Raw genomic sequence first — 72,089 nt, 5'->3', positions numbered from 1 at the left:
GTACTTAAGGACTCACGAGAAACTCCCAGGAAATGAGCAAATAGAGATGATTCATAGGAATATGTAGACCCTGGATCAAATAGTACAGAGGCATCTTTGCCGCAAACAAAAATAATACTTGTGATCACGGCATCTGAGGCCTCTACATCTGGTATGGCCAGAAAAGCATAGAACTGAGCTGGAGCGCCAACTGGCTGGCCTCCACTTGGTTGGCCTTCACCTCTAGGACGTCCCCTACCCACTTGCCCTCCACCTCTTGGTGGTCGGACGGCTGGTGGAGTAACTGGTGCGGTAATCATAGGCTGCTGACCCTGTTGCACTGGTCTACCCCGAAGCCTGGGGCAGAATCTCCGCATGTGACTGAAATACCCGCACTCGAAACAACCTCTCGGTGCAATGGGCTGCTGACTTGAAGTCTGGCCCTAGTGACCTGAATACCCACTGGAAGAACCATGAATAGCCGGTGGGCGGTAAAAGCTCTCTGGCATAGCACTGAAATAAGGCCACACTGGAGCACCCAGAGGAGGCATTGGTGCTGGATATGGGGGCCTGCTAGTCTGCCCTCTCACAAACTGACCTCTACCTCCAGACAGAGCACATCTGAACTCTCGAGAATACCTAAATCGCTTATCTCTCAAAACCTGCTCTCGGCTACGCCGACGCACACCCTCAATCCTCCGAGTTATCTCCACAACCAACTCATAAGAAGTCCCATCTCAACCTCTCGAGCCATAGTGGCCTGAATGCCAGTATGCAAACCCATAACAAACCTCTGTGCTCTCTCTGCATCAGTAGGGAGTATCATAAGTGCATGGCGAGATAACTTAGAGAACCTCGCCTCATAATTGGTCACTGACATCTGACCCTGCTGGAGCTGCTCAAACTGAAACCGCAACTCTTCCCTCTGTGAGGGTGGAATAAACCTATCCAGGAAAATATGGGTGAACTTATCCCAAGTCATGGGAGGAGAATCTGCTGGTCTGCCAAGAAGATAGGACTTCCACCACCTACGGGCTCTGCCCTCCAGCTGAAAAGTAGCAAAGTGTACCCTGTGAGACTCCAATATCCTCATGTTGTGCAGTCTATCCCTGCACCGATCAAAGAAGTTTGGGGGATCCTCATGTCGCTCTCCCCCAAAGACAGGAGGATGTAGTCTAGTCCATCTGTCCAATAGCTTCTGCGGCTCGGCGGCTTTAGCTGGTCTGGGCTCAGGTGAAGCTGCTGCCACTGGTTGGGCTCCACCCACGGGTAGTGCACCCTGGGTCTGATATACAGCAGTTTCCTACCTATGGACATGTGCGGTAGGGGTCTATGCTCCCCCACCAGCCTGAGATGTGGCTGGGTCTGCCGGAATAAACCGGCCTAAGTCATAGTGTCCATGACCTCCTGAAATCTCGGTGTGGATGTGAAATCCATTGGAGCTGGCTCGGCTGCGGGAACCTCGCCCTGCTTCTCGATAACATGATCCTCCTTGGATCCACTAGTGGCATAACTAGAACAACTTTGGGACGTCCTCATCCTCTACCACGGGCTGGAGCCCTCTCTCAGCCTCTGCCTCGGCCTCTCACAACCGGGGGAGTATCTCTTCTCTGGTCTGGAACCTCATTTGAGCGCGTTCTCACAATCTGTGAGAGAATAAGAGAAAGACATTTAGTACTACATCAATTGCACGATGGGAGATGAAGAAAGGTAGTTTCCTAACACCCTATAGCCTCTCAAATATAAGTACAGATGTCTCCGTACCGATCCGCAAGACTCTATTAGGCCTGCTCATAACTTGTGAGACCTACGTGAACCTAGTGCTCTAATACCATGTTGTCATGACCCAATTTCACCTATAGGTCGTGATGACGCCCAACATCACAGCTAGGCCAGCCAACTAGTGAATTAAACATATATAATTTCTTAAATAATTATCCGAGTAATTAAGAAAATATGAAAGATCTGATTAATTAAAAACTAAAAAAAATAATTAAATCCAAAATTCTACTAGTTTGTGTGCCAAGACCTGGTGTCACAAGTGTATGAGCATCTAATAGATTATACAAAAATTCTAAATACTGTCTGAAAAAAATAGACAGAATACAAATACAAATACAATGAAAGGAATTAGTTGCTGCAGAACGGATCAGAAAGGCAGCTCACCACTAAACTTCAGGATAATGTGGGTACGCGCCGGTAGGTCCACCTATAGCACCTATCTCGGGTCCTACACAAAAAGTATAGCAAGTGTAGCATGAGTACATAAACAACGTGTACCCAGTAAATATCAAGCCTAATCTCGATGAAGTAGTGACGAGAGGTCGACTTTGACGCTCACTATGGGTCAATAATATTAAAAAATAGAAACATTTAATTAAATATGATTTATATGAACAACAATAATTTTTTTAACAAGTTGAATCAATTAACTCTTTAAATTTCAATAATTTTCAATTTATCGATTAGTTCCACAAGCTAAAATAAAATATCAAGATATCGTGTAATTAATATTATTAGGCATGATTTCTGTCGAGGTCGTTCGGCCTGGTCCAGAGTGTTGTGTACACTGCCGAGGGACGTGCAACACGATCCATAGATGCATCTATACTGCCGAGGCATTCGTTCCGCTCCACAAGAAAATAGGACATTTTCTTATGAACCTCCGGAATGAGAAGTCATTATTATAATACTAACACATAAGGATGTACAATTTCTATTAAAAGTTAAATAATTTGTACAAAAATTCATTTATGCAAAATTTCAGTATTTTACTATTTCTTCTAACAATTCACAATATAATTCCGGTAATTTAATTAAATAAAAGTGCAATTATCAAAAGTAATTCATGATTTGTGTCCTAAACTACCCGGACATAGCATAATTAGTAGCTATGCACGGACTCTCGTCACCTCGTGCTTACATAGCCCCCACAATTAGCAACAATTATTACTTTAAATCACATATGGGGTAAATTTCCTCTTACAAGGTTAGACAAGAGACTTACCTTGTCTCAAAGTCCACTTCCCGATCACAATGTCACGTTAAAGTCTCAGTTCGGTGCCGAAAATCCGAACTATCCAAATGTTATATAAAATAATTAATACATGATCAATAATTCGAAATTAGACTATTAAATTAATTACCCAACCCAAAAATGGTAAAATTCCTAAAATTTATCCGGGCCCACGTGCCTGGATTCCGAAAATTTTCTGAGGAAATCGTTACCCATAATCTCAAGAACTCAAATATACAATTTCCATCCAATCCATAACCATTTTCGTGGTTAAAATTTTATTTTTATAAAAATCTAGGTTTTTCATCTAAACCCTTGATTTCCACGATTTACAGGTTATACCCATAATCTATGTTTTTAACTAAAAGTGTGTAGAATTAACTTACCTTCAAGCTGCTAGTTGAAATCCCCCATCAAAAAGCTCCAAAATCGCCCAAGAAATGAAGAAAAATGGGCAAAAATGGCTGAGCCTCGTTCTCTTTAAACATTTTGCCCAGCAATATTTTCACACATGCGGAGGGATAGCCGTACCTGCGGAGAAATCCTCGCAGGTGCGAGTTTCCCTCACCTGGCCAAGCTCTGCATATGCGTCCAAAGGACCGCACCTGCACGTCCTCTTCTGCGACATGGCCTTTGCACCTGCGTCCTTTCCGCTTCTGCAAGCTAAATGTCACACCTGCGACTGCCCAAGCGCAGGTGCGATCGTACCAGAAGCAGAAAGCTTCAGCTTTTCTCCCAAGTCCAAAATTGGTTCGAGCCTCGTCCAGTTAACGCCCGAGGCTCCCGGGGCCCTGTCCAAACATACCAACAAATTCGAAATCATAAACGGACTCGCTCGAACTCTCGGAACGTGTAAAACAACATCAAATCTAAGAATCATACCCCAAATCAATTTGATTCAACTTAGAAATTTCAAATTCTTCAAACATACTCCGAACGCGCTGAAACATACTTAAACTATTCTGAATGACACCAATTTTTGCGTGCAAGTCTTAAATCACCATAAGGATCTATTCCTAGCCTCAGAATTTCAAATGGACCTCATTTACTCCAAAACTTACTGTAGCGACCCGACCGTTCATTTTGAGTATTACAATTATGTTTCCACATTTACTGCTCAATTTATGCTTTAAGGTTGTTATGTGACTTGCCGGGGTAATTGGTTTGGGTCCGGTGAGGTTTGGGAATGAATTGCAATACTTAGTTTCAAGGTTTAAAGCTTAAGTTAAAATAGTGACAGAATATCGACTTATGTGTAAACGACCCTAGAATGGAGTTTTGATAATTCCAATAGCTCCGTGTGATGATTTTGGACTTGGGAGCATGTCCAAATTTTTTTTGGAAGTTTGTAGTGGAATTTGACTTGAAATGGCGAAAATTGAATTTTGGGAAGTTTGACCGGGGAGTTGACTTTATGATATCGTGGTCCGAATCCAGTTCTGAAAATTTAAATAGGTCTGTTATGTCATGTATGACTTGTGTGAAAAATTTGAAGTCATTCCGGATTGATTTGATGTGTTTCGCCACAAGATATAGAATTTGAAAGTTCAAAGTTCATAGATTTTGATTTGAGGTGCGATTCGTCGTTTAGATGTTGTTTGATGTGATTTGAGGCCTCGAGTAAGTCCATGTTATATTATGGAACTTGTTGGTGTATTTGGAAGTCTCGAGGGTCTCGGGTGAGTTTCAGACGAGGTTTGGAGCATTTTGGAAGTTTTGGCCAAGGCTAGAATATTTTTGTTCCTGGTGTCATCGCACCTGCGGAAATGGGCTCGCAAGTGCGATTGTCGCAGAAGTGACAAAACAGTCGCAGAAGTGACTATGCGACCACAGATACGATGTGCGCAGAAGTGGACCAACGCACACAGAAGCGCGACCACAGATGTGATCTTTGTCCGCAGAAGCGGATGTCGCATATGCGACCTCTTGTCCGCAGATGCGAAAAACGCTGGGCAGAAGCTTTAAATCGTGGGTTTTGGTCTCTTTCTTCATTTTCGGATTTTGGAGCTTGGTTTGGGCGATTTTGGAGAGGAATTTTTTCACACAACTTGGGTAAGTGTTCTTGACTCCCTTATGATTATATTCCATGAATTAATCTTCGTTTTCAGCGTTAGATTATTGATTTTTCAAGAGAAATTGGAGAAATTTCTACAATTTCATAAAATGTATTTTTGAGATTTGAACACTGATTCGGAGTCGGATTTGGGTGAAATTGGTATGGTTAAACTCATAATCGGATGGGTTATTGGATTTTGTAACTTTTGTTGGGTTCCGAGACATGGGCCCCACGGGCGATATTTGAGCTAAATTTCAGATTTTTGTTGGAAAAATTAGTATTTTCTTATGGAATTAATTCCAATGATTTGTATTGATTGAATCGAACTAATTGTGACTAGTTTCGAATTATTTGGCATGGAATTGAGAAGATATGAAGGCGTTCAGAAGTTGATACGCGCATAATGGAATTTCTGGAGCATGGTTTAGCTTGCTCGACATTTGATTCATCTTGTTCGAGATAAGTAACACTTCTAAACCTGGTTCTAAGGGTATGAATCCCTGAATTGGTGATATATAAATTGTTGGAGGTGACGCACACGAAAGTTGACGAGCGTGTGGACTTGCACCATTGAAATTGTGAATTGAATAAATTCTGTGAAGTCGTAAAAATTAAAGAATCATGTTATTATCTGAACATTCTCCACGTATTAGAGAAATTGAGCTGAGGCTCCTATTAAAGATCATGTTTAGGCTACGTGCCAATATTTTTGGGACCCATGGGATTGTGTTGCTGTTGAATTAATTGTTTCAAAAATATACATTTCACACTTAGTCATATTTGTCCATTGTGAGGATATTTATGGGATCGAGTTGCGCGCCGCAGCAGGCCATATTGGCTTTACATATATGATTACTACATGGAACGGGGTTGCCCGCCTACAGCAGGCCATTATGGCTTTATACATTATTATTATTATATGGATCGGGGCTGCCCGCCTACAGCAGGCCTTATAGGCTTTACTATTTTATGGATCGGGGTTTCCCCCCTGCAGCAGGCCTTATAGGCTTTATTATTATACGGATTGGGACTTCCCACCTGCAGTAGGCCATATAGGCTTTATATCATGCTAGGGCTGAAGGAGCCCCTCCAGAGTCTGTACACACCACCAATGAGCGTAGATGATTATATATATTCGGGATGGACTTCCTAGGGCATGTACTTGCCTTAATTATTTATATTGTGATGAATTTTCCCTGGACATGGATCTTGTCCGTATTATTTACATGTGGGGGTAAATTACCCCAGGGCTGGATTGGCCTTATACGGTACTGAGTGACTGACTGTGTCAGTCGATGTGTGTGTGTGTGTGTGTGTGTGTGTATATATATATATATATATATATATATATATATATATATATATATATACGAGATGGAATATCCCTGGGCCGGATTGGCCATGAATAGTACCCAGTGACCGAATGACTTGTGACCAGTATTACATGAGGTCTATCCACTGAGATGTCATATTCCTCATATCATATAGTATTGATCTATTTCACTTATACTGAGTTTAACTGTTGAACTTGAAAGCATGCCTACATTTCTATACCATTATTTATACTGGACTGTACCTGCGGAGCTCATCATTACTTTCAGCCCAGAGGTTAGTCTTGTTACTTATTGAGTTGGTTGTACTCATACTACACTCTACACCTCTTGTGCAGATCTAGGTGCTTTTGGATACAACGACTGTTAGATTTCAGAGTACTATCAGTTGGAGACTATCAAGGTAGCTGATTGGCGTCCGCTGACCTTGTCTCTATTTCCTTCGATTATTGTACTATTCTATACTTTCAGACAGTGGTTTTTATCAGTCAGACATTGTATTCATATTAAATGCTCATGTACTCAGTGACACAGGGTTTTGGAAGTGTTATATTTGTATTTATGAGATTTCTTCCGCTGAATTTAATTATTATGTTTTCAAATTTAAAAGATATGGTAGTTTATTGAGATTGTCAGCTTGCCTAATATTGAGATAGGCACCATCACGACATGTGAGATTTTGGGTCGTGATAAGTTAGTATCAGAGCCTAGGTTACATAGGCCTCACGAGTCATGAGCAGGTTTAGTAGAGTCTTGCGGATCGGTACGGAGATGTCTGTACTTATCTTTGAGAGGCTACCGAACCCTTAGGAAAATTTCATTTTCTTGTATTCTATCGTGCGAAATTGATTCAGCTTGAAACATAACTTTTTGAATTCCTTCCATGCATTCTTGTGCGTATGTGAGCGCTCAATATCAGTTGTACATCGCTGGCTTGTGATTCCATGAATGAGGTTCGAGATGTGTATTCTGTGTTTTGTTGATGGGCTAGTCTGGAGGACTTGAGGCCAGGATTAAACCGCGACTTAAGCTCGGTAGCTTCAGTTGTAACATGTATATTTGGACTCATATATCCGGTAATGTCTCTACGAGTGGAATTTGTCGCTCGATGAGCGATGGGATGGCTTTCTGATGAGTATGGTGACTGTGGGATGTGTTAAGATGATTTGAATATGACGATGAGTGTTTCTTTAAAATGAAAAAAAGAGGCATTAGGTGCTTGATTTTCGTTTTGATGTGACGTACAGTCTCGAGTATGAATAGTAATTGTGATTGCGAAAGGGTATAACAAGATGCCAATTTGAAGCTAAGCAGATGGGTTATCCCCTGCGGAGTAATCTACGTAGGTGTGCTCCTTATAATGTTGAGTGGCGAGTTTCTTTTCTACCAGCGAGGCGTATGTGTTGAAATTGACTTTGAATCTGGTCGAGAAAGTTGACTTAACTGTCACGAGAATAAATGTGAACTTAGCGGATGATTGAGGTATTTTATAGTGGGTGTTGCATAAGCTTGAGAAGAATTTTTGTGGAACAAATTGCAGTATTATGGCAGTAATAAAGTATGTGTATTGTGAGTTATCGAGTGTTTTGTTCTATGGTTTTGAGCCAAGTGGGGGAGTCTGCTATTGACAATTCAATTCCACGGATATATGTTAAATTTTAGTTTTGGTCTGAGGCATACTTGTGGGTTAGTTATGACTTGCAGATGTGAAAATCGAGGATGATTCGGGTAAGTAAATTCCTGGATATGGGTTACATTGCACTTTATTAAAATATGTAAATTATGGAATGATTAAGTTGTTATTTTGAAGGACGTAGTGTGCACGAAGTATGAATTTGATTGGTCGTGTTAAAGCAAGGTTACTTCTTTGAGTGTTGATTGTGCTAAAGGAGCACATGTCTTTTGGCCCGTTTGGGGCGGAACAAATTAGATTTGAGCAGAGTGGATGACTCTCGAGAGGGTCCTAATGGATTCAAAATGTATATGTGGCAATTGAAAATTTTCAAATTTGAATATCACTAGAATTGGTTACTTACATTAGATGGTATCGGGACGTGCGATAATTCTGTTTGACTATGGATTCTATATTTGTAACGACCCGTCCGGTCGTTTCGAGTATTACAGCCCCGTTCCCCCATTTACTGCTCACTTTATGAATTACAGTCGTTGTATGACTTGCCGGGGTAATTGGTTCAGGTCCGGAAGGATTTCAGAGAGAAATGGGGCATTACGTCTCATAAATGAAAACTTAAGTTGAAAAAGTTGATCGTATATTTACTTATGTGTAAACGACCTCGGATTTGAATTATGATAATTCCAATAGCTATGTATGGTGATTTTGGACTTAGGAGCGTGCCCGAAAAATTATTTGGAAGTCCGTAGTGGAATTAGGCTCGAAATGGCAACAATTGAATTTTTGGGAAATTTGACCAGTGGGTTGACTTTTGATATCGGGGTTGGAATCCGAATCTAGAAATTGGAATAGGTCCATAATGTGAAATGTGACGTGTGTGCAAAATTTGAGGTCAATTGAACGTAATTTGATGGGTTTCGGCATCGGTTGTGGAAGTTAAAGTTTCAAAGTTCATTGAATTTGAATTTAGGTGTGATTCGTCATTTAGATGTTGTTAGGTTTGATTTGAGGCCTCGAGTAGGTCCGTATTATGTGATGGGACTTGTTAGTATATTTGGTTGAGGTCCCGGGGGCCTCGGGTGAGTTTCAGACGAGGTTCAGATCAATTTCGTTGCATATTGCATTGTTGAAGGTTGTTGGTTCTGGTGTTTCCGCACCTATTGAAATGGGCTCGCAGGTGCGACAAAGGCATCGCAGATGCGAGATGAGAGCTGGATGAGGAGGCCCGCAGAAGCGGAAGCCATGGCGCATATGTGCATGCGCAGAAGCGGCCAATGCGCGCAGAAGCGCAACTGCAGGTGCGACCCTAGACATCGCAGAAGCGATCAAGGCCGGCCAAGCTGTTCTCGCAGAAACGAGATTTTTCCCGCAGGAGTGAAGGTTGCAGATGCGACCTCTTGTCTGCAGGTGCGGATTGATTGGATAGAACCCTTTAAGTTCGAGGGTTCACGATTGTTCACCCATTTTCGGATTTTGGAGCACGGTTTAGGCGACTTTTGGAGCAAGTTTCATCACAAGGTTTGGGGTAAGTGTTCTACACTTGGTTTTGATCTTATTCCATAAATCTACCTTCGTTTTTGGTGATTGGATTGTGAATTTTAAAGAAGAAATTGTGGGTTTTGGCCTAAAGTTTCATAATATGAATTTCTAAGTTTTGAACATCGAATTGGAGTCGAATTTGCGTGAAACTAGCATGATTGGACTCGTAATTGAATGGTTGTCGGATTTTGTGAGTTTTGTTGAGTTTCGAGGTACGGGCCCGAGTGTGATTTTTTGCCGGTTTTGGGTTTTGATTAAGGATTCGATCTTTATCATTTGGAATTGTTTCCTTGGGCTTTATTTGATGTATTTGAATTGCTTTTGGCTAGTTTTGAGCCGTTCGGAGGTCGATACGCCTGTGATGGCATCTTTGGAGCAACGCTTGGCTTGCTCGACATTCATATTGGCTTGTTCGAGGTAAGTAACTCTTCTAATCTTAGTGCTGAGGGTATGAAACCCCGAACTAAGTATTATGTGATTGGTATTGAGGTGACGCACATGCTAGGTGGCAGGCGTGTGGGCTTGCACCATGTGAATTGGGACTCTATTGTTTCCATGGCACTGTATAGTGATCCTACTTTGCTGATATCCGTGATTTTACCATGTGATAAAGTAGTTAAGTTGTCAATCATGCTAGATATCATGTTTAGGCATTATGCTAATATTGTTTGGACCCATAGTGGTCGTTTCTTACTGTCATCTCACTGATTTCATTAATATTTCGTACTCAGTCATATTCATGCATTCATATAATATTTCAGTCTCAGTTATTTATTGATACATCATATCATTGTTGTCGGGCTAGTTTCATGAAATTGTGAGCCCGTGTGTGAGACTGGAGAGATTGATGACTGAGTGAGGCCAGAGGCCTGTTTGTGAGGATGTTGTCATTATAGCACGTGAGTTGTCCGTGCAGCATGTGAGTTGTCCGTGCGATTCCAGATGTTGATATTATAGCACGTGATTTGTCCATGCGGTACGTGAGTTGTCCGTGCGATTCCAGATATTGATATTATGGCACGTGAGTTATCCGTGCAGCACGTGAGTTGTTCGTGCGGTTTATAGCGTTTGGGCTGAAGGAGCCCCTCCGGAGTCTGCACACCCCTAGTGAGCACGGTTGATATTATTGAGGGATGGATATTCCCTCGACATGGATCTTGTGCGAAGCATTATTTACCCGGAGATGGATCTTCTCTACGGGCTGGATTGGCCCTACTGGGTACTGAGTGACTGATGATCAGTGGATGTGTATATTCCGGGATAGATCTTCCCTGGGCCGGATTGGCCATATACAGTATCGAGTGAGCATGATGAGTGGAATGTGTGAGAAAGTGAGATTGAGTACTCTGAGAGTATGAGTACATGAGTTCATCTCAGAGATACATTGCATTGACATGCACACATGACATACATGCGTAGAGATGTATTTTTCCTCATGTTGTACGGTATCATGTCATTTTTGACTTCTCACACATGTTGACATATGGGCATAGTGGTGCATTAGTTTTACACTGGTTATCTGTAAAGAAAATGAAACATCTTTATTATTATTGAAGGGATTTTTGGGAAAATTAATGTTTTCAAACTTACTCATATTTTTGGCAAATGCGGTAAACGATTTGGGTTTTCACTGATGTACTTGAAAGGCAGAACTATTTTCAGAAATCATGATTTTATTGAGAATTTTATCTTTGAGTTACTTCGGGTATTACTTGTTTTATATTGTTATGAACTATTATTGGTTATGAAAGTTGGACTCTGACCTTGATACGAGCTCGTCACTACTTTCAACCTAAGGTTAGGTTTGTTATTTATTGAGTACATGGGGTCGGTTGTACTCATACTACACTTCTGTACCTTGCGTGCATATGTTGGGTTTTAATGTTGCTGTGTTCGATGGGAGCTGGATTTGAAGATATACCTACATCCCGGTTGTAGCTGTCTCTTGTTCGTGGTAGCCTTAGATTTATAAAACTCTGTTTATGTACTTTTCAAACAAATGATGTATTTATTTCATTTTCGCTTTGTAAACTCTATTCTTAGAAGCTCATGATTTGTACTACCAGTTCTTGGGTAATGTATTAGATTCAAATATTTCTTTACTTAATTGCTTTATTAATTGTTATTGGAATTGGTTAGTGGTTAATTGGCTTACCTAGCGGGTTGGGTTAGGTGCCATCACGACTAGTCGGATTTTGGGTCGTGACAAGGTGGTATCAGAGCTCTAGGTTCATAGGTTCTACAAGTCATGAGCAAGTGTCTAGTAGAGTCTTGGGGATCGGTATGATGACGTCCATACCTATATTCGAGAGGCTACATGACATTTAGGATATACTTCCCATCTTTCTTTCCTTATCAAGTGACATTAATTTAGCTTGAAGCGTAACTCTTTGAATTCCTTCCACACATTCGTATGCGCACATAAGCGCTCGGTATCAACTGTGCGTCGCCGACTTGTGATACTATGAATGAGGTTTGAGATGTGTATTCTGTGTTATGGTGATGGGCCAGTCTGGAGGACTTGAGGCTATGGTTAGACCGTAACTTGAACTCGGTAGCTTCAGTGGTAACTTGTACATTTGGACTCATATGTCTGGTAATGTCCCTACGAGAGGAATTTGTGGCTCGATGAGCGGTGAAATGACTTTGTGATGAGTATGGTGTAACTGCGGGATGTGTTTAGACAATTTGAATGTGACGAGAAGTGTTTCCTAGGAATGTAAAGGAAAGGCCATTGGGTGCTTGATTTTTGTTTTGATGTGACGTACAGTCTTGAGTATTAATGTTTTGAAGGATCTTTCACGTTGTTAAATTTTAGGGCAAATTAAATTCTCATGTCTGGTTAATGAGTTGGACTCAGAAAGATTAAGTGATTTCATAGTAATTGTAACTGCGAAAGGGTTTAGCAAGATACCGATTTAAGGTTAATCAGGCGGGTGATCCCATGCGGAGTAATCTACGTAGGTGTATTCCTTATGATGTGAGTAGAGAGTTTTTTTTCTACCGACGAGGTGTATGTGTTGGGATTTGAATTTGAATCTGGTTGAGAAAGTTGACCTGAGTGTTAAGAGAATGAATGCGAGCTTAACGGACGATTGAGGCATCTTTATGGTTGGCATTGTATGAGCTTGAGAAGAATTTTTGTTGTACTGACTACGGTATTATGACAGTAATAGAGTATGGGTATTGTGAGTTATCGAGTGTTTTAATCTATGGCTTTGAGCCAAGTGGGGGAGTCTGCTATTGATAATTCAATTCATGGTTATGTGTTAAATTTTAATTTTGGCCTGAGGCATACTTGTGGATTAATTATGACTTGCAGAGGTTGAGCTCGAGAATGACTCGAGTAAGGAAATTTCTAGATACGGGTTAGGGCACTTTAGGAGTATATGAAAATCATGGGAATCATAAAAAAATTGAGTGGTTATTCGCAAAGGATGTAGTGTACAAGGAGTAGGAATTTGCTCGGTTACTTAGGAGTATGGTTTACTCCCTTGGGTGTGGGTGTGTTAATGGGGCACAAGTCGTTCGGTTTGTTTGGTCGGTCTAATTGAGGTTTGAGTAGAGTGGATGACTCCCGAGAATGGTTCTAATGGATTCAAGATTTATATGTAGCGATTTGGAATTTTCAAGATGTGTATATGGCTAGAAACTGAGAGTTACATTGGATGGTGTCGAGACTTGTGATAATTCTGTATGACTATGGATTCTATATTTTAGTATGAGAAAAAGGGAAGAGAAACAATTTTAAATTCACATAAGTTCTTTCGGAGTGGATGTCTCGGTTGCAGTGCTTTTGAGGTACTTAAAAGGGAATTCGACGGCTTATGGGCCTTAGGGCGTCGTGGTTTTATACTAGGGTCTCTTGTGTGGTGAATTTTGTTTAACGGTCGTGGTGTTCCAGCAAGGAGAAGTATCAGTTTGTAGGCAATTTGGAAAAGACTTGGAGAAATAGGAAAGTGTGGTAGTAGGTTGGATCAGCACAATAACGAATATAATCGGGTCTTTGGGTACTTATGATGTGGCTAGCCTCCACAGGCGTTTCGTGGCAATACGACATGCGTGGCTAGGTTGAGTTAGATAGATTCAGTTATGATAGCTTGGTTGTGTGCAAATGGGTTTCCAGTGTTCTCAATAGTTTTTACCACGGTTCGAGGAGTATATTTCCTACCGGCGTGAGGAATATGTTGCGTATTCGGATTTTCTCTGGGATAAGATCAAATGGAAGGTTTCTGACTGATCGGGTATGTATTCTGCTTGTGACTCAGAGTTGATTATGAGATTCTTGTACTATTCGCAGGATGGCATGGTAAACATGGTGTATTGCGTGGGATTGAGATTTGCATGTGCAAGGTCACAATTCACTTTTGAAGGGAAGGACATAAATTCATACGTAGCATGGACGATTTCAGATGACTAAGCAAATGATATTACTAATCGCTATGGCCTGATGAGAGTATACATTTCAGAAGGGGCAATGTGTTTTGATTTATGGGCACTTCATTGGTATTACGACACTCTCCTAGTTGATTGACTACAGATATTCAAATTTTGCTATGCGGCACGGAAGAATTTTAGAAGTATTCCTCGTGGGATGATCGTGTATGAGAGATGTGTTAGACATTTTGGCGGTTGAATTGGCATCAGATATGGTGATTTGTGTGTTCAATGAATTTGTAGACTGGGAGTTCTCAAGAGCAGGTTGTTTCATGGTTGTGGACTATGAAGTCATGGACGAAGCTAGCTAGACGATAGTATGTGTTATGATTCAGTCATTGTGGGCTTTCGGAGGGTTTTTTATCCATGTGTGGGTGCCCGGGGTTGATTTGGGGATCCATTGGTAGGCCCAATTAGGGTGTGTATTCTACATTGAGTCGAATTGGTTGGCTTCATACTGCTATTGTTGAGGGATGTGCCATTCAGTTGTTGTTGAGCTTATTCGTGTTCCGATATGTTCAGTGAGTTACTTTTCTGTGCTACGAGGGGTTGCGATTCGTTGGTTGTATGCACCCTTGGTGTAGTTCTATTGGGACCTTATAGAGGAATTTGCACGAGATGGGTATTTGGGTGATGCATGAGTGGTTGCGCATTGGTTATGTTCTTTCGGGTTTGTGTGGCATTGTGTCATTTGCTTCTCCATGGTTATGTCAATGCACTTTGAGTACTTGATGTTAGATTGCGCGTGGTTATTGATTTTGAGCATGGTGGTTGAGGTATTTCATATGGATCAGTGTTTGGATGGGGTTGCGCATTGCGGCAGAGTTATGTTGAGATATGATCCTTAGTGTTAGATTCGTGTGTTATGGTTCTACGTGTGTGATGGGTTCTTAGCATTGCGTTGGGTGGTACCCGTCGAGCTTGCATGACGGTTCTCTTATTTGAGTCATTTTCATGATTGAGTATATCTGGAATGTTGCTTATTAGTGCATGGATTGCACGTGTTGTTGCTTTAGATAGTATTGGTGTGGCATGTCAGTAGAGTAGCTGGTATTTGATAAGATGAAGTCGTCGGATCTAGGATGGGTGCTATCAGATTTGATTGTGGTATATTTGGAAGGATAATATCGAAAGACGGCTTAGAAATTTGCTATGGTTCTTGTCGAAGGAGAGGGAGCTCTATGACTGGTGGATCTGATGAATTGTTACAAGTTTTTGCGTGTTTCTTTCATCATCGGTAGTGTATGAAGGTTTTAGAATGAAGTCTTATTTGATATAAGGTTTGTTACCAGCATTGGGTTGTTTTGAGCAGCTACTGTGATTAAAAATCATTACTTCGGACATTTGAGCTATGTGGTATTTGAGTTTTGAGTATTTGAGTTATGGTTACGGCTTTTGGTACAACTTGTTCAGACTTATACAGTGTGTAGGTTGCGGGATTCAAATCTTATAAGAAATTCCAGATGTTGGAAATTGGATTCTAAGGCTTGTGGGCCAGGTTGACTTAAGAAATTTCAGTTATGTGGTATTATCATCCCTATATGGGATAGGGTGACGTGGGGTCACCCCCGGGTACATTTGTGGTAAGATGGAATAGTGATGTGGTAGCTTGGAAACAACTCTTGGCACGTTCGAGGACGAACGTATATTTAAGTGGGGGAGGATGTAACGACTCGGCCGGTTGTTTCGAGTATTACAGCCCCATTCCCACATTTACTGCTCACTTTATGCTTTACAATCGTTGTATGACTTGCCGGGGTAATTGGTTCGGGTCCGGAAGGATTTCGGAGAGAAATGAGGCATTGAGTCTCATAACTGAAAACTTAAGTTGAAAAAGTTGACCGGATGTTGACTTATATGTAAACGACCTTGGATTTGAATTCTAATGATTCCAATAGATCTGTATGGTGATTTTGGACTTAAGAGTGTGTCCGGAAAATTATTTGGAGGTCCATAGTGGAATTAGGCTCGAAATGGCAAAAGTTGAATTTTTGGAAAATTTGATCGGGGGGTTGACTTTTGATATCAGGGTCGAAATCCGAATCTAGAAATTGAAAAAATACCATAGTGTGAAATGTGACGTGTGTGCAAAATTTGAGATCAATCAGACGTAATTTGATGGGTTTCGATATCGGTTGTGGAAGTTGAAGTTTCAAAGTTCATTGATTTTGAATTTATGTGTGATTAGTCGTTTCGATGTTGTTAGGTGTGATTTGAGGCCTCTAGTAGGTCCGTATTATGTGATGGGACTTGTTGGTATATTTGGCTGAGGTCCCGAGGGCCTCGGGTGAGGTTCGGACGAGGTTCAGATCAATTTCGTTGCATATTGCATTGTTGATGGCTGCTGGTTCTGGTGTTTCCGCACATGTAGAAATGGGCTCGCAGGTGTGACAAAGGCGTCGCAGATGCGAGATGAGAGCTGGATAAGGAGGCCCGCAGAAGCGGAAGCCAGGGCGCATATGCGCATGCGCAGAAGCGGCCAATGCGCGCAGAAGCGCGACCGCAGGTGCGACCCTAGACATCGCGAAAGCGATTAAGGCCAGCCAAGCTATTCTCGCAGAAGCGAGATTTTTCCCGCAGAAGCGAAGGTCGCAGATGCAACCTCTTGTCCGCAGGTGCGGATTGACTAGATAGAACTCTTTAAGTTCGAGGGTTCGCGATTTTCACCCATTTTCGGATTTTGGAGCACGGTTTATGCGACTTTTGGAGCAATTTTCATCACAAGGTTTGGCTTAAGTGTTATACACTTGGTTTTGATCTTATTCCATGAATCTACCTTCATTTTTGGTGATTGGATTGTGAATTGTAAAGAAGAAATTGGGGGTTTTGGTCTAAAGTTTCATAATATGCATTTATGAGTTTTGAATATCGAATTAGAGTCGGATTTGAGTGAAACTAGCATGGTTGGACTCGTAATTGAATGGGTTGTTGGATTTTTTGAGTTTTGTTGCATTTCGAGGCGCGGGCCTGGGTGTGATATTTGGCCGGTTTTGGATTTTGATTAAGGATTCGATCTTTATTATTTGGAATTATTTCCTCGGGATTTATTTGATGTATTTGAATTGCTTTTTGGATAGTTTTGAGTCATTCGGAGGTCGCTACGCACGTGATGGCATATTTGGAGCACCGCTTGGCTTGCTCGGCATTGGTATTGGCTTGTTCGAGGTAAATAACTCTTCTAATCTTAGTGTTGATGGTATGAAACCCCGAAATAAGTGTTATGTGATTGGTATTGAGATGACGCACATGCTAGGTGACGGGCGTGTGGGCGTGCAGCATGTGAATTGGGACGTTGTTGTTTCCATGGCACCGTATAGTAGTCCTACTTTGCCGTTATCCGTGTTTTTACCATGTGATAAAGTAGTTATGCTGTCAATCATCCTAGATATCATGTTTAGGCATTATGCCGATATTGTTTGGACGCATAGTGGTCGTTTTTTACTGTCATCTCACTGATTTAATTGATATTTCGTACTCAGTCATATTCATGCATTCATATTATATCTTAGTATTAGTTATTTATTGATACATCATATCATTGTTGTCGGGCTATTTTCAAGACATTGTGAGCCCGTGAGTGAGACTGGAGAGAATGATGACTGAGTGAGACCGGGGGCCTGTTTGTGAGGATGTTGTCATTATAGCATGTGAGTTGTCCGTGCAACACATGAGTTGTCCGTGCGATTCCAGATGTTGATATTATAGCACATGAGTTGTCCGTGCGACACGTGAGTTGTTCGTGCGATTCTAGATATTGATATTATGGCACATGAGTTGTCCGTGCAGCATGTGAGTTGTCCGTGTAGTTTATAGCGCTTGTACTGAATGAGCCCCTCCGGAGTCTGCACACCCCCAGTGAGCGCGGTTGATATTATTGAGGGATGGATCTTCCCTAGACATGGATCCTGTCTAAAGCATTATATACCTGGAGATGGATCTTTTCCATGGGCTGGATTGGCCCCACTCGATATTGAGTGACTGATGATCAATTATTGTGTATATTCCGGGATGGATCTTCCCTAGGCCGGATTGGCCATATACAATACCGAGTGGTTGAGCATGATGAGTGGAATATGTGAGAAAGTGGGATTGAGTACTCTGAGAGTGTGAGTTGAATTTTTTCATCTCTGAGATACATTGCATTGACATGCACACATGATATACAAGCGTGAGATGTATTTTTTCTCATGTTGTACGGTATCACATCATTTATGACTTCTCACACATGTTGACATATGGGCATAGTGATGCATTGGTTTTACATTGGTTATCTGGAAAGAAAATAAAATATCTTTATTATTATTGAAAGGATGTTTGAGAAAATTAATGTTTTCAAACTTACTCATATTTTTGGCAAGTTCGGTAAACGATTTGGGCTTTCACTGATGTACTTGAAAGGCAGAACTATTTTCAGAAATCATGATTTTCTTGAGCATTTTATCTCTGAATTACTTCGGGTATTACTTGTTTTATATTGTTATGAACTATTGTTGGCTATGGAAGTTGGACTCTGACCTTGGTACGAGCTCGTCAGTACTTTCAACCTAAGGTTAAATTTGTTACTTATTGAGTACATGGTATCGGTTGTACTCATACTACACTTCTGCACCTTGCGTGCAGATGTTGGCTGTTGATATTGTTGTGTTCGATAGGAGCTAGATTTGAAGATGTACCTGCGTCCCGGTTGTAGCTGCCTCTTGTTCGTGGTAGCCTTAGATCTATAAAACTATGTTTATGTAATTTTCAAACAAATGATGTATTTATTTCATTTATGCTTTGTAAACTCTATTCTTAGAAGCTCATGATTTGTACTACCAGTTCTTGGAGAATGTATTAGATTTAGCTATTTCTTTACTTAATTGCTTTATTAATTGTTATTGGAATTGATTAGTAGTTAATTGGCGTACCTAGCGGGTTGGGTTAGGTGCCATCACGACTAGTCGGATTTTGGGTCGTGACAACATTTTAGTATATGAAAGGAAAGATGAACAATTTTAAATTCACATAAGATATTTTCAGAGTAGGCGTTTCAGTTCTGATAGCTTGGTTAGGTGCAAATGGATTTCAATGTGTTCTTGATGGTTTCTACCATGGTTTGAGCTAGATATTTTCTAACAGTGTGGGGAACGTGTTGTGTATTGTGATTTCCTCCTAGAAAGAAGCAAGAGAAAGGTTTCTAACTAATAGGGCATGTTATTTGGTGGTGACTCAGAGTTTATAATGGGATTCTCGTACTTTTCACATGATAGATGTGTTGTGTTGTGCGGGATTTAGATTTACATGTACAAGGTGGCAGTTCATTCTTGAAAGGAAGATCACGAATTTTGGACAGAATGATCAGTCTCAGATATTTAGATGAATGTTATAATTGCTCGGTAATCCCTGAGAAGGGTACGCATTTCAAAAGGCGCATTGTATTTTGACTTACGGATGTTCATTGGCATTACGATATTCACCTGGTTGATAGACTGTTGATATTCAAATTATTGCTATGTGGCACTGAAAAATTATGAAAGTATTCCTCGTGGGATGATCGTGCATGAAAGATGTGTCATTCATTCGAGTGCTGGAGTTGGGATCAGTTATGGTGGTCCATGTGTTCTATGAATTTGGAGATTGGGAGTTCTCCGAAGCATATTATTTTCGGGTTGCGGCCTATTTGAGGTGAGTGTTTTATTTAAACTCAGTGGAGGCACTAGTTGCGTTAATTAATTGTGATATCTACGCGCTATGAGTGCGCATATATGTGAAGCTTGAGTCCATGTGCAGGCATCGGGGCAAGTATTCATACTCGGAAGAATGCTTAGGCTATGATATGCCTAGAGTTGACTGTTAAGCGTAAAGTTATAACGTTTCTCGTATTCGTACCTGTGTTGAGAACTATTTGGACTATACTTGAGGTTACAAATAGGCTAATTCCCTTAATAAACTCAGTAGTTACTATTTCTATTAACTTGCCGATTGAGCTGTGATAGCACACTTTGCACATGCCTACACTATGACATGTTATTTATACCAGTCTAGAAGAATGTGAATCCTATTTCATTTATCATATACATGTGTACTTATTTGATTGCTCATGTATGATATGCTTGGACTGGAGGCCTGTGACCATGCCATGCGGATTATATTATTGGCACGTGAGTTGTCCGTGCGGATCTAGATATTGATGTTATTGGCATGTGAGTTGTCCGTGCGGATCCAGATATTAATATTATTGGCACGTGAGTTATCCGTGCGGGTCCATATATTGATATTATTAGCACGTGAGTTGTCTGTGCGGGTCCAGATATTGATACTATAGCACGTGGGTTATCTATGCAGATGATGTTAATGGGATCTCTAGGAGAGCTAGTTACCATTATTAGATTCGTGTGTCATGGTTCTACTATATATGATGAGCTCATAGCATTGTGGTTTTGGTTTTACTAAACGGTTCTCTTCTTTGAGACATTTTCTTTCATTTTTGGGTACATTGATTGCGCCATTGTGGCTTGAGTTATATTGGTGTGGCTTGTCTGTGGGACAATTGTATTTAATAATATAAGGTCATTGGACCTAGAATGGGTACTATTAGGTTTGATTATGGTATATTCGGAAGGATAATACTGAAAGTTAGCTTATAAAGTGATTAGTGTTTTGGCTGGGACGAGAGAGCTCCATGACTTGTTGATATGATAAGGGGTCATGATATTCCGCGTGTTGCATTTATTATCAATAATGTACGAAGGTTTTGGAATGAGGTTTGGTTTGATATAGGGTTTAATACTAGTACTAGGTTGGTTTTGAGTAGTTATTGTGATCGGGAATGGTGTTGCGAGTATACGAGTTGTGTAGTATGTTATATGATTATATCTAGGGTTATGGTTATGACTTGATACATCTTGTTCAAACTTATACGGTGTATAGATGTGAGATTCAAGTCTTGAAAAGAAATTCTGAATGTTGAAAATTGAATTCCAAGGTTTATGGGCTAAGGTTGAAGTAATGGTCTTCAATTACATGGTATTGTCAGGCCTACATAGAATAGGGTGGCGTGGGATCACCCCCGGGTATGTGCGTGGTAGATGAAATAGTGATGTGATGGCTTGGAAACAACTCTTGGCACGTTTGAGGATAAACGTATGTTTAAGTGGAGGAGAATGTAACGACCTGGCCGTTCGTTTTGAGTATTACAACCATGTTTCCACATTTACTGCTCGATTTATGCTTTACGATTGTTATGTGACTTGCTGGGGTAATTGGTTCGGGTCCGGTGAGGTTTTGGAATGAATTGGAACACTTAGTTCCAAGGTTTAAACCTTAAGTTAAAATAGTGATCGGATGTTGACTTATGTGTAAATGACCCCAAAATGGAGTATTGATGATTCCGATAGCTCCGTATGATGATTTTGGACTTGGGAGCATGTCCGGAAAATTATTTGGAAGTCCGTAGTGGAATTTAACATGAAATGGCAAAAATTAAATTTTGGGAAGTTTGACCGGTGAGTTGACTTTTTGATATCAGGGTCAGAATCTAGTTCTGAAAATTTGAATAGGTCCGTTATGTCATTTATGACTTGTGTGCAAATTTGAAGTCATTCCGGATTGATTTGATGTGTTTCGGTACAAGATATAGAATTTAAAAGTTCAAAGCTCATAAATTTTGATTTGAGGTGCGATTCGTTGTTTTGATGTTGTTTGATATGATTTGAGGCCTCGAGTAGGTCCGTGTTATGTTATGGTACTTGTTGGTGTATTTGGTTGAAGTCTCGAGGGTCTCGGGTGAGTTTCAGACAAGGTTCGGAGCATTTTGGAAGTTTTGGCTAAGGCTGGAATTTTTCTGTTGCTGGTGTCTTCGCACCTGCGGGAATGGGCTCGTAGGTGCGATGGTCGCAGAAGCGACAAAATTATTGCAGAAGCAACTATGCAACCGCATATGCGATGTGCACAGAAGCGGACCAACGTGCGCAGAAGCGCTACTGCAGATGCGATCTTTGTCCGCAGAAGCGGATGTCGCAGATGCGACCTCTTGTCCGCAGATGCGGAAAACGCTGGGCAGAAGCTTTAAATCGTGGGTTTTGGTCTCTTTCTTCATTTTCGGATTTTGGAGCTCAGTTTGGGAGATTTTGGAGAGAAATTTTCCACACAACTTGGGGTAAGTATTCTTGACTCCATTATGATTATATTTCATGAATTAATCTTCGTTTTCGGCGTTAGATTATTGATTTTTCAAGAGAAAACAGAGGAATTTTATACAATTTCATAAAATGAATTTTTGAGATTTGAACACCGATTCAAATTCGGATTTGGGTGAAATTAGTATGGTTGAACTCGTAATCGGATGAGTTATCGGATTTTGTAACTTTTGTTGGTTTCCGAGACACGGGCCCCATAAGCAATGTTTGAGCTAAATTTCGATTTTTTGTTGGAAAAATTAGTATTTTCTTATAGAATTAATTTCGATGATTTGTCTTCACTGAATCGAACTAATTGTGACGAGTTTCGAATTATTTGGCGTGGAATTGAGAAGATATGAAGGCGTTCAGAAGTTGATACGCGTAGAATGAAATTTCTGGAGCATGGTTTAGCTTGCTCGACATTTGATTCGTGTTGTTCGAGGTAAGTAACACTTCTGAACTTGGTTCTGAGGGTATGAATCCCCGAATTGGTGATATATAAATTGTTCGAAGTGACGCACATAATAGTTGACAAGCGTGTGGACGTGCACCATTGTAATTGTGACTTGAATAAATTCTATGAAGTCGTAAAAATTAAAGAATCATGTTATTGTAATGACCCGTCCGGTCGTTTTGAGAATTTAAGTCCCGTTCGGTGGCGTAAGGTCCTGAGCAGATTCATATTATGAGTATTGACTAATGTGCGTGGTCGAATTCAGTTACCGGATGATTCGTAACCAAATCAGAAGAAGGATTCAAGCTTTGGAAGCTTAAGCGGTAAGAGTTGACCGAGATTTGACTTTTGTGTAAACGATTCCGGAATGGGTTTTGGATGAGTTCAACAACTTCGTATGGTAATTTTGGACTTATGCGGGCGTCCGGATTTGGATTTGGAGGTCCGTACGGTAATTTGGAGCATTGCAGCGAAAGTTGGAAAAAGGTGAAGTTTTGAAGGTTGAGAGGTTTGACCAAGAGTTAACTTTGGCAATATCGGGGTAGGAATGCGATTCCGAGATTTGGAAAAACTCCGTTATGTTATTTGGAACCTGCCTACAAAATTTGACGTCATTCCAGGTTGATTTGAAAGGTTTCGAAATCGGTTGTAGAAGTTTGAAGTTTCAAAGTTCATTAGGTTTGAATTGGAGGGTGATCCGTGATTTTAGCATTGTTTGATGTGCTTTGAGGGCTCAACTAAGTTTTTATGGTGTGTTAGGACTGGTTGGTATGTTTGGTTGAGGTCCCGGGGTACCTCGGGTGTGTTTCAGATGCTTAACAGATTGAATTTGGACCTAGGCTAATTGCTGAAGATTTTCTGATTTTTGGTGTTTTCGCACCTGCGGAGGGGAGACCGCAGGTGCGGGATCGCACTTGCGGAAGGAGGAGCGTAGGTGTGGTTGGGTCAAGCTTGGTTTGTGAGCGCAAGTGCGAAATGGGAGCCGCATCTGCGCATCCGCAGATGCGGAGGATTGACCGCATGAGCGAAAAGGGCGGCCTGGGCAGAGTCGCAGATGCGGAAGGTCATCCGCAGAAGTGGGCTTGCAGGTGCGTGCCCTGGTCTGCATAAGCGGATCTTTGGACCTTAATCCATCTCCTCACCTGCGATGGAGAATTCTGTAGGTGCGGCGTCACATGTGCGACTGGTAGTCCGCAGATGCGGAATCGCTGGGCAGAAAAGGGTCAATTTCGAGGGTTTGATCTCATTTTTATTTTGGGTCTTTGAGAGCTCGGATTGAGGCGAAAATTCAAGAATTTTTCAGAGAGAACATTGGGGTAATGATTCTTAACTCGTTTATGGTTATATTCCACTAATCTATAGTTGATTTCATCATTTAATTAAGGAATTTGGTCGAGAAATTTGGAAAACAATGGGGGAAGTTCTTCAACTAAGTTTTTGAGTTTTGATTGGGTTTTGATAATTTTGGTACGAAGGAACTCGTGAGGTAATCGGTGTTCGTATTTTGTAATTTTTACCCGATTCCGAGACGTGGGCCCGGGGAGGCTTTTTGGGGTGATTTTCTAATTTCTTGCTTTAACTTTGATTTCATTAATTAGATTAGTTTCTTATAGTTGTATTTATGGTATGTAATTGTTTTTGTCTAGATTTGAACCGTCCGGAGGTCATTTCACCCGAGAAGTTCATTTTAGAGTATCAGTTTGTCTTTTTTGAGGTAAGTATCTTGCCTAACCTTGTGCGGGGGAACTACCCCTTAGGATTTGAGTCTTCTATGCTAATTGTAGTCAGTGTACGTGAGGTGACGAGCACGTGCTCAGACTTATTTGTGGAAAATTGGCCTTTTAGGGTTCTTTGATCCTTGTATTCACTGATTATGCAGTTGTTATGTTATGAATACGTCTCTTAATTACTAGTTTCACCTCTACCTGCTTTAATTAGAATTAATTGCTTCATGATCCACTCTTGTTGCCTATTTTGATTCATCCGTGCCTTAACTGAAATTGTTATCTCTTCTATTGCCATGTTATCCTTTCCTAACTACTTATCTTGTTTGAAGTTATAATTATTTCTTCTGTAATTGTTCACCCTTAATTGAGGCTATGATTATCTTTCTGCTGCTTATCCTTATTGAATTTGTTGTATCTCTTTCCTAATTGCCCGACCTTAAAAGAAGTTAGATATCCTATAATTTAGTTGACTTGTCCTTATTTGGAATTATTCGACTTGTGTTAGCTCCCTCGTTATCGAATTGTATATTGTGGACAGTTGTTACATAGTATTTCCTTTCTTGTTGAGCTGCCTTATTATGACTAGCATTCTCTATTATGGCTACTCCTTGTGAATTAGTTCCTCCGTTTCTTTGAGTTCTGGAACTTCTGAGTCGACTTATTTGTCGTACCCTTGTATTATTGTCATTGTTTTTGTTGTACTTGTTGTGGTGATGCACGAGGTTTCAGCCGTGCAGTTGTTGTTATTGTGATGCACGAGGTTTCTGCCATGTGGTTGTTGTTATGGGGTTGCACGAGGTTTCTGTCATTCTATTATTACTATTGATATTTGCACATGCGGCGTGACAAGGCGGAATATATATATGGGGGTTGCGCATGTGGCGAGACAAGGTGTGTACTTACTATATTATTGCACACGTGGCGAGACAAGGTGGGCTGTGTCAGGGATTGATTTGTGATGACTTGTGATAGCCTGAGGGCATTCTTGTTGTTGATATTTGTGTAGTGGTACACTTACCTGTGTGAGCTTTATCTTGTGAAAGGTTGTGAGAAAACATCCTACGTGTTGTCCATTTCTTTTCCTATACTTACTAGCTGGCATGAACTATGTTAGGACACTTGCACAAGCATACACGTAGTTAAGTATTTTTATCGGTTAAGAGGTTTTCTTGATATTGTTGAGTATAGATGCACACCCTTATTTACTTGCCTTCTATGTGAGAATGGCTCTATTTGGCACGTGAGTTGTTAGTGCGGTTATAAAGTGTAATGAGGGAACAAGATGCCAAGTGTTAGGGTTCAGGTATTGGGACCCGTGAGTGGTGAGTAGTCCGAGGTTCGATACCTTGGAGTCTATTGACTAAAACCTGGTGTAAAAGCGGTCATTTTGTTGAGTTGTTACTTGTCCTATCTTTATCTGTGATTATTGGATTTAGGCTGTGTTTCCGTTCATTCTTCTATGTCATTATTATGGTGTTCCGCTAATAGTTGTTGTTTTCCTTCCTTACTGAAATTTCCGTATTATTTGCCACTTCGCGTAGTCTTTATGTAGAACTATACTCTATTGTTCCTATACTTATACTTGTTCAGGTTATTTAGTCCAATAGGTGTCTTGATTGTTCCTCATCGCTACTCCACTGAGGTTAGTCTTGATACTTGCTGGGTGCCGTTGTGGTGTATTCATACTACACTTCTGTACATTTTTTTGCAGATCCAGGTATTTCGAAGTCAGTTGATCATTAGCTACCTGTGCGGACTGTTGCTGTGGAGACTCGAGGTAAACCTGCTGCTGCGTTCGCAGTCTTCGAAGTCACCTTCTGATTTGTATTCACAATGTTTACATTATTTCAAACAGTTGCATTTAGAAAATTGTAGCAAACTCTGTGGAGCTTATGACTTGTACTACCGGTTTTGGGAATTGATAGAGATTTCTATTTTAAGTTGTTGGATGTTATTTATTATTATTGTTATTCAGTAAATGTTAGGCTTACCTAATCCCTAAGGCTAGGTGCCATCACGATACCCAACGAAGGGGAAATTGGGTCGTGACAGTTATTATCTGAACATTCTCCACGTGTTAGAGAAATTGAGTTGAGGCTCCTATTAAAGATCATGTTTAGGCTACGTGCCAATATTTTGGGACCCATGGAGTCGTGTTGCTATTGAATTAATAGTTTCAAAAATATACATTTTATACTCAGTCATATTCGTCCATTGTGAGGATATTTATGGGATCGAGCTGCGCGCCGCAGCAGGCCATATTGGCTTTACATATATGATTACTATATGAAATGGGGTTGCCCGCCTGCAGCAGGCCATAATGGCTTTATACATTATTATTATACGGATCGGGGCTGCCCTCCTACAGCAGGCCTTATAGGATTTACTATTTTATGGATCGGGGATGCCCGCCTGCAGCAGGCCTTATAGGCTTTATTATTATACGGATTGGGACTGCCCAATTGCAGTAGGCCATATAGGCTTTATATCACGCTTGGGCCGAAGGAGCCCCTTCGGAGTCTGTACACACCCCAAATGAGCGTAGATGATTATATATATTCGGGATGGACTTCCCAGGGCATGTACTTGCCTTAATTATTTATATTGTGATGAATTTTCCATGGACATGGATCTTGTCCGTATCATTTACATGTGGGGGTAAATTACCCCAGGGATGGATTGGCCTTATAGGTACTGAGTGACTGACTGTTAGTCGATGTGTATATATATACAGGATGGAATATCCCTGGGCCGGATTGGCCATAAATAGTACCGAGTGACCGAATGATTTGTGACCAGTATTACATGAGGTCTTTCCACTGAGATGTCATATTCCTCATATCATGCAATATTGATCTATTTCACTTGTACTGAGTTTAACTGTTGAACTTGAAAGCATGCCCACATTTCTGTACCATTATTTATACTGGACTGTACCTGCGGAGCTCGTCATTACTTTTAGCCCAGAGGTTAGTCTTGTTACTTATTGAGTTGGTTGTACTCATACTACACTCTGCACCTCGTGTGCAGATCCAGCTGCTTTCGGACACGGCGACTGTTAGATTTCAGAGTACTATCAGTTGGAGACTATCAAGGTAGCTGATTGGCGTCCGCTGACCTTGTCTCTCTTTCCTTCAGTTATTGTACTGTTCTATACTTACATATAGTGGTTTTTATCAGTCATACATTGTATTCATATTAGATGCTCATGTACTCAGTGACACCGGATTTTAGGAGTGTTATATTTGTATTTGTGAGATTTCTTCCGCTGAATTTAATTATTATATTTTCAAATTTAAAAGATATGGTGGTTTATTGAGATTGTCGGCTTGCCTAGTATTGAGATAGGCGCCATCACGACATGTGAGATTTTGGGTCGTGACACCTACTCCAAAACCAAATTTTAAGAACCTTAAACCTTTAAATAGTTGATTTCACTATTAAGCGCCGAAATGCTCCTGGGTTGTCCAAAATCCGATTCGAACATACGCCCAAGTCCAAAATCATCATACGAACCAATGGGAACCATCAAATCCCGATTCCGTGGTCGTTTTCTAAAAATATTGCCCGAAGTCAAACTTGACCTTTTAAAGCCAAGTTAAGGAACTAAGTATTCCGATTTCAACCCGAACACTTCCAAATCCCGAACCAACAATCCCCGCAAGTCATAAATTAGTAATAGCACATACGAGGAGTTTTATTTAGGGGAACAAGGTTCTAAAAGTCAAAACAATCGGTTGAGTCGTTACATTTTATAATTGTCACGGAGCAAAATTAATATATAGCAACTACTCATGAATAAAATAGTGGAGTGAGAGATATTTTTAATGAGCTATTATTAAAAGACGGTAATCTTGCTTGCCTCAATTTTAATTCTCACGGAGGAATTGTAGTCGCATGAGTATTGATTTTAGTAAAAATATTCTCACAAAATTTTTACTATCTTTTAGCACAATTCAGACCAAAAAATATTTCGGTTTAACCGTCACTTGTTTTAACTCAATTAATTACATAACCTCACAGAGTGTTATTAGTTGATTACTTCTTAGTGAGGTACGATATAATTGTGTCACGACCCGAAATTCTCACCTTCGGACTGTGATGGCGCCTAATATTTCACTTGCTAGGCAAGCCAACGTTAGAATAATATTATCCATTTTTAAAATAATTTTTAAATTTATTAATAGCAAAGAACAAATGCGGAAGTAAAGTATGAAATGTAGTGAATAATTCTTAAAAATAACGGTGTCTAAATACTATCCCAGAATTGGTGTCACAAGTGCATGAGCTTCTAGAATAATACAAATAAAGGACTGAATAAAATAAAGCTGTCTGGAAACAAACACACAGCTAAAGTAAAGTAGACGGGGACTTCAGAACTGCGAACGCCATGTAGTTATACCTCAAGTCTCCTCTGAGTAGCTGAAATCCGAGCAAGTCTATGGTACGCCGCTGGGACCAACTCCGAAATCTGCACAATAAGTGCAGAGTATAGTATCAGTACAACCGACCCCATGTACTAGTAAGTGTTGAGCCTAACCTCAACGAAGTAGTGACGAGGCTAAGGCGGTTCACTTACATTAACTTGTACGCAATATTAGTAACAACAACAAATAATAAAAATAAATCAGGTAATTTATTTATAATAATTGAAGCCAATTCAGCAGTCATAACCAATTATCATTTCCATCAATTCTGTTGCAGCGTGCAACCCGCTCTCACAATATATTCACATTCAATTCTGTTGCAGCATGCAACCCGCTCTCCCAATATATTCCTTTTAATAAAGTCTGTCATATATTTATTTCAGTCAAGTATATATATATATAGACTTTTAAATAAGTCTGTTGCGGCGTGCAATCTGATCCTCCAATATTGACTTTTAATAAGTCTATTGCGGCATGCAACCCGATCCTCCAATATGGACTTTTTAATAAGTCTGTTGCGGCGTGCAACCCGATCCTCCAATATAGACTTTTTAATAAGTCTGTTGCGGCATGCAACTCGATCCTCCAATATATTCATTTAGATCAATTCTGTTGCGGCGTGTAACTCGCTCTCCCAATATATATACATTTACCAATTCAAGGCTGTTGCGGCGTGCAACCCACTCCTCCAATATATTCATTTACCAATTCTTATAGAAGAAATTTACCCAATAAATAAAATAATTAATATAAAATTATAAGACAACAATCATACAATAATTATGATTTAATTATGAAACAAACAATGACAAATAACAAGTTATTATGGAAATCAGAGAGAAAATAGGCAGTTTAATATTTAATATGCTAAATGTCAAATAATAATTAAGACACATAATTCAAATAGCATGTAACAATTAATGCAAGAATTCAAGGATTAATATTTGACAAAGAATAGGAGAGAAATAATTATTATAACAATTAATTCATGATTTAAAATAATTTATGATTTTTCAAGTAAGTAGGCAAACAATTAATTTGACGACGTATAGACACTCGTCACCTCGCCTATACGTCGTTCACATGCATTTCACATAGCAAATAATTTAAGGGTTCTATTCCCTCAAGTCAAGGTTAACCACGACACTTACCTCGCTTCAAAATCAAATTTCAAGTTTCCAATATACCCTTGCCTTGCGAATTAGTGTCCGAAATTCTCAAATCTAGTCATAAACAATTCAATATATTCAATACAAATTGTAGGAATTAATTCCATATGAATTTACTAATTTCCGAATTAAAATCCAAAATTTATTTTTAAAATCGACAGTGGGGCCCACGTCTTAAATCTCGTAAAAACTTACGAATCCGAACTCCCATTCCGAGACGAGTCCAACCATATAAAAATTATCCAATTCCGTTGTCAAATGGACCTTCAAATCTAAAATTTTTATTTTTGAAAGATTTTATAAAAATTCCAATTTCTTCCATCTAAATCCGAAATAAATGATGAATATAGACATGGATTTATGAAATATAATAACTTTTGGTTATAAAATACTTACCCAATTCAAAGTCGTGAAAAATCGCTTTGGATCGCCAAAATTCGAGACTCAAAACTCAAAAATGAGTAAAAATGGCAAAAACCCGATTTTATGTGTTCTGTCCAACTTTTCCGCTTCTGAGGAAATTTGACCGCATCTGCGGTTCCGCTTCTGATGAAAATTGACCGTAGGTGCGATTTTCGCTTCTGTGGAAATTTGACCGCATTTGCGGTTCCGCTTCTACGGAATATTGACCGCAGGTGCGATTACACCAGAAGGCCAAAATTTCAGATTTTTCCTTAAGTCCAAATTTTGATCCGTTAACCATCCGGAATCCACCCGAGCCCCACGGGACCTCAACCAATTATACCAACAAGTCCTGTAATATAATGCGGACTTACTCAGGTCTAATATCACGTCAAACAACGCTGAAATTATAATTCACACCCGATTCGAACTTTGAGTTTTAAACTTTTCAATTTGCAAATCTCGTGCCAAAACATATTAAATGAATCCGGAATGACTTCAAATTTGGCACACAAGTCATAAATGACATAACAGAGCTATTCAAATTTCCAGAATCGGATTCCGGCTCCGATATCAAAAAGTCAAACCCGTGGTAAAATTTAAAAATCTTTAACCTTTAAATTACTAGTTTCCGTTAAATGGTCATAACTTGAGCTAGGGACCTCTAAATTAAATTTCGGGCATACGCCCAAGTCCCGAATTACGATATGGAGCTACCGGAACTGTCAAAATACTGATTCGGTTTCGTTTGCTCATAATGTTGACCAAAGTCAACTCAGTTGAGTTTTAAGGCTCTATTTCACATTTTAATCCATTTTTCACATAAAAGCTTTTCGGAAAATTTTACGGACTGCGCACGCAAGTAGATGAATGATAAATAGTGATTTTCGAGGTCTTAGAATACATAATTACTTATTAAATTTAAAGATGACATTTTGGGCCATCACAAATTGTATTAGCAATAAGCAATTATCCTTTAGAGAAATACATGTATAAAGTGAGATTTTATTATAATATATTATCAAATGAATTCAACGATTCCCGACTCTTTTATTATAATAAGTATTTAACAAGTTTTAATTCCACAAATTTTTCATCAATCTGATTCTCTCAAATAGTAGTTAAAATATTACAAGTCTGCAAAATAGATTTTTCAGTCTCTGTGGGACGATATCATAAACTATACTAGAATGGGAAAACACGAGCAGAAATATCCTATACACATTAGCCTCGTCAAATTTTTGGCATTGTTGTCGGGGATTGGCATACATCTACTTCAGATTAAATATTTTGTTACTAATTTGAGAATTTATTACTGTTATTTTTGTTTCAGTTAATATTTTTACTAATTAAGTGCTATAACTACTATTGTGATATTAATCCTAATGTATTATTTTTGTTCATAATGGTATTGTAAAAGTTTATTTTTTTTCTTTTGTATTATTTCTTCATATTAGTTCCATCATTAACTGTTCTTTAGCAAATTATACATACTACTATCAGTACTCTTTCCTTTATCACAATAATAGTGTTATAACTACTACTTACTGTTTTTATAACGTGTATATTTATAACTGTTATACTATTGTTAGTTCTTTCACGATGTATCATACTACTGAAAATTATTCTTATGACCATTCCAACTATATGAACTATCACTAATTACTTTTGTCCATATATAATAGTATTATAGTATTATTTCTTGCATCATTTTGTTTTTCTTTATAACTATTTTGTTATAAGTTTGAGTATAATATTATTATTCTCTATTGATAATAAAATTATCGTACAATTATTTTTGCTTAGCACCTACTGTATTTACCATTTTTGTAATTCTTTTATATACTTTTTTTTCTCTTGTACTTTCTTTACTTAAGAATTTTAAGTAGTCTATGACCCGCTCTTCTAGAGCAATTTGATGAAGTGGCGCCAAGGTCAGCAAACAGAATCCTTAGGGATTATGCTAGACCTGATCGCTTCAACTGTGAATCTAGTATCAGGAAGCCCCAGTGGCAACCAACAACTTTGAAATCAGGTCCGGCCTGATTCAAACAATTCAACAATCTTGTATCTTCACTGGTGATACAAGTGAAGATCCACATAATCATTTAATTGATTTTCTAGAACTTGTGGAAACTACTAAGTACAATGGAGTACCTCCTGAATCTAGTGTCAGAAAGCCCCAATGGTAGCCAACAACTTTGAAATCAGAACCGGCCTGATTCAAACAATTCAACAATCTTGTATTTTCACTGGTGATACAAGTGAATATCCACATAGTCATTTAATTAATTTTTTAGAACTTGTGGAAACTGCTAAGTACAATGGAGTACCTCCTGAAGCTATCAAGTTAAGGCTATTTCCTTTTTCTTTAAAAGGAGATGCCAAGACTTGGTTGCGAAGTTTGCCTCAAGTTTCCATTACGATATGGGACCAGGTGACTCAGAAGTTTTTAAACAAATATTTCTCCCCTGCTATAACCACAAAGTTAAGATAAGACATATCTAATTTCTTGCAGACTGACACTGAGTCGATTTATCAAGCTTGGGAAAGATTGAAAGCAATGTTAAGAAAATGTCCACACCATGACATTCCTGAACATATGCAATTGTACATTTTCAATCACGGGTTAAAACTCATTGCTAGAAATGTGATAGATGCAGCCGGAGGAGGTTCTGTAATGTGAAAAACCACAGAGGAAGCATTGTAACTACTGAATGAAATTTCTGAGAACGTTATCCAATGGTCATCCGAGCGTGTAATCATTAAAAAGGCTGCTACGGTAAATCGGGTTGATGCTTTGAATACACTAACGCAACAGATTATTTCTTTGGCACAAAAGTTTGAATCTTTTCAGGTAAATACACAACAATCAAACCAATCTGAGGCTTGAGACATGTTCGAAGGAAACCACCAGAACCATGAATGTCAAGCAACCAATCAAACAATTGAACATATTAATGTTATCGGTTACAAGTCGTATCCTTTTAGGAGTCCAATGGCACAAAAGCATCCAGGATTTCAGTAGAGTAACCCAAATGGTGCAGAAAACTCTCAAAGCTTCTAGAAATACCATGTACAAGGTCCGTCGGGATACCAGAATCAAATTCGCGGGCAACCGAATTACAGACCTTATCAGCAAGTATGACCATATCAACAAGCAGGGTCATACTAACAGAGGCCCCAACAAGCTCATCCAAGTCTTGATGGCCTTTTGTACAAATATATTAAGGTCACTGATGAAAAGATGGAAAGCCAAAATTCATCCCTCAAAAATCTGGAAATTCAGTTAACCCAATTGGCAGCTCTTGTGTCAGAAAAGATTCAGGGTCCCTTAACAAGCAATACACAGAAAAATCCAAAGGAGCACCTTAAGACCATCACTTTACGAACATGTAAGGAACTTGATGAACCTTATGCAGACAGACAAGAAAAGAACCAGACAGAACATGTAACGACCCGACCGGTCGTTTCGAGAGTTATAGCCCCGTTTCCCCCATTTCTGCTTCCTTTATGCTTTAAGCTATATTATGATATGTCGGGTTAGTTGGTTCGGGTCCGGAGTGGTTTCGAAGTGAAATGAGACACTTAGTCTCTAAAGTAGAAGCTTAAGTTGGAAAAAGCCAAGTAGCTATTGACCTATGTGTAAACGATCTCGGATTTGAATTTTGATGGTTCCGTTAGCTCCGTTAGGTAATTTTGAACTTAAGAGTGCATGTCCGGAATGTGATTTGGAGGTTCGTAGTAGAATTAGGCTTGAATTGGCGAAAGTTAGAAATTTGACAATTTTGGTCGGCAGTGGAAAATTTGATATCGGGGTCGAAATGGAATTTCGGAAGTTGGAGTAGGTTCGTAGTGTCATTTGTGATGTGTGTGCACAATTTGAGGTCATTCGGGCGTGGTTTGGTTGGTTTCGGCATCGGTTGTCGAATTTGGAAGTTTAGAAGTTCTTAGGCTTGAATCCGAGGGTAATTTGGTGTTTTGATGTTGTTTTGAGTGATTCGAAGGTTCGACTAAGTTTGTATGGTGTTTTAGGATTGGTTGGTATGTTTGGTTGAGGTCTCGGGGGCCTCGGGTGAGTTTCGGGTGTGTTTCGGGTGAGTTTTGAGCGAGTCCGGGCATTTTCGGAACTCAGGTATGGTTCTGGTGCTTTAAATTTCGCGAACCACAGTAGAATTTCGCGGCCGCACTTGGAATTTCTCGGACCGCGGCAGAATTTCGCGGCCGCGCTTAGAAGTTTGGCAGATTCGCTGGTCCGACTTCGGAAGCCTATATCTTTTGATCTACAAGGAATTTTGAGATGATTCAGAAACAAAAATTGTAGCCCCATGAATTTGGAAATCTGTAGAGAAAGGTATGGCCAAAATACCAAAGCCTGGCAGTGTAGCCCCATGAATTTCGTAGACCGCACCATTGTTTCGCGACCGCGGGACCCGGGGCGCGGCCGCGCTCAAAGTTTCACGGACCGCGAAGTGGGAGATCAGAGGTGCACTATTTAAACGTGGTTTAGGGTATTATTTCATATTTTGGACCTAGGGAGTTTGGTTTCTGGCGATGTTTCGTGGGTTTTTCAAGAAATTCATCGGGGTAAGTGATTCTAACCCGAATTTGGTTAATATGCATGAATATATCAATGATTTCATCATCTGTTTAGTACTTTGAGGTGGAAATTTGGGGAAAATTATAGAAACTTCATAAAATGAATTTTTGGGATTTGAAGGTCGATTCGATGTCGGATTTAAGTGTAACTAGTATGGTTGGACTCGTGAGTGAATGGGCTTTCTAATTTTGTAAATTTAGTCGGATTTTGAGATGTGGGCCGGGGGCCCGGGTTTGAGCCGATTTCGGGATTTTGGTCTAATTTGATAGTTTTTCTTGTGGAATTCATTCCATTAGTGTATATTGATGGTATTGTACTGATTGTGAATTGATTCGGAGCATTTGGAAGCCGAGTTGAGAGGCAAGAGCATCACGGGGTAGAGATTTGACCGGTTTGAGGTAAGTAACGATTGTAAATCTAGTCCTGAGGGTATGAAACCCCGTATTTCGTATCATTCTACTATTTTGAGGTGACGCACATGCTAGGTGATGGGCATGTGAGCGTGCACTGTTGGGGGATTTTGACTTAGTCCGTCCCGTAGCAACTGTAAAATTGCATATTTTGTTGAAACTATGTGATACTTATATGTTTTAGAAAGAGTTTCTGTAAATTGGGTTGAATGACATGTTTTGGGCCTTGTGCCAGTGCTGTTTGGACCCTTAGGGGCCTTTTCTTACTATCCTCTCACTGTTTTCGATTGAAAATCTATACTCGGTCATGGTTATACTTGTTTACTACATAACTCAGTTTTTATTACTCTATTTTGATGCATAAAAATATTGTTTTTGGGCTGAATACACTGTTTTAATGAAATGCCCGAGTGGCTTGAGAGGTTTATGACTGAGTGAGGCCGAGGGCATGATTTGTGAGGATATATTTGGGATCGGGCTGCATGCCACAACATATTTGATATAGGCCAAGGGCCTGAGTGATTTATGCCATGATTTGGCTTGATATAGCGCTTGGGTTGAAGGAGCCCTTCCGGAGTCTGTACATACCCCTAGTGAGCGCAGGTACCTACTGAGTGCGAGTGCCGAGTGCTGAGTGACTGGGAGGCATGAGTGATTATGAGGTATGCCCGAGTGTCATGAGTGACTGTGAGGTATGCCCGAGAGGCATGAGTACTGCGAGGTTTGCCCGAGGGGCTGTATATGAGTGATGTTTTGCCGGAGAGGCTGTTTATGATTTCATTTTTTTTGCTCACCTTTGCATTGAGCCTCTGTTTGAAACTATTTAAAAATATCTTTAAATGATTTTTTTTACTGGAACTGGGTTTTAAACGTGATGATTTGATTCAAACAGTGATTTTTAAAGCATGTTGTATTTTTACCGAGATTTCATGATATGAACTTTATATGCTTTGTTTCTCGTCACTACTGCTCAGCCTTTATTTATTATTGTTACTTACTGAGTTGGCGTACTCACATTACTTCCTGTACCTTGCGTGCATATCTAGGTGTAGCTGGACACGGTAGAAGTTGTTGACTATTCCGGTTGTAGATTTTCTCGGGAATAACAAGGTAGCTGCCTAGCGATCGCAACCCTGCTCTTCTCCCTCCTATCTTCCTTTAGTTGTATTTATTTATTTTCCAGACTATGTTAGTCTTGATATTTTCAGACAAATTATAGTAGATGCTCATGATTAGTGACACCCCGATGTAGGGCTTTTCTTTTCCGCACTTTTGTTTTGATTTGAACTCCTTTACGAAAGTTTTTATGTTAAATAGCCTTGAATATTTCCTTGAAATGGAAAAATCGGTTTGATTTTTGGAAATGAGTTGGCTTGCCTAGTTCCACGATAGGCTCCATCACGACAGGGTTAGTTATGGGTCGTGACATATTGGTATCAGAGCCTAGGTTACATAGGTCTCACGAGTCACGAGCGAGTTTAGTAGAGTCTTGCGGATCGGTACGGAGACGTTTGTACTTATCTTCGAAAGGCTGTAGAACCCTTGGGAAACTCCACATTCTTGAATTCTTATCGTGTGAATCTGTTGATTCTAGTAACTAAACATCTTTTGTTTCATTCTCTCACGGATGGTGAGGCCTCGCACTACCAGTCAGGAGGGCCAGCCACCAGTACCACCAGCCAGGGCCGCAAGAGGCTGAGGCCGCGGTAGAGGCCATGGTAGGGGCAGAGGTGCAGCCCGCACTACAGCTGGGGCAGTACCTGCAGATCTACCAGTTGCCCCAGATCAGGACCAGATTCGAGTTGTTGATGCACCAGCTCAGGCACCACCTGTGCCTATTATGATTCCAGGCCTTCAGGAGGCCCTAACTCAAATTCTGATAGCGTGTACCGGCCTTGCTCAGGCGGTCTCTATTTCGACGGCCGCAGCCACTTCTCAGGCCAGGGGAGGCACAGGCACTCAGACTCCCGTCGTTCGTACACTCGAGCAGGTTTTTCAGGGACTCCAGACACCGGGGGAACCACCAGCCCAACCGGTTGCAGCTGCACAGGATTATGTGGTTCCTGATATGCCTGAGGATGATCAACGTAGGTTGGAGAGGTTCGGGACACTCCAGCAGCCACCTTTCAGTGGCACAGAGAGAGAGGATGCTCAGGACTTCTTGGACATGTGTCAGAGGATACTCCGTACTGCTGGTATTCTGGAGACTTGTGGGGTCTCATTCACTACTTTTCAGTTTTTCAGGGCTGCACTCAGATGGTGGGATACTTACGAGAGGCGAAGGCCTGTTGGCACAACAACCCTTACTTGGCAGCAGTTCTCCGTGGTTTTTTTGGAGAAGTTCGTTCCTCGGTCCCGCAAAGAGAAGCTGCGCAGATAGTTTGAGCAGCTTTGCTAGGGTGATATGTTTGTGACGTAGTATGAGATGTGATTCTCGGAGTTGGCCCGTCATGCTATCTGGTTGGTTCCCACGGATAGGGAGAGGATCATGAGGTTTATTGATGGTCTCACTTTTCAGCTACAGTTGCTTATGACCAGAGAGAGGGTGTCTGGTGCTACCTTTGATGAGGTTGTCGGCATTGCTCGGCAGATTAAGATGGTTCGCAATCAGGAGAGGATTGAGAGGGAGGCCAAGAGGCCTCGTGGTCAAGGTGGATTCAGCGATGCCCCTTTTGGGGGTCAGTTCTAGCACGGTAGAGGTCGTCATTTCAGACAGGCTCAGTCAGCTCGGCCATTTCACCGTGGTGCATCGTCTAGCCATGGTTCTCACAGTTCTCATCATGGCCACTCATCACTTAGTGCCCTTCCAGCTCAGAGTTCGTCTCATGCTCCACTAGTTCAGGGCTCCTACATACCAGGTTCTTCTACCAATTATCCCGGTGCTAGGGGTTCCCTTCAGTTCCCGCCACCGGCATCAGGGAGTTGTTTTGAGTGTGGGGAGTTTGGGCATATGTGGAGGGAGTGTCCTCGTCGTCATGGAGGTCTATCTTAACAAAGGAGTAAGCCTTCGACTTCAGCACCAATTACTTCACCACCCGCCCAGTCAGCTCGGGGTGGAGGTCAGTCAGCTAGGAGTCGCTCTAGAGGGAGAGCCAGATCAGGGGCTGGCCAGGACCGTTTCTATGCCCTCCATGCCAGACCAGATGTTATTGCTTCAGATGCTGTGATTACAAGTATTTTATCTGTTTGTCACAGAGATGCCTCTGCATTATTTGACTCTGGTTCCACGTATTCATATGTTTCCTCATATTTTGTCTATTTTTTGGATATGCCCCGTGAGTCTTTAGTTTCATCTGTTCATGTATCTACTCCTGTGGGCGATACTATTGTTGTGGACCATGTATATCGGTCATGTGTGGTGACTATTGGGGGTCTGGAGACATAAGTGGACCTTTTGCTGCTCAGTATGGTTGACTTTGATGTGATATTGGGTATGGATTGGTTATCTTTATGTCATGCTATTCTAGATTGTCACGCTAAGACTGTGACGTTGGCGATTCCAGGATTTTCGAGGGTTGAGTGGGGCGGTTCTATAGATTATGTACCTAGTAGGGTGATTTCATATTTGAAGGCTCAGCGTATGGTTAAGAAGGGTTGTCTATCCTATTTGGCTTTTGTGAGGGATGTTAGTACAGAGACTCATGCCATTGATTATGTTCTGGTGGTACGTGATTTTCCGGATGTGTTTCCTGCAGACCTGTCGGGCATGCCGCTTGACAGGGATATTGACTTTGGTATTAATTTGGTGCCGAGCACTCAGCCCATTTCTATTCCAGCGTATCGTATGGCATTGACGGAGTTGAAGGAATTGAAAGAACGACTTCAGGAACTCCTTGATAAAGGGTTTATTCGGCCTAGTGTGTCATCTTGGGGTGCACCAGTTCTATTTGTGAAGAAGAAGGATGGTTCCATGAGAATGTGTATTGATTACAGGCAGTTGAACAAGGTCACAGTCAAGAACAAGTATCATTTACCTTGTATTGATGATTTATTTGACCATCTTCAGGGAGCGAGGGAGTTCTCCAAGATTGATTTGAGGTCCGGGTATCACCAACTGAAGATTCGGGATTCAGATATTCTTAAGATAGCGTTTATGACCCGATATGGCCATTATGAGTTCTTGGTGATGTCTTTTGGGCTGACCAATGCCTCAGCAGCGTTCATGTATTTGATGAACAATGTATTCCAGTCCTATTTGGACTCATTCATCATTGTATTCATTGATGACATCCTGGTGTGCTCTCGTAGCCAGGAGGAGCACGCTCAGCATTTGAAGATTGTATTACAGAGATTGAGGGAGGAGAAACTTTATGCAAACTTCTCCAAGTGTGAGTTTTGGCTCAATTCAGTAGCATTCTTGGGGCACGTGGTGTCCAGTGAGGGTATTTAGGTGGATCCGAAGAAGATAGAGGCGGTGCAGAGTTGTCCTAGACCGTCCTCAGCCACGGAGATTAGGAGCTTTCTTGGTTTGGCAAGTTATTACCGTCGCTTTGTGGAGGAATTTTCATCTATTGCATCGCCCATGACCAAATTGACCCAAAAGGGTGCTCCATTCAGGTGGTCGGATGAATGTGAGGAAAGCTTTCAGAAGCTCAAGACTGCCTTGAACACAGCTCCAGTGTTAGTTCTGCCATCAGCTTCAGGTTCTTATACCGTGTATTGTGATGCCTCGAGGGTAGGCATTGGTTGTGTTTTAATGCAGGAGGGTAGGGTGATTGCCTATGCCTCGCACCAGTTGAAGACCCATGAGAAGAACTATCCTGTCCATGATCTTGAGTTAGCAGCCATTGTTCACGCCTTGAAGATTTGGCGTCATTGTTTGTATGGGGTTCATTGTGAGATCTATACTGATCACCGGAGTCTGCAACATCTGTTTAAGCAGAAGAATCTTAATTTGCATCAGCGAAGATGGTTGGAGCTTCTTAAGGACTATGATGTCACTATTTTGTACTATCCGGGGAAGGCCAATGTGGTGGCCGATGCTTTAAGTCACCGGGCGGAGAGTTTAGGGAGTCTAGCATATCTTCCGACAGTAGAGAAACCTTTGGCATTGGATGTTCAGGCCTTGGCAGGCCAGCTTGTGAGATTGGACATTTTAGAGCCGAGTCGAGTGTTGGCTTGCGTGGTCTCCAGGTCTTCTCTTTTTGATCGTATCAGGGAGGGTCAGTATGATGACCCCCACTTGCTCGTTCTTCAGGACAGGGTTCGGAGAGGTGATGCTAGGGATGTGACTATTAGTGATGATGACGTGTTGAGGATGTAGGGCTGAATATGTGTGCCTAATGTAGATGGGCTTCGGGAGTTGATTCTTGGGGAGGCCCACAGCTCGCGGTATTCCATCCATCCGGGTGCCGCGAAGATGTACCAAGATTTGAGACAGCACTATTGGTGGAGGCGGATGAAGAATGATATAGTTGGGTTTGTAGCTCGGTGTCTCAACTATCAACAGGTTAAGTATGAGCATCAAAGACTAGGTGGCTTGCTTCAGAGATTAAACACTCTGGAGTGGAAGTGTGAGCGGATCACCATGGACTTTGTAGTTGGGTCCCACGGACTTCGAGGAAGTTCGATGCTATTTAGGTTATTGTGGATCGGCTGACCAAGTCCGCTCACTTCATTCCAGTTAGTACTACTTACACTTCAGAGCGGTTTGCTGAGATTTACATCCGAGAGATTGTTCGCCTGCATGGTGTCCCAGTTTCCATCATTTCAGATAGGGCTACTCAGTGCACATCGCAGTTTTGGAGGGCCGTGCAACAAGAGTTGGGTACTCAGGTTGAGTTGAGCACAACTTTTCACCCTCAGACGGACGGGCAGTCCGAGCGCACTATTCAGATATTGGAGGACACGTTGTGCGCTTGTGTCATTGACTTGGGGGTTCATGGGACCAGTTCTTGTCGTTCGCGGATTTTGCATATAACAACAGTTATCAGTAGAGTATTCAGATGGATCCGTACGAGGCTTTATATGAGAGGAGGTGTAGATTTCTGGTTGGATGGTTTGAGCCGGGTGAGGCTAGACTCTTGAGTACATACTTGGTCCATGATGCATTAGATAAGGTGAAATTAATTCAGGAGCGGCTTCGCACGACGCAGTCTAGGCAAAAGAGCTACGCGAACAGGAAGGTCCGTGATGTATCTTTCATGGTGGGGGAGAAGGTTTTACTGAAGGTATCACCCATGAAGGGTGTTATGAGGTTTAGGAAGAGAGGCAAGTTGATCCCCCGATTCATTAGGCCTTTTGAGGTGCTTCAAAGGATAGGGGAGGTGGCTTATAAGCTTGCCTTGCCACCCAGCTTCTCGAGTGTGCACCTAGTATTTCATGTTTCCATGCTCCGGAAGTATATTGGAGATCCATCCCATGTTTTGGATTTCAGAACCGTTTAGTTGGAGGGTGATATGACTTATGAGGTGGAGCCGGTGGCTATTTTGGATTGGCAGGTTCGAAGGTTGAGGTCAAAGGACATAGCTTCAGTGAAGGTGTAGTGGAGAGGGCAGCTTGTGGAGGAGGCCACCTGGGAGACCGAGCGGGAGATGCGGAGTAGATATCCATACCTATTCGAGACTCCAGGTATGTTTCTAGACCTATTCGAGAATGAACAGTTGTTTAAGAGGGGGAGGATGTAACGACCCAGCCGATCGTTTCGGGAGTTATAGCCCCATTTCCCCCATTTCTGCTTCCTTTATGCTTTTAAGCTATATTATGATAGCGGGTTAGTTGGTTCGGGTCCGGAGTGGTTTCAGAGTGGATGTTGACATATGTGTAAACGATCTCGGATTTGAATTCTGATGGTTTCGTTATCTCCGTCAGGTGATTTTGGACTTAGGAGTGCGTCCGGAATGTGATTTGGAGGTTTGTAGTAGAATTAGGCTTGAATTGGCGAAAGTTAGAAATTTGACGATTTTGGTCGGTAGTGAAACATTTGATATCGGGGTCGGAATGAAATTCAGGAAGTTGGAGTAGGTTCGTAGTGTCATTTGTGACGTGTGTGCAAAATTTGAGGTCATTCAGACGTGGTTTGGTTGGTTTCGGTATCAGTTGTCGAATTTGGAAATTTAGAAGTTCTTAGGCTTGAATCCGAGGGTAATTTGATGTTTTGATGTTGTTTTGAGTGATTCGAAGGTTCGACTAAGTTTGTATGGTGTTGTTGGATTGGTTGGTACATTTGGTTGAGGTCCATGGGGCCTCGGGTGAGTTTCGGGTGTGTTTCGGGTGAGTTTTGAGCGAGTCCGGGCATTTCCGGAACTCAGGTATGGTTCTGGTGCTTTAAATTTCGCGGACCGCAGCAGAATTTCGCGGCCGCGCTTGGAATTTTGGGGACTGCGGCAGAATTTCGTGGCCGCGCTTGGAAGTTCTGTAGATCCGCTAGTACGACTTCGAAAGAATAAATCTTTTGATCTATAAGGAATTTTGAGATAATTCAAAAACCAAAGTTGTAGCTCTTCGTGTCTAGTTTCCAGAAGGGTAAAGAAGTTAGCATTAGGACATATGTAGAGAAAGTTATCGCCAAAATACTAAAGCATGGCAGTGCAGCCCCAAGAATTTCGCGGACCGCACCATTGTTTAGCGACCGCGGGACCCGGGGCGCGGCCACGCTCAAAATTTCGCGGACCGCGAAGTGGGAGATCAGAGGTGCACTATATAAATGGGGTTTAGGGTATTATTTCATATTTGTGACCTAGGGATCTCGGTTTCTGACGATTATTCATGAGTTTTTCAAGAAATTCATCGGGGTAAGTGATTCTAACCCGAATTTGGTTAATATACACGAATATATCAATGATTTCATCATCTGATTAGTACTTTGAGGTGGAAATTTGGGGAATATTATAGAAACTTCATAAAATGAATTTTTGGGATTTGAAGGTCGATTTGAAGTCGGATTTGAGTAAAACTAGTATGGTTGGACTCGTGAGTGAATAGTCTTTGAATTTTGAGATGATTCAAAAACCAAAGTTGTAGCCCTTCGTGTGTAGTTTCCAGAAGGGTAAAGAAGTCAGCATTTGGACATATGTAGAGAAAGTTATGGCCAAAATACTAAAGCATGACAGTGCAGCCCCAAGAATTTCGCGGACCACACCATTGTTTCGCGACCGCGGGACCCGGGGCGCGGCCGCGCTCAAAATTTTGCGGACCGCAAAGTGGGAGATCAGAGGTGCATTATATAAACGGGGTTTAGGGTATTATTTCATATTTGTGACCTAGGGAGCTCGGTTTCTGGCGATTATTCATGGATTTTTCAAGAAATTCATCGGGGTAAGTGATTCTAACCCGAATTTAGTTAATATACACGAATATATCAATGATTTCATCTTCTGATTAGTACTTTGAGGTGGAAATTTGGGGAAAATTGTAGAAACTTCATAAAATGAATTTTTGGGATTTGAAGGTCGATTCGAAGTCGGATTTGAGTAAAACTAGTATGGTTGGACTCGTGAGTGAATGGTCTTTGAATTTTGAGATGATTTTTAAACCAAAGTTGTAGCCCTTCGTGTGTAGTTTCCAGAAGGGTAAAGAAGTCAGTATTTGGACATATGTAGAGAAAGTTATGGCCAAAATACTAAAGCATGACAGTGCAGCCCCAAGAATTTCGCGGACCGCACCATTGTTTCGCGGCCGCGCTAAAACTTTCGCGGACCGCGAAGTGGGAGATCAGAGGTGCACTATATAAATGGGGTTTAGGGTATTATTTCATATTTGTGACCTAGGGAGCTCGGTTTCTGGTGATTATTCATGGATTTTTCAAGAAATTCATCGGGGTAAGTGATTCTAACCCGAATTTGGTTAATATACATGAATATATCAATGATTTCATCATTTGATTATTACTTTGAGGTGAAAATTTGGGGGAAATTGTAGAAACTTTATAAAATGAATTTTTGGTATTTGAAGGTCGATTCGAAGTCGGATTTGAGTAAAACTAGTATGGTTGGACTCGTGAGTGAATGGGCTTTCTAGTTTTGTAAATTTTGTCGGATTTCGAGACTTGGGCATGGGGGCCGGGTTTGAGCCAATTTCGGGATTTTGGTCTAATTTGATAGTTTTTCTTGTGGAATTCATTCCATTAGCGTATATTGATGGTATTATAGTGATTGTGAATAGATTCGAAACATTTGGAGGCCGAGTCGAGAGGCAAGAGCATCACGGGGTAGAGATTTGATCGATTTGAGGTAAGTAACGATTTTAAAACTAGTCCTGAGGGTATGAAACCCCAAATTTCATATCATTCTACTATTTGAGGTGATACACATGCTAGGTGACGGGCGTGTGGGCATGCACTGTTGGGGATTTTGACTTAGTCCGTCCCGTAGCAACTGTAAAGTTGCATATTTTGTTGAAACTATGTGGTACTTATATATTTTAGAAAGAGTTTTTATAAATTGGGCTGAATGTCATGTTTTGGGCCTTGTGCCAGTGCTGTTTGGACCCTTAGGGGCCTTTTTTTACTATCCTCTCACTGTTTTCGATTGAAAATCTATACTCAGTTTTTATTACTCTATTTTGATGCATATAAATGTTGTTTTTGGGCTGAACACCCTGCTTTACTGGAATGCCCGAGTAGCTTTATGACTGAGTGAGGCCGAGGGCCTGAGTGATTTATGCCATGATTTGGCTTGATATAGCGCTTGGGCTGAAGGAGCCCCTCCGGAGTCTGTACTCACTCCCAGTGAGTGCAGGTACCTACTGAGTACGAGTGCTGAGTGACTGGAAGGCATGAGTGATTGTAAGGTATGCCCGAGTAACATGAGTGACTGTGAGGTATGCCCAAGAGGCATGAGTGACTGCGAGGTTTGTCCGAGGGGCTGTATATGAGTGATGTTTTGCCCAAGGAGTTGTTTATGATTTCATCATTTTTTGCTCACCTTTGCATTGAGCCTCTGTTTGAAACTGTTGAAAAATATCTTTAAACGATTTTTTTACTGGAACTGGGTTTTAAACGAGATGATTTGATTCAAACATTGATTTTTAAAGCATGTTGTATTTTTACCGAGATTTCATGATATGAACTTTATATGCTTTGTTGCTCATCACTACTGCTCAGTCTTTATTTATTGTTGTTACTTACTTAGTTGGCGTACTCACGTTACTCCCTGCACCTTGCGTGCAGATCCAGGTGTAGCTGGACACGGTAGTGGCTGTTGACTATTCCGTTTGTAGATTTTCTCGGGGATAGCAAGGTAGCTGCCTGGCCATCGCAACCCTGCTCTTCTCCCTCCTATCTTCCTTTAGTTGTATTTAGCTATTTTTCAAACTATGTTAGTCTTGATATTTTCAGACAAATTATAGTAGATGCTCATGACTAGTGACACCCCGATATAGGGCTTTTCTTTTCCGCACTTTTGTTTTGATTTGAACTCCTTTACGAAGGTTTTTATGTTAAATAACCTTACATTTTCCCTTGAAATGGAAATATCGGTTTGATTTTTGGAAATGAGTTGGCTTACCTAGTTCCACGATAGGCGCCATCACGACAGGGTTAGTTAAGGGTCGTGACAGAACAACAAGTAGACAAATGATAAGAATATTGAAAAACCATCGAAACCATCAAAGGAGAAAGAAATAAATAATAAGGAAGAAAAACATTCTGAAAAAATGACTGCCCCACTTATGACAATTCCTTTTCCACAAAAAATGAAGCGAGAAAAGCTTGATGGTCAATTTGCAAAATTTTTGGAAATCTTGAAACAAATTCATATTAATATTTCTTTCACTGATACTTTGTTGCAAATGCCTTCATATGCTAAATTTTTAAATGAATTTTTGTCAAGCAAAATTAAATTGGAAGAAGTTTCTGTGGTAATACTTACTGAAAAATGCAGTGCTATACTTCAAAATAAGCTACCACAAAAATTTGGTGATCCTGGCAGTTTTACCATTCCATGCACTTTGGGAGGAGTATATTTTGAAAAAGCACTTTGTCATTCTGGAGCTTCAATAAATTTGATGCCATTTTCTATCTTTAGAAAATTGGATCTTGGTGAAATGAAAGACATAAGTGTTTCTCTTCAGTTTGCAAATCAAAGTACTAAGAAACCTAAAGGAATAATTGAAACTGTTCGTGTAAGAGTAGATAAGTTTGTGTTCCTGGTAGATTTTATAGTGCTTGAAATAAAAGAATGTCCTAATGAATCAATAATTTTGGGTAGACCATTTCTTGCTACAGGAAGAGAAATTATAGATGTTCATCAAAGACAACTAATTTTGAGGGTTGATGAAGAAAGAGTCATTTTTGATATGCAAAGATACTAAGATTTTCCTTCATGCTTTTCTATTGACATGATTAATGATCTTGCAGATGAATTCAAAGATGAAGCTTAATTAAAAAAAAGAGAGAGAAAGGAAAAAATAGCGGCATAAAAGGCAAAGAAGCAGTATACATATAGATTCTTCCTATATAGAGAAAATTTCTATTGTACAGAAAGTATTATTCAAAAAAAGAAGAAAATTGCTTCAAAATTTCAGAATATATATTGCTTCAATAGCTACAAAAACAAAAGTCACTATAAATATTCCTTTGATCCTACCAGCCTGAAACTTAACATTACAAACTGAAAAAGCCCTAAAAGATTTCAGAAAATAGTGTTTAAACTACATCAGTGGTGATTTACATAACGAGCAAGCCTATGGATAAAGAAATATAATTCTTAGTAATGGTGGTCATAAATTTATCAATTCTTAAGAGTCATAGGGAAAAGAAATGCAAGTTCTTGCCAAACAAAGATGGAATCATAAGCAAGGTAAATGTTTTGTGAAGTTGAAAAGATTAATTAGTTTTGAGAAATGAAGAAATCCTTATCTTGAATAAATTTTCTCTCCACAAGGCAAACAATGATTTTTGAAGAAAGTTGTTCAAAAAAAATTACTTTTTCCTCGAGTACGAGTAAAAGTTGAAGTGTGGGGGATTTGATGAATATAAATTATTAATGTATTTTCATACGTATAAATTAAGGATTTTTAAATAAAACATGAATAAATATATTCGATTCTCCTATATTTTTTAACAAGTTTTGCGGAGGAAAGATGAATTGAGGAAAGGGGACTACAAGCAAAACAAGGAGGAAAAAGAGCAATGCACATGGTAAACAAGAGTGAATGGAACTTTGAAGTCACAACATCAAATTTTGAAGCCACAACATCAAGTTTTGAAGTTACAACATCAAGTTTTGAAGTCACAACATCAAGACTTAAAGTTGCAACATCATCTCACCTTTGCTACATATTTCCTATAAATAGGCACTCATATTGTATTGTGAGGGGGAGAGTCTTGGGCAGAGAAAACTATTCTTTGGTCTCTCTCTTTTGTCTTTAGTATTTTCTCCTAGTTGTCTTTCTTTTAGAAGAATAATATTTCTTCATAAGTTCTTTGTTTCTAAATTAGTTTTTCTCTTACTTCATAATGTAGTAATCTTTTTTTTTTGTTGGGATAGTTGATGAAGCTTGATAAATATTATAATACTATCTCAGTTTTAATACATTCTTGGTTTGAAACTTTCGATTTATATTTTATATTGTGCTATAATAATGGTTTTTAACTTATCATTGTTATCACTTCTATATATTTTATCTCTAAGTTATTCTTATATTAATTTTGTAATCCTCACGGAGAAAAATTAATATATAGTAACTACTCATGAATAAAATAGTGGAGTAAGAGTAATTTTTAGTGAGCTATTATTAAAAGTCGGTAATCTTGCTTGACTCAATTTTAATTCTCACGGAGGAATTATAGTCGTAGGAGTATTGATTTTAGTAAAAATATTCTCACGAAATCTTTACTATCTTTTAGCACAATTCATACCAGAAAATATTTCGGTTTAACCATCATTAGTTATAACTCAATTAATTACATAACCTCACAGAGTGTTATTAGTTGATTACTTCTTGGTAAGGTAAGATATAATTGTAATAGCAATAAGCAATTATCCTTTAAAGAAATGCATGTATAAAGTGAGATTTTATTATAATATATTATCAAGTGAATTCAACGATTCCCGACTCTTTTAAATTATAAATCTTTCGAAAGTTGTTAATTTTGCTAAGTATTTAACAAGTTTTAATTCCACAAACTTTTCATCAATCTGATTCTCTCAAATAGTAGTTAAAATATTGAATAGATTTTTTAGTCTCTGTAGGACGATATCATAAACTATACTAGAATTTGACAAAGCATGAGCAGAAATATCTTATACACATTGGCCTCATCAACTTGGTTGTCGTCCATGGATTTGATTATTATTTAATTGCTTGAATTCGTTAGAGAGCTTTAACTCTAGTTGCAATTTTATCTTGTTTAATCGGAAGAGGAACATAATATTGAATATTGTTGCAACACATGCCTTAATTTTAATTCGTGGTTCTTTAAATCAATCGAAAGAGCTTTGTGACCTACCGTTTGAATTAGGGTTGAAAAATATTCGCTAGAAATTTCTCTTAAACCATTCCTACCAATAGATATTTACAAGTTTCACTGCTCTTTACATTAGTTTATTTGAAAAGTTTAAAATTAATCGAAAGATAAATCTAAATTAGAAGTATAAGCTAATCATCTGTAAAATTCATGAGAATCAATAGAACTTTAAGAGTGAAATCTAACAGTGTCAAATCTATAATAGCAGTCTTGCCCCGATCATGTCAAGACCCTTATTTATCTGTCACAACCCAAAATCTCACCCGTCGTGATGGCGCCTATCTCGATACTAGAAAAGCCGATAACATCAATAACCCACAATTTTTTTTAAATACTGAAAACATAATAATTAAGTTTAAGAGTAAATCTCACAAACATTAGAAATAAACACACTCCCAAAATCCGATGTCACTGAGTACATGAGCATCTATACATTACAAGTCTGGAAAACCCGGTCTATAATAATCCGAGACCAAATACAATAAACAAAAGGATAGGGAATGAGAGACAAGGTCTGCGAAACATAGCAGCTACCTCTGAATCTCCGAAAAATTAACTGTGTGAAAGAATCAACACCCACTGTGTTCGGGATCACCTGGATCTGCACACAAAGTGCATGGTGTAGTATGAGTACAACCAACTCAGCAAGTAACAATAATAAATAAGGAACTGAAAGTAGTGATGAGCTTCTCAACTAAGTCCAAATACAATACTTTCCAATATAAATGGTAGGCATGCTTTCAAGTTCAACATTTAAAACTCCACAGTAATTTCATATCAAATTTTGACTGAAACAGAAAATAATATTTTTCCAAAATTTCTAAAATAGTGATATATGACAGCTGAAATGCAGCAAATAATGAAATTAATGCATACTCTCAGAGTAACAGTCACTCAGTCCTCCCATTCACTCCAACCTCACAGTCACTCTCTCCTCACAGTCGCTCATCATTCGGCACTCGGCACTCTCACTCAGTAGGTACCTGCACTCACTGGTTGTGTGTACAGACTCCGGAGGGGATCCTACAGCCCAAGCGCTATAATAAGACAATCATGGAATAAATCAATGAAACATACTGCGGCGTGCAACCCGATCCCATAAATATCCTCACAATTAGGCCCTCGACTTACTCAATCATCAACCTCTCCAGTCTCTCGGGCTCAAGATGTCATGAAAATCAGTCCAAAAGTGATGATATGATGCATCAATAAATAGCAACAGAGACTGAGATATGATATGAAATGAATGAACATGACTGAGTGTGAAATTACAATTTGAACATATAATTCAACCACAGAAAATAACCCTAGTGGGTACCAATAATAACAACATATGTCTAAGCATGATTTTTAATACGAGTCTCAGCTCAATTTTCTCTAACACGTAGAGGATTTACGGATATCAACAGATAATTCAACCACACAGTTCTATGAAATTTGACCAAGTCACAATTCCTACGATGCACGCCCACACGCCCGTTATCTAGCATGTGCGTCACCTCAAAACCAATCACATAACACATAATCTGGGGTTTCATACCCTCAAGACCAAATTTAGAACTGTTACTTATCTCAAACCGTGAAATTCTTTATTCTGCTATGCCCCTGCCACGAGAATTGGTCTCCGAAAGCCTCGTATCTAGCCACAATGAATTCGATTCATTCAATACCAATTATTGTAATTAATTCCATAAGGAAATATAAATTTTTCAATAAAAATCCGAAATTAACTCAAAAATCGCCCGTGGGACTCACATCTCGGAACCCGACAAAAGTTACAAAATATGAACGCCCATCAAACCACGAGTCCAACCATACAAATTTTACCAAATTCCGACATCAACTCGACCCTCAAATCTTCAATTAAAGTCTTCGAAAATTTCTACCATTTCCAACCCAATCTTTACCCATTTGAACTCAACAATATTTTCATAAACCTTATTGATACATATAAATAATACTTTTACACCCAAGAATCATACTCTTAATCACCCATCTTTACCCAAACTCGAAATTGAAGACTAGGGATTAGAACCTTACGTCTTAGGTGAAGATCTTGTGATATTTCCTTGTTGGATTTCAAAGACTGGACAAGATCTTGATGAACAAAGAACTTGAGTTTCTTCCTCTCTCTAGAACACTCTCCTTTCTCTCCAAAATGTCACATTTTTGCTCCAAAATGAGCTTCAAGGGCTATAAATCGAAGTTGGGTCGGGTCAAAAATTAGAAAGAATGGAAGCCCAGATGCAGTTATGCGATCGCATAACACGTATGTGGTCCGCAAATTGACCGCATAATTGAAGCTCCAAAACGAGGGTCTCCTGGATAGGTCTGCGGTGATTATGCAGCCCGCATACCTATTCCGCGGTCACATAATGCACCGCAAAATAGTTCTACGGTCGCATAATCGACCGTAGATTTGCCTCAAATCTTGCCTCACATCCGCTTCACTCTGCGGCCATTATGCGGTCCGCAGAGTGATTCTGCGACCGCATAGTGGGCCGCAAAAATGTCCTCTTCTGCCAAAAATTTTCCGTTACCCCTCAGTGCATTGTTCAAACCTTAATTTCCTTAGCAAAAATTCTCCGGGGTCATTACACAATAGTCAACATTTTCAACTTAAGTTCTAAACCTTGGAACTAAGTGTTCCAAATCATTCCAAAACCTCACTGGACCCGAACCAATTACTCCCGATAAGTCACATAACAAATGTAAGAATAAATTGAGCAGTAAATGGGGGAACGAGATTGTAATACTCAAAATGACCGACCGAGTCGTTACATTCTCCCTCTATTAAACAAACGTTCGTCCTCGAACGAGTTTAGAATTATACCTGGAGTCTCAAATAGGTGTGGATATTTGCTCTGCATCTCCCGCTCAGTCTCCCAAGTAGCTTCTCTGACTGGCTGGCCTCTCCACTGCACTTTCACTGAAGTTATGTTCTTTGATCTCAACTTTTGAACCTGCCAGTCTAAAATGGCCACCGGCTCCCCATCATAAGTCAAATTACCATCCAACTGCACTGTGCTGAAATCCAAAACATGAGACGGATCCCCGACATACTTCCGTAGCATGGATACATGAAACACTGGATGAACACTCGATAGACTAGGTGGCAAAGCAAGTTCATAAGCCACCTCTCCAATTTTCTCAAGTATTTCAAAAGGCCCAATATACCGAGGGCTCAACTTGCCCTTCTTTCCGAACCTCAACACACCCTTCATGGGAGAAATCTTGAGCAGAACATTCTCCCCAACCATGTAGGCAACATCACAGACCTTTCGGTCGGCATAACTCTTCTGTCTAGACTGCGTCGTGCGAAGCCGCTCCTGAATCAATTTAACCTTCTCCAAAGGATCCTGAACCAAATCAGTACCCAATAGTCTAGTCTCACCTGGCTCAAACCAACCCACCGGAGAACGACACCGTCTCCCATATAAAGCCTCATAAGGAACCATCTGAATACTCGATTGGTAGTTGTTATTGTAAGCAAACTCTGCCGGTGGCAGAAATTGATCCCAAAAACCCCCCAAAATCAATGACACAAGCACGTGGCATATCTTCCAATATCTAAATAGTGCACTTGGATTGTCCGTCCGTCTGAGGGTAAAATGATGTACTCAACTGAACCTGTGTGCCCAATTCTCGATGTACTGCTCTCCAAAACTGTGATGTAAATTGCGTGCCCCGGTCCAAAATGATAGACACGGGCACCCCATGTAGGCGAACAATCTCGTGGATATAAATCTCAGCCAACCGTTCCGAAGAATAAGTAGTACCAACTGGAATGAAATGTGCGGACTTGGTCAACCGGTCTACAATCACCCAAACAACATCAAACTTTCTCAAAGTCCGTGAGAGTCCAACTACAAAGTCCATGCTAATACGCTCCCACTTCCACTCCAGAATTTTAAGTTTTTGAAGCAATCCGTCGGGTCTCTGATGCTCGTATTTCACATGTTGACAATTTAAACACCGAGCTACAAACCCAACTATATCTTTCTTCATTCGCCTTCACCAATAGTGTTGTCTCAACTCATACATCTTCACGGCACCTGGATGAATGAAGTACTGCAAACTGTGAGCTTCCTGGAGAATCAACTCATGCAAACCATATACATTAGGCACACATAGCCTGCCCTGCATCCGTAATACACCGTCATCTCCAATAGTGACTTCCTTGGCATCACCATGCTGAACCGTGTCCTTAAGGACAAGCAGATGGGGATTATCATACTGGCGCCCTCTGATGCGATCATATAAAGAATACCGAGAAACCGCACAAGCCAAAACTCGATTCGTCTCGGAAACATCCAATCTAACAAACTGGTTGGCCAAAGCCTGAACATCCAAGGCTAAAGGCCTCTCTGTTACCGGTAAGTATGCTAAGCTACCTAAACTCTCCGCGTTATGACTCAAGGCATCGGCCACCATATTGGCCTTTTCGGGATGATAGAGAATGGTGATATCATAATCCTTAAGCAACTCTAACCACTTTCGTTCCCGCAAATTAAGATCCTTCTATTTAAACAGATGTTGTAGACTCCGGTGATTGGTATAAACCTCACGATGGACATTTTTGGTTTAGAGCCCCGAGGGCTCAGGTGAGTTTCGGATAGGCAACGAAGTAGAATTTGACTTAGAACATTACTAGTGTGCTTCAGTTTTTGGTGCAGGCCTCAGACCTCACAATTACGAGGTCAGGCTTCACATTTGCGACCTCTGATGGGTTTACATTTGCGAGCAACTCATCCCATTTTCGAAGAGTAGCTAGGGCACCTCAAGTTCGCATTTGCGAACAAAACTTCGCATTTGCGAAGTGGGTCAAATCTATAACTGATCAAAACTTCGCAGTTGCGAACCCCAGGTCGCAAATGCGACATCTGTAACTGATCAAAATGGGACTTAGGCGGGATTTTGGTTCATTCTCTCAAATTTTCAAAACAAGAAACCCTAGAGGCGATTTTTCAAAGAACCTTTCTTCCCCAAATCATTGGTAAGTAATTCTAAACTAGTTTCTTTCAATCATTCAGTACATTTTCTAAGATTTCAACCAAAAATCTTGTATTTTCATGATGGAAATTAGGGTTTTTGGGTAGAATTAGGGATTTTTGTAAAATGGGGATTTAGACCTCAAATTGAGGTCGGATTCTAAAATAAATTACATAACTGGGCTCGTGAGTGAATGAATGTTCATATTTTGTGATTTTTACTCGATTTCAAGATGTGGGCCCGGGTCGACCTTTTGGGGCAATTTTTTAATTTCTTGCTTTAGCTTTGATTTCATTAATTTGCTTAATTTCGTATAGTTGTATTTATAGTAAGTAATTAATTTTGGCTGGATTTAGGCCATTCAGAGTCAGATATTTGTGGGAAAGGCATTGTTACCAATTAATTGAGCTTGGTTCGAAGTAAGTGGCTTGCCTAACCTTGCGTGGGGGAAATCCCCTTAGGATTTGGTACTGTTGAGATATGTGAACGTCATGTACGTGAGGTGACGAGTACGTACACGGGCTATTTGTTGTAAAACCCGATTTATTTTACTGAGTAGCAACCTGTTTTTTTCCCTTTAATTTGAGTTATACCGTTTAAAAGAGTATTAGTCTATTTTCATTTTTAATTGAGCTATTCCAATATGTGTAGTTATCCTGTTTAGTCTAATATCGCATGTCTACGTGCTTTAACTGCTCATTCGAACTCTGTGAAGCATGCCTAGTTGATTTCCTGCTTTTTCCTTGTTCCTTATCAGTATAACTGTAGAAATCTTGCTGTTAATTGTTGTATTTATCGGTTGAGCTGTGTGTTTACTTTTGAGATTACGAGGCAGTACCTCGGGAGATATCTTTGCTTATTTACTTTGGTAGTACGAGACGGTATCTCGGGAGATCCACTGCTGTTTACCCCTGTGTTGTACTGCTATTTTTGATGTGTTTTCCTTTGTTAAATTCCAGTCTCTTAATATACTGTTATATTCCCCTAATCTATTTATTATATACTAGTGGGCCTGATCTGACCTCGTCACTACTCGACCGAGGTTAGGCTTGGCACTTATTGGGTATCGTTGTGGTGTACTCATGCTACTCTTCTGCACATATTTTTGTGTGCATATCCATGTACTTCTTATCAGCCCCGCTATTAGCTAGGAGTGTTCATGGTTCGGTTTGGGTCGGTTTTTTCCTAAAAAGAAACCAAACCAAGTAAGTCGATTTTTCAAATATTGGAACAAAACCAAACTAAACCAATTAAGTCGGTTTTTTATCGATTCGGATTTTGTTGGTGTTTGTCGATTTTTCGGTTTTTTCGGTTATTTATCTATTTTTTTCTTAAATATGAGACATACACTACCAAACGCATAATCCGACGACTACATTTTCAACGTAACGCAATCAAACTAGTTGTTATTTGAGAAATCTATCATTTACCAAGATATATTGATGATAATTGACTCAAATAGTGATGAACAATTTAAGTACTCAATTAAAAATCGATTATTTTTAACATGAAATAAAATATTGTACTTAGCAAAAGAAAACTACCAATCAAACTAGAAGTCAAAGAATTAGATTATTATAATAGCAAAGAACTAGACTAAAAATATAAATGACTAATATGTACCATAAAATTTCAGAAACTTTATATAAAAATATACATATATATATGTGTAATAATAAATTTAAATAGCTACTTTTATAGTCGGTTTGATTTGGTTTTTTTTGGTTATTTTTTTTATTAAAACTAAAACAAAACCAAATTTGATCGGTTTTTAAAATTTAAAATCAAAACCAAACCAAACCTAAAAAGTGTCAGTTTTTTAGTCGGTTTGGTTCGGTTTTTCGGGTTTTTATGAACACCCCTAGCTGAGAGTAATTACTGTTGTGCGGAGACTTCAAGGTACATCTGCCGCTTCCGCAGACCTCAGAGTCCCCTTCTATTCTCCCCTATATCAATTACCTTCTATACTTCTTTTATTAGACTCTGGTGTATAGAGATACTAGTCTCCTCCTGTAGCTTGTGACTTATGATGTTCTGGCTTTTGGGAAGACTGTGTATTTATAGAGTATTGGTTATTGTACATGACGAGCGACATTGTTACTAGTTATTCAGTAATCCACTGCTGTTAGTTGCCAAGTTTTACTTTCGTTTTGTTATTTTCCGCAATTTGTTAGGCTTACCTAGTCGTAGAGACTAGGTGCCGTCACGACGTTATACGGGAGGAGTTTAGGTCGTGACACTATCTTTGACTAGAGAACTTTCAATTTATATACATGATACCCTCTCTATAACAGTCTCGTGTGTTTCAATATTTTTTGGCTTTAATAGTGAATGGTTGTTACAACATTTGACGTTTAAATATTTTTTAGTTGTTATAGATAAAATTATCCAAAAATCAATTATCTTTCATTTTTAATGTGACATATAAAAGATAAGAAAATTATTCAAATTTAAATTCTCATAAGATATGCATATTTCACATTTACATATTGAAGAAAGCTAATACATTACTAATAAATTCATAACTAGACGTATAAAGATTTCAACTCTAAGGCAAATATTTTTGTAACGACTAGGCCAGTCATTTTAAAAGTTGTAGCCTCGTTCCCCCATTTATAGCTAATTATGTACTTTATAACTGTTATGTGACTTGCCGGGGTAGTCGGTTCGGGTCCGGAGAGATTTCGGAATGATTTGAGACACTTAGTCTCAAGGTTGAAAGCGGTTGAAAAGGTTGACCAAATGTTGACTTATGTGAAAATGACTCCGGAATAGAATTTTGATGATTCCAATAGCTCTGTATGGTAATTTTGGACTTAGGAGTGTGTCCGGAAAATTATTTGGATGTCCGTAGTGGGATTAGGCTTGAAATGGCGAAAGTTGAATTTTTGGGAAGTTTGACCGGGGAGTTGAATTTTTGATATCGGGTCAGAATCCAGTTCTGAAAATTTTCATAGCTCCGTTATATCATTTATGACTTGTGTGAAAAATGTGAGGTCAATCGGACTTGATTTGATAGGTTTCGGCATCGAATGTAGAAGTTGGAATTTCTAAGTTTTATTAAGCTTGAATTGGAGCTTGATTCATGGTTTTAGTATTGTTTGATGTGATTTAAAGTTTCGACTAAGTTCGTATGATATTATCGGACTTGTTGGTATATTCGGACGGGGTCTCGAGTGCCCCGAGTGCGATCCGGATCGAAATCGGATCAATTTTTGGACTTAGGGAAATTCTGAAATTTGCAGCTTCTGGTGTCATCGCACCTGCGGAGGGACTGACTGCAGGTGCGAACTCGCACAAGCGAGATGTGGCTCGCAGAAGTGGACAAAGGGCTGCCCAATTGGAGCCGCAGAAGCGGAAAGAGCTCCGCAGAAGTGAATCCACTTCTGCGATGGAACCCACCGCAGAAGCGAAGGATGCGCAGAAGTGAAAGGCATGGTCGCACCTGCGGTTGCGCAGAAGCGGACCATGTTCCGCAGGTGCGAGGCGGGATGCTCATTGCTTCTTCGTAGAAGTGGAAATGTGGTCGCAAATGTGACTCCGTAGAAGCGACAATTGGTTCGTAGGTGTGAAAGCACTGACCAGATTACAAAATAGAGGGGTTCCGGCATTTTTGTCATTTTGGACATTTTCAACACGGTTTTGGGCGATTTTTCAGAGAGAATTCACGGGAAAACTTGAGGTAAGTCACATGAGATCATTGTTAGTCAATAATATTGGATTATCATTGAGTATTTCGACTAGATTACACGTTTTTGAGGTGAAATTAGAGGATTTGGGCCTAGGGATTTCAAAATAAGAATTTGAAATTTGGAGGTCGAGTTGATGTTGGATTTTTAAAAATATTGTATGGTTGGACTCGTGGATGAATGTGCGTTCATATTTTATAACTTTTGTCGGGTTCCGAGGGCGATTTTTAGGTTAATTTTCAGATTTTGTTAGAAATTTTGTATTTTCATATGAAATTTATTCCTATAATTTGTATTGATTGAATCGAATTAATTATGATTAGATTCGAGCCGATCGGAGTCAAAAAATCAAGGAAAAGGCATACTACTTGACTGATTGAGCGCGGTTTGAGCTAAGTGACTTGTCTAACCTTGTGTGGGGAAAATTTCCCCTAGGATTGGTATTGATGTGATAATTATAATGTGTTGAGAGTCGTGTACACATGGTGACGAGTGTGTGCACGGGCTAAATGTGGAAGATTATGACTTTAAATTGTGTAGATCACTGTTGCATATTAAATAAATTATTTTATCTTGTTATAATCTTCGTCATTGATCTAATGTTTTATATTTTAAATATGCTTGACCTTTTTCTGCTAATTGTTTTACCTGTTTAGTTGAAACTTTGTTTCTTTTATTCTGTGCATTATTTGAAGGTTGAAATTCTTTAATTTAAATATTATTAATATGAAGTATTTGATATTTTAAACTTGGTATTGAGGCAACGTGTTAAAAATTATGAAATATTATTTTTGCCTAGTTTTTTATTCCCGATATTTTGTGAGATTTTGCACTCATTGTGATTGAGTCATGAGCTCCCTATTGTGAAAAAATATTGATGTGGTTGATTTATTTTGGCGAATTGAAATATTTGAGCACTTGAGGTGCAGATTGTGATATATTGTGGTATTGATACGTATGGGCTCCACCCAAGTATCAGATTCAGTATGGTCCGAGAACTAGACATGGACATCACATACCAACAGGTGGTGTCAATTGCTAGGAGATTGGAGGATATGAGAACTCGGGAAAGAGAAGAGAGAGAAGCTAAGAGACCTCGGGATTCAGGCATATATAACAGTTCTCGTGCCCCAGCTGCAGCCCATCATGGTAGAGGCTATGTGAGCCATCTTATTCATTTAGAACTTCCAGCTTCCAGCGGTATTCCGGCTACTCCTAGACCCTAGGTTCCATAATATGCACCGCCAGTGTCTACTGTACCTCCTGCACGGGGTGCTTTTAGTGGTCAGTCCAGTCGATCAGGCCCGAGCCAGTCCCAGCAGCCACGTCCTCCGAGAGCTTGTTTTAAGTGTGGTGACACTCATCATATCATGAGGAATTTCCCCAGACTTAGGAGGGGTTCACCTCCACATATTTCTCAGGCCCCACCTATTCCACAGGGCCCTCAGGTTTCTCAGGCCATGATCACAACACCAGTTGCTACTCCACCTGCACAACCAGTTAGAGGTGAAGGTCAGACAGGTAGAGGTCGCCCTAGAGGGGGAGGCTAGGCCAGATATTATGCCCTTCCTGCTAGGACGGAAGCAGTTGCATCCAATTTTGTTATCACAGGTATTATTCCGGTCTATCATAGAGGTGCATCAGTCTTATTTGATCCAGGATCCACTTATTCTTATGTGTCATCTTATTTTGCCCCATATTTGGGCGTATCCCGTGATTCTTTGAGTTCTTCTATTTATGTATCTACATCCGTGGGTGATTCTATTATTGTTGACCGCATGTATCGGTCGTGTTTAATTGTTATCAATTATTTTGAGACCACAATTGATTTATTATTGCTCAGTATGGTGGATTTCGATATTATTTTGGGCATGGACTGGTTGTCGCCCTATCACGCTATCCTTGATTGTTACGCCAAGACGGTGACGTTGGCTATACCAGGTCTACCATGGCTAGAGTGGAGAGGTACTGTGGATCATGTTCCTAGCAGGGTTGTTTCATTTCTTAAGGCTCAACGAATGGTTGAGAAGGGGTGTGATACGTATCTAGACTATATGAGAGATGTTAGTATTGATACTCCTACCGTGGAGTCAGTTCTAGTAGTAAGGGATTTTCCTGACATATTTCCAGCGGATCTTCCGGGTATGCCACCCGACAGGGATATTGACTTTGGCATTGATTTGTTACCGGACACTCAGCCCATTTCTATTCCACCATATCTTATGGCCCCAGTAGAGTTGAAAGAATTAAAAGAGCAGTTACAGGAGTTGCTTGATAAGGGCTTCATTCAGCCTAGTGTATCGCCTTGGGGTGCTCCTGTCTTATTTGTGAAGAAGAAGGATGGTTCTATGCAGATGTGTATTGATTATCGCAAATTGAACAAGGTCACAATGAAGAACAGGTATCCATTGCCACGTATTGATGACCTATTTGATCAGCTTCAGGGTGCCAGGGTATTCTCTAAGATTGACTTGCGTTCATGCTATCATCAGTTGAAGATTCGAGAGCCAGATATCCTGAATACTGCTTTTAGGACTCGGTATGGTCATTATGAGTTTCTTGTAATGTCATTTGGGCTGACCAACGCCCCAGCAATATTTATGCATTTGATGAACAGTGTATTTCAGCCCTATCTTGACTCCTTCATCATTGTATTTATTGACGACATTCTGGTGTATTCCCGGAGTCGGGAGGATCATGAACAACACCTGAGGACTGTGCTTCAGACTTTGAGAGAAAAGAAGTTGTATGCAAAATTTTCAAAGTGTGAATTCTGGCTTGATTCGGTGAGATTTTTGGGTCATATAGTTTCGTGCAAAGGGATCAAGGTAGATTCGAAGAAGATTGAGGCAGTGCAGAGTTGGTCGAGACTGTCCTCAGCTACGGAGATCCAGAGTTTCCTTGGTTTGGTAGGGTATTATCGCTGATTTGTAGAGGGTTTCTCTTCTATTGCTGCACCTATGACCAAATTGACTCGGAAGGGTGCTCAATTCAGGTGGACCGAGGAATGTGAGGAGAGCTTTCAAAAGCTCAAGACAACTTTGACTACAACCCCAGTATTGGTGTTGCCTACATGTTCAGGGTCTTATGCTGTGTATTATGATGCATCGCATATTGGTCTCGGCGCAGTGTTGATGCAAGACGGTAGGGTGATTGCCTATGCATCCAGACAGTTAAAGGTACATGAGAAGAATTATCATGTCCACGACCTCGGGTTAGCAGCTATTGTTCATGCTTTAAAGATTTGGCGACAATATTGGTACGGTGTCCATTGTGAGGTTTATACCGATCACCGGAGTTTACAACATCTGTTTAAACAGAAGGATCATAATTTACAGCAGCGGAGGTGGTTGGAGTTGCTTAAGGATTATGATGTCACCATTCTCTATCATCTAGGAAAGGCCAATGTAGTGGCTGATGCCTTGAGTTGTAAGGCGGAGAGTTTGGGCAGCTTAGCATATTTACCGGTAGCAGAGAGGCCTTTAGCCTTGGATGTTCAGGCCTTGGCCAACCAGTTTGTTAGATTGGATATTTCCGAGCCAAGCGGATTTTTGGCTTGTGTGGTTTCTCAGTCTTATCTTTATAATCGTATCAGGGAGTGTTAGTATGATGACCCTCATCTGCTTGTCCTTGAGGACACAGTTCAGAAGGTGATGCCGAGGAAGTCACTGTTAGAGATGACGGTGTATTACGAATACATAGCAGACTATGTGTGCCTAATGTAGATGGTTTGCGTGAGTTGATTCTCTAGGAGGCTCACAGTTCGTGGTACTCCATTCATCCGGGTGCTGCAAAGATGTATCAGAACTTGAGACAACACTATTGGTGGAGGCGGATGAAGAAAGACATAGTGGAATATGTAGCTTAGTGCCTAAATTGCCAGCAGGTGAAGTATGAGCATCAACGACCAGGTGGATTGCTTCAGAAGTTAGAGATTCCAGAATGGAAATGGGAGCATATCACTATGGATTTAGTTGTTGGGCTCTCACGGACTCAGAAGATGTTTGATGCAGTTTGGGTGATTGTGGATAGATTGACCAAGTCAGCTCATTTCATTCCGGTGGTTACTACTTACTCTTCGGAGCAGCTGGCTCAGGTTTATATTCGCGAGATTGTCAGGCTTCATGGCGTACCGGTATCTATCATCTCTGACTGGGGTACGCAGTTTACATCACGATTTTGGAGAGCCGTACAGCGTGAACTGGGTACTCGGGTAGAGTTGAGTACATCATTTCACCCTCAGACGGACGAACAGTCAGAGCACACTATCTAGATATTAGAGGATATGCTTCGTGCGTATGTGATAGATTTTGGGGGTGCATGAGACCAATTCTTACCGCTTGCGGAGTTTGCCTACAACAACAGCTACCAGTCGAGCATTCAGATGGCTCCGTATGAGGCCTTGTATGGTAGGCGGTGCCGGTCTCCAGTGGATTGGTTCGAGCCGGGGAAGCTAGACTATTGGGTACGGACTTGGTTCGAGTCGGGCGAAGCTAGACTATTGGGTACAGACTTGGTTCAAGATTCTATGAAAAAGGTTTAATTGATTCAGGATCGGCTTCGTACAACTATATCTAGACAAAAGAGTTATACGGATTAGAAGGTTCGTGATGTTGCATTCATGGTTGGTGAACGGGTCTTGCTCCGGGTTTCGCCTATGAAGGGTGTTATGAGGTTCGGAAAGAAGGGCAAGTTGAGCCCGAGGTATATCGGACCTTTTGAGATTCATGAGAGAGTTGGAGAGGTGGCTTACAGATTTGCACTACCACCTAGTCTATCTCCAGTTCATCCAGTGTTCCATGTTTCCATGCTCCGGAAGTATCACGGTGATCCATCTCATATGTTTGACTTCAGCTCAGTCCAGTTGGACAAGGATCTATCTTATGTCGAGGAACTATTGGCCATTTTGGATAAACATGTTAGAAAGTTGAGATCGAAGAGCATCGCCTCAGTAAAAGTACAGTGGACGGGTCATCCGGCCGAGGAGGCGACTTGGGAGACCGAGCATGATATGTGTGACTGTTATACTCATCTTTTCACCACTCCAGGTATAATTCTAAACCCATTCGAGGACGAACATTTATTTAAGAGGGGGAGGATGTAACGACCCGGCCAGTCATTTTAAAAGTTGTAGCCCTGTTCCCCCATTTACTTCTCATTCTGTACTTTATAACTGTTATGTGACTTGTCGGGGTAGTCGGTTCGGGACCGGATAAATTTCGGAATGATTTGAGACACTTAGTCTCAAGGTTGAAAGCTTAAGTTGAAAAGGATGACAGGATGTTGACCTATGTAAAAACGACCCTGCAATAGAATTTTTATGATTCCAATAGCCCCGTATGGTAATTTTGGATTTAGGAGCGTGTCCGAAAAATTATTTGGAAGTCCGTAGTGGAATTAGGCTTGAAATGGCGAAAGTTAAATTTTTGGGAAGTTTGACCGGGGAGTTGACTTTTTGATATCGGGGTCGGAATCCAAATCTGAAAATTTTGATAGCTCTGTTATGTTATTTATGACTTGATTGCAAAATTTGAGGTCAATCGGACTTGATTTGATAGGTTTCGGCATCGAATGTAGAAGTTGGAATTTCTAAGTTTTATTAAATTTGAATTGGAGCATGATTCGTGGTTTTAGCGTTGTTTTATGTGATTTAAAGTTTCGACTAAGTTCGTATGATGTTTTAGGACTTATTGGCATATTCGAACGGGGTCCGGAGTACCTCGAGTGCGATCCAGATCGAAATCGGATCAACTTTTGGACTCAGGCAAATTCTGAAATTTGCAGCTTCTGGTGTCATCGCACCTGCGGAGGGACTGAACGCAGGTGCGGACTCACACAAGCGAGTTGTGGCTCACAGAAGCGGACAAAGGCCTGCCCAGTTGGAGCCGCAGAAGCTGAAAGAGCTTCGCAAAAGCGAAGCCGCTTCTGCGATAGAACCCACCGTAGAAGCGAAGGACGCACAGAAGTGAAAGGCAAGGTCACACCTGCGATTGCGCAGAAGCGGACCATGTTCCATAGTTGTGAGGGGTCTGTTCATTGCTTCTTCGCAGAAGCATAAATGTGGTCACAAATGCGACTCCACAGAAGCGACAAATGGTCCGCAGGTGCGAAAGCACTGACCAGATTACAAAACAGAGGGGTTCCGATATTATTGTTATTTTGGACATTTTCAACACGATTTTGGGCAATTTTTCAGAGATAATTCACGGGAAAACTTGAGGTAAGTTACATGTGATCATTGTTAGTCAATAATATTGGATTATCATCGAGTATTTCAATTAGATTACACGTTTTTGAGGTGAAATTAGAGGATTTGGGCCTAGGGATTTCAAAATAAGAATTTGAGATTTGGAGGTCGAGTTGATGTCGGATTTTAGTAAAAATTGTATGGTTAGACTCGTGGTTGAATGTGCGTTCGTATTTTGTAACTTTTGTCAGATTCCGAGACGTGGGCCCCACGGGCGATTTTTGGGTTAAATTTCGAATTTTGTTAGAAAATTTGTATTTTCATATGGAATTTATTTCTATAATTTGTATTGATTGAATCGAATTAATTATGATTAGATTCGAGCCGATTGGAGTCGGAAAATCGAGAAAAAGGCATACTACTTGACTGATTGAGCGCGGTTTAAGGTAAGCGACTTGTCTAACCTTGTGAGGGGGGAAATTTCCCCTAGGATTGATATTGATATGATAATTATAATGTGTTGAAAGTAGTGTACACAAGGTGACGAGCGTGTACACGTGCTAAATGTGGAAGATTATGTCTTTAAATTGTGTAGATCAATATTGCATAGTAATTAAATTATTTTATCTTGTTATATTCTTCGTCATTGATCTAATTTTTTATATTTTAAATTTGCTTGACCTTTTCCTGCTAATTATTTTACCTGTTTAGTTAAAACTTTATTTCTTTTATTCTGTGCATTATTTGAACGTTGAATTTCTTTAATTTAAATATTATTAATATGAAGTATTTGATATTTTAAATTTGGTATTGAAGCAACGTGTTAAAAATTGTAAAATATTATTTTTGCTGAGTTATTTATTCTCGAATATTTTGTGAGATTTTGTACTCATTGTGATTGAGCCGTGAGCTCCCTATTGTGGAAAAATATTGATGTTGTTGATTTATTTTGGCAAATTGAAATATTTGAGCATTTAAGGTGCATATTGTGATATATTGTGATATTGATGCGCATGCATTGAGATAAGGGTGGCTTGATACGCGTGGCTAGTAGGGAAACTACTAGAAGTCATGCGGTGTGACAAGGGTGGCTAAAACACGGGATGCTATTTCGGGAAGAATGTTTTCTTTAAAATTAAATGTGAAGGCTCCCCCGGTGATATAATAAAATGAGATATTGTGAATTTATTTATTATTTGGGACTATGAGACGGTACCTAGGGAGTGCCCTTGTTGATATTTATTTATGGCTGCATTTGCCTTAGATTATTGTCGTCATTTTTCTTAAAGTTGTAAATTTCTGTTTTCTTTCCGAGAGGTATTATTTGCCCTTATTCTGTGTAATTTAATGGTGACATACTACTTACTTGATTCATTTCCATTGGTATTTATTGTTATTATATTGTTAAATATTTCACCATGTCTTTTATTATTCCAGTAGGGCCTGACCTGATCTCGTCACTACTCTACCGAGGTTAGGCTTGGCACTTACTGGGTACCGCTGTGGTGTGTACTCATACTACGCTTCTGCACATCTTTTTGTGCAGATCCAGGTACTTTCTACCAGCCCAGATATCAGTGAGCTACCTGTGTACGGAGACTTCAAGGTATATCTGTCAGCGTCCGCATACTCCGGAGTCCCCTTCTATCCTTATTATGTTGTTTCCTTATTTTTCTTTAGACTCAGATATATATAGTCATTGAGGATAAATTCAAGCTTGTGACTGATTCCTATCGGGTTTTGGAAAGTTGTAATTATGTGAATTGCAGATTTGTTTATTTCAGATTTCTATTGTTATTCCGCATTGATAGGCTTACCTAGACTTAGAGACTAGGTGTCATCACGACATCCTATGGAGGAAATTTTGGGTCGTGACAATTTTAAAGCTACCTAGAAAAATAAATTATTTCAAGATTGATAGAAGAACTTTGTAATCGTAGCTTTTCGTAGATTTCATTCTCTTACTAGCGATATAACTCTTGAATTGGCAAAGATTCGTATCCTAATTTTCAGCAAAAAGGTAGCCAATAGCTTTCCCTTGAATTTTGAAGATAATCTAAGAGCTTAAGTGTCACGATCCAAAATCCTAACCTGTCGTGATGGCGCCTATCTCGATACTAGGCAGGCCGGTAATCTCGATAAACCACAATTTCTTTTGAGTTTGAAAATACAATAATTTAATACAATATAAAATCCAACAAATACTGACACGAACACTCCCCAAAACTTGGTGTCACTGAGTACAAGAGCATCTAATACGAATACAGTCTGGAAAATACGGTCTATAATAGTCTGAGACCAAATACAGTAAACAAGGAGATAGAGAAGGAGAGACAAGGCCTGCGGAAAATGGCAGCTACCTCAAAATCTCTTGAAAATCAACTGCGCGAAATAATCAACACCTGCTATATCCGGGAACACCTGGATCTGCATACGAAGTGCAGGGTGTAGTATGAGTATAACCAACTCAGCAAGTAACAATAATAACTAAGGAACTGAAGATAATGACGGGCTACACAGTTATAGTTCACTTTTGGTAATTCCAGCAAAGAATAGACATGCTTTCAAATCCGGAAGTTTAAGTCAAATCAATTTTATACAGTTCAAGTTCATGTAATCCGGATATAAAATCTTTCAGAGATTTCACAACAATGACAGATAGTATCCAAGTGCAACAACAAAGGCAAAGCAAGTACAACCTCTCAGGCAACAGTCACACAACTCATCACAACAGCTCAACCACTCGGCTCTCAGCCCTCAGCACTCACACTCAATGGGTACCCGCGCTCATTGGGGTGTACAGACTCCGGAGGGGCTCCTACAACCCAAACGTTATAATCTGGACGGATAACTCACGTGCTATAGTATAATATAAGGATCCGCATGGATAACTCACGTGCTATAATAATATATCTCACAATCAGGCCCTCGGCCTGGCTCAGTCAAAAATCTCTCCAGTCTCTCAGGCTCTCAGAAATCATGAAAATCAGCCCAAACAACAATGATATGATGCATCGATAATGAACAATAGAGACTGAGATAAAATAATCAAGAAAACTGTGACTGAGTACAAACAATAATTAAGCAAATAGTTCAACATGTACATGACCTCTGTGGGTCCCAACAGTTCCAACATATAACCTAAACATGGTTTCTAGTCAAATTTCCACAACACATAGAGAACACATAGCTAACAACAAGTTATTCAACTTTACAGTCACACGGGATGGATCAAGTCACAATCCCCTCGGTGCACGCCCACAAGCCGGGGTTCCATAAGTAATCACATGATACCAAATTCCGGGGTTCCATACCCTCAGGACCAGATTTAAAACTGTTACTTACCCCCAGACCGTGAAATTCTTATTCCGCTAAGCCCTTGCCTCGTGAATTGGCCTCCAAATGCCTCGAATCTAGTCACAAATAATTCGTTTCAGTCAATAAAATTTATTGGAATTAATTTCATAAGAAAATACAATATTTTCCATAAAAATCTGAATTTTATCTCAAACATCTCCCATGGGGGCCACGTCTCGGAACCCGATAAAAGTTACAAAATCTGAAAACCCATTCAACCACGAGTCTACCCATACCAATTTTACCAAAATCCGACCTCAACTTAACCCTCAAATCTACAAATCTTATTTCTAAATTTCTAAGTTCCAATCTCTGATTTACACCTCAAAATCATGTAATCTAGTCGGATTATTCAATGATAATTCAATATTATGGAGTAGAAATGATCACAAGGGATTTATCTCAAGTTTTCTTTAAAAATATATCAAAAATCGCTTCTCCTCAAGCTCCAATTTATCAAAATTGGCGAATGGGACGAAGTCACTGCTTTATAATTCTGCCCAGACAGCCTCGATCTTGGCCATCGATCGAGGTCCTCGATCTTGGGTCTCGATTCTGTCATGGCCCTCGATCATGGCCCTCGACCTTGGCCCTTGATCATGTCTTCGACCCTGCCTTCGATCGTGGCCCTCGACCCTGGGCTCGATTGTGTCTTGATTCTAGGCTCAATTTTTGGGTTCGAATCTGGGCTCGATTTTTGGGCTCGAATCTGGCGAAAGAAATTTCCAGCATAAGGAAATCGCATTAGCTGTTGTAGTTCAATTTTTGATCTGTAAACCATCTGAAATTCACCTGAGGCCCTCGGGATCTCAACCAAATATACCAACTAGTCCTAAAACATCATACGAACTTAGTCGAGTCTTCAAATCACATCCAACAACGCTAAAACCACGAATCATACCCCAATTCAAACCTAATGAACTTTGAAATTTCAAGTTTTCACAAACGACGCCGGAACCCATCAAATCATATCCGATTAACCTCAAATTTTGTACATAAGTCATAAATTACACAACGAAGGTATTCCAATTTTTAGAATCGGTTTTCGACCCCGATATCAAAAAGTCAACCCCCCAGTCAAACTTTCCAAAAATTCAACTTTCGGCATTTCAAGTCTAATTTCCCTACGGACCTCCAAATAATTTTTCAGACACATTCCTAAGTCCAAAATTACCATACGGAGCTATTGGAATTATCAGAATTTGAATCCGAGGTCATTTACATATAGGTCCATATCCGGTCAACTTTTCTAACTTAAATTTTCAATTATGAGACTAAGTGTCTCATTTCACCTCGAATTTCTTCCGGACCCGAACCAACTAACTCGATAAGTCATAAATCAATTGTAAGGCATAAATTGAGTAGTAAATGGGGGAATGGGGTTATAATATTCAAAACGACCGGCCAGGTCGTTACATTAAGAGTTAAATTTTCTATCTAAATATTTTTTAAAATTTGTCCAAGGGATAAGATATTATGTGCAAATCTTCAAATCTTATATCTTATGCAAGATAAAAACTTTGTTTAATGGAAAAGATTGTGTGCATATTTTTAAAATTACTATTAGTAATCTTAATGATTCTATATGGTTGTTATAGATGAGTAATTTTACAAATAGTGTTATGCTATAAATATAGTTGTTGTTGTTGTTATAGGTAAAAAGCTATTATAGAGATGTAAAATATAACTTAAAAGTCAGTTCTAATGAAAGCTTGGCTTTTATAGTGAATGGTTGTTATATAAAGATGTTGTTATAGAGAGGTCTGAATGTATAGTGGTTTATGCTTGTCATATACACGTTCTACATATATTATACACAAATTATATATATATATATATATATATATATATATATATATATATATATATATATATATATATATATATATATATATATATATATATATATTTTAGTAATTTCTAGTTTAAACGGTTGAGTGAGCGGCTATTTAGGTGAATTCTTCTATTTATATAATCTTGATATCAACCCTTTTTTTTGTCCTTGTCCCAAAATTTTTATTTTAAAATTATTTGAAAATCTTAATTCGATTTAATGTTAGTCTCCTATTATTCTACTCTAACTTCCATATTATATTTATAAGAAGTTGATAAGTGGGGATTTTGACTACTTATTAGCGCCTTTTAACTTTTATTTCAGTCTAAAAGTATTGAATTGTGCTCCCGAAACTAATGAAATTATACAAATTTGCAGGAATACTGGAAGTTGGGCTCCCGAGATGAAATCCGACTAAAAAAGGAGTAGCCTAAGCACAAGGCAATAAAGGGCACAGAAGCACAAAAGGTGTCGTCCGCAGAATTCCACCTACGGTCGCAACCAAATAAGGAAAAATCTGCACACAATTGTGCGAATTGTGAACCGCACATGAATTATGCGGTCACTAAAGCTGGGCTAGGAGTCAAAATCAGAAAGTATGCAAATCAGAAGATTGCCTTGCGGCCGCAACCCTAACATTGCGGACCGCAGAAGATTGTCTTGCGGCCGCAGTTCTAAATCTGCGGACCGCAGAAAAGTTGCTTCGCGACCGCATTTCAGAATTGTGCGGTCGCAGAACTCCAGCTCCTGTCAGATGAAGAAATCTGCGGACCGCATATGGAATTGTGCGGCTGCAGAACCTCCCGATGGGTATTTTTGTCCAAAATTTTTAGTTGTGTATAAATAGACGAGTTTCACAAAATTATGTCAAGTTTGAATATCAGCAATTACTGTAGCCGTTTTTCTTTGCCATTTTTGGAAGTTTACTTTGCTTTGGTGTATTTTACAATAGATTTAATCATTTTAAGCTTTCATTATAAGTTTAATTAGTCTTTCTTCTCTATTTTCTTCAAACCCAAGTATGGGTAGCTAGATTTTTACTAGGTTGTGATCCAACCCTAGTGTGTATAAACCTTATAGGTATCTAATTTAATGCTTGTTTATGATTGGGTGTTTATTATTTATTTATGCTTTAATTTGTGGAATTAATGGTTACAAACATTAGTTCATGCCTATTTGACTTAGTCTCCACTTGAGAAAGAGAGACATATTCTAGGATAACTTGGCTAACAAGGGATTGGGTCAATCGAGAGATTGATTTACTTAATTAAAGGATTCAACCTGGAGATAGTAATAACCCAACTTGAGCTTTTATCAACTGTTTTGTGTGATACCCATTTGGTCTTGAGAAAGCCAAATTGGTCAAAACCACTCTCTGACCGAGAGGTATTGAGTGGGTAATTTAGAGTTGATAGTTATAATACACCTCTCAACAGAACAAGCACTAAAGTCCTCATTAGGCAAACACCTAGGTAATTGTCACAACCCTAGGCTTTTTATCAATTTGGAAAAAAACCCCAAAACAATTATCTCTAGTCTTCTTTCTTTATTTTGCAATCAACAGAGTAAAATTAGCAATAGAAAATTATTTTTTTGTGGAAGTGCAATCTAGATAATTCAATTACGCGCATTGAAATATATACCCCTAACTCCCATCTTATCTCCACGTGGATTCGACCCCGACTCTTAATTGGGTTTTTATTATTGCACACGACCGTTTCATACCTCTTTTTAGGTGTGCATTTCGACACGATCAAAAAGACATAAGAAAAATTTATAATTTGTAAATGTAAAAAAAAAACCGGAGTATTAACGTTAATATGTTATTCGTATCTAAATTCCATGCAGTATGTTATGACCAGCAAAGAAAACGTTAAAAAAAAAAAACAATGAAAACTATGTGGTTGTTAAGTTACGAATAGAGGCGGACCGAAGATTTGAAGTTTATAGATTTAATACTGTAGTCCTTTTAAGTTATTGAATTCTAAATTAATATTTATATATGTTAAATAAATTTTTAAGATAAATATAGAGTTTGGACCAAAACTATTGTTTCGGCCAATCCGTAAGACGTATGCTAGCTCCGCCCCGGTTACAAGTGTAATAAAATTTGTACAACTAAATTAGGCGTGATTGGCATTAGAAAAAGTAATACATATATTCCACATGAATATTTCTCCAATTAAACCACTGAAAAAATCTCTATAAAATACCGTCAAAGTAATTATTTGGTCGTTTATGTTAACATTTCTCCTTTCAATATTTGTTTGGTTAGAGTATTACACTATCCTGCTTATTATGCTTAGAAACTTTTATTATATCCAATTTTTTCTTTGCTTATTTATTTTATTACTCTAATGCAATTAATCAAATCGAATGGGTATGTATGTGGTAACCATTTTCGTACATAATTTAGAAGTTTGCATAATCTAAACCACATAAATCCTTAACAAAAACAAATATATCTTCTCCTTATGATATAAATAACTGAAATTATGTGTATGTTTTTATTTGGATTTGAGTTTTGTCGACACTTAATTGGACCAGATCGTTTCTAAGTAAATTCCTAATGAAATGACAAGTATGACATTTTAGTAAGTTTACGTGATTGTTTTGGTAATGTATGTCACATCTGTTAACCTCCATACACGTCGAAATTGAAAGTGAAATATACTATTAAAGCTGATAAAGTTGACTTATAATAGTAAGGGTCCTTTTCAGTACTTTATTTCGGATATCTTTATACTAGAGAAGTATATTAATATGATAAAAACAATGCATAAATTTAAAAATTCCAAAGATCCAAACATAGATAAGAAGAGATTATTAGAGAACTAAGAAATGTAAAAGACTCTATTAATACCTATCTATAATTAGATGGTTTGATATAAACATGATTACAATTACCATTTTTAATGACAGTTATGTGCGCGCACACATATTATGTTAAACAACAAAGCAACTTCTATGGATATGTTTGTCCTTAAGAAGAAAAGCAAAAGATTTTTAAGGTCACTAAACTCATATCCATAGGCAAATATCATAGTCCTGAACGGGGAGGAATTAGAGTGTTGGAAGCGGGTTCGGCCTAATCAGAGGCGAAACCATACTTTGGTTAGGGTGGTCAATTGACCATCCTTTATCGGAAAATTATACTGTATATATAGATAAAATATCAGGTTTTAAAGGTACATAACCTATATTGAACACTTTTTGTCGAAATATTTTTTACTTCTTTCAAGTTTGAACACTCTTGAGAAAATTCTTGATTTCGCCACTAGGC

At 39.7% G+C, this 72,089-nt stretch overlaps 2 protein-coding genes and 1 non-coding gene across 3 annotated transcripts in view; 1 reads left to right on the top strand and 2 right to left on the bottom strand.

Moving 5' to 3' along the window:
• Nucleotides 1-1,072, bottom strand: part of LOC138904337 (uncharacterized) — a 1,600-nt gene extending 528 nt beyond the window's left edge. The window contains exons 1-2 of the mRNA XM_070192838.1: nucleotides 771-1,072; nucleotides 439-600 (exon numbers count right to left, since the gene is read on the bottom strand). Of these exons, the coding sequence (XP_070048939.1) occupies nucleotides 439-600; nucleotides 771-1,072 (464 nt within the window). The remainder of the gene's footprint in view (nucleotides 1-438; nucleotides 601-770) is intronic.
• Nucleotides 1,073-32,814: 31,742 nt separating this feature from the next.
• LOC117278902 (small nucleolar RNA R71) lies at nucleotides 32,815-32,921 on the bottom strand. The gene has a single exon (XR_004509257.1). It is a non-coding gene; the product is annotated as a small nucleolar RNA R71 (small nucleolar RNA).
• Nucleotides 32,922-45,932: 13,011 nt separating this feature from the next.
• LOC138904336 (uncharacterized) lies at nucleotides 45,933-46,589 on the top strand. The gene has a single exon (XM_070192837.1). It carries the CDS (start codon nucleotides 45,933-45,935, stop codon nucleotides 46,587-46,589), a length of 657 nt encoding a protein of 218 aa, XP_070048938.1.
• The last annotated feature ends 25,500 nt before the right edge of the window (nucleotides 46,590-72,089 follow it).

This window comes from Nicotiana tomentosiformis, chromosome 2, assembly GCF_000390325.3.
Source record: "Nicotiana tomentosiformis chromosome 2, ASM39032v3, whole genome shotgun sequence".
Taxonomy (NCBI): Eukaryota; Viridiplantae; Streptophyta; class Magnoliopsida; order Solanales; family Solanaceae; genus Nicotiana; species Nicotiana tomentosiformis.
Note: the sequence above shows the minus strand (reverse complement) of the source record. Positions and strands in the feature narration are given on the sequence as shown.

What these genes read in the sequence shown, in the direction of transcription:
- LOC138904336 (XM_070192837.1), top strand. Translation starts at nt 45,933, where the DNA reads ATGACTGCCCCACTTATGACAATTCCTTTTCCACAAAAAATGAAGCGA.